At 44.7% G+C, this 72089-nt stretch overlaps 2 protein-coding genes across 2 annotated transcripts; both read left to right on the top strand.

Annotated features, from left to right (window-relative positions):
- Positions 1 to 45190: 45190 nt before the first annotated feature.
- gsx2 (GS homeobox 2) lies at positions 45191 to 46479 on the top strand. Its single transcript, XM_069680508.1, has 2 exons — positions 45191 to 45566; positions 45778 to 46479. Exons 1-2 carry the CDS (start codon positions 45191 to 45193, stop codon positions 46116 to 46118), a joined length of 717 nt encoding a protein of 238 aa, XP_069536609.1. The 3' UTR covers positions 46119 to 46479.
- A 4785-nt stretch (positions 46480 to 51264) lies between these two features.
- On the top strand, positions 51265 to 71725 carry pdgfra (platelet-derived growth factor receptor, alpha polypeptide). Its single transcript, XM_069679806.1, has 29 exons — positions 51265 to 51430; positions 53559 to 53632; positions 53713 to 53988; positions 54373 to 54633; positions 55347 to 55486; positions 56294 to 56456; positions 57202 to 57394; positions 57949 to 58064; positions 58144 to 58440; positions 58528 to 58794; positions 58949 to 59079; positions 59166 to 59334; positions 59425 to 59614; positions 59708 to 59823; positions 59934 to 60060; positions 60917 to 61113; positions 61622 to 61716; positions 62407 to 62539; positions 62840 to 62944; positions 63591 to 63701; positions 64295 to 64448; positions 66133 to 66284; positions 66597 to 66712; positions 67718 to 67840; positions 67924 to 68035; positions 68117 to 68216; positions 68348 to 68453; positions 69316 to 69551; positions 69815 to 71725. The coding sequence occupies exons 2-29, from the start codon at positions 53575 to 53577 to the stop codon at positions 69960 to 69962; spliced, it is 4392 nt and encodes a 1463-aa protein (XP_069535907.1). The 5' UTR covers positions 51265 to 51430; positions 53559 to 53574; the 3' UTR covers positions 69963 to 71725.
- Positions 71726 to 72089: the final 364 nt, after the last annotated feature.

Below are 72089 nucleotides of genomic sequence, written 5' to 3'. Positions count from 1 at the left end.
AGTGATGCCAAAATAGCCCCTGTGATAGGCGCTGCCATCTTGCGATGGTGATGTCATTAGGAGCTGTCAGTAGAGATTGGCGGGCGGAGCCGTCGTAGCCACTTCCGCTAACCAAAACACACACTACCAAAAAAAACCTGCAAAGATCCCGCCGGTCGGCGTGTTCAACAGCAGAACAGCTTCTTGTGTTGGTCTGAGGTTAACGTTCACAGGTATGGAAACTTCACTGACTGTAGTGATTGTTTTTGTTACGCCGTTCCTCCTCTACTCTGCTACTCGGGAACAGAACGCTGCAGGAGCCCCATTTGTCAACAGAGCTGTCAATCATGAGGCCACACCCCCTTTTTACAGCATCAAATAAGTAATTAAAAGTAAACTTGTGAGAAAAATGAACACTTGGACATAAATCAGCATGATAAAAACTAACTATAATGACAGAAACCATGTTGGAGAAAAATGTATTTGACGTGTATTTTGATTTTATAGTTTGACTCATGTCCCATCTGTTAACATGGAGGAGGCGGGCTTTATGAGCTATACTGCAGCCAGTCAGCAGGGGGCGATAGAGAGGGTTTGGCTTCACTTTAGGGAGCTGTCATGTCGTCCATCTTTTTGCACAGTCTGTGGTCCCACCAGTGTTGTGGAGCTGTGTTTAGCTGCAGATGCTTCTTCACATTTGAAGTCGAGCTCTTCACAGCTGACGAGCACTTCTCCTCCAGACACAGCTTACATTTCACCGTCATGTTGTTCTCGTCCCTTTCACCCAAACATTCAGAATAATGTGAATATTTACACGAAGTAAACGCTGTCCTCTCTGACAGCTCAGTTTGATTGTTTTTGTCTGATTGTTGACCGGAGCTGACAGCACCTCGGCTGTCTGCTGCCATCAGCCGTTCTTTAATGCTGATGGAGTTAATGTCTCTCCACATATCGATGATGAAGCAAGTCCAGTCTCGACAGATGTGAGTCCAGTTTCAGTGTCTGTAGCGCAGCGAAACCTCCAGAGCAGCTCGAGCAGATACAATGACTCAGTTATCCTGTCCTTTGTAACGGCTCCATACTGTCTCCAAGCGTCGGGAAAAGTTTGACTGTCCCGGACGAATGTAACCCCTGATTTTACATATAATAATGTCAAACTATTATTTACAAAGGATTGTAATTGTAATTGTTTCCATGGTCATTGGAAAGTTTCAACGTTATAAATATAGCCCTGTAGTTACCACCAGCTCTCTGCAGACGGCTGTTAGCGCTGGTGTTCTTATTGCACTGAGGCTCCACATGTCTGCATAATGAATTATTTAGATACTAAAGAATGATTTAAAGACAAAGATACTTTAAATCCAAACTGCATCAGAGCAGGGAGACGCTGTTTTACCTGCAGCACAGTTTGGGCTGCATTTATTTGCGTGTGCTTTGACAGTCAGTTTCTGTTGTCTCATCTGTTCAGGTTAAGCGTCTGCAAGAGAGACCTCCAGTCAGGTGTTCACAGCTGGGAAAGATGTGATTTCACCAATTTGTCAAAAGAAAGTAAAACAAAGTCAAGAGAGAGAGAGAGAGAGCTGTCAATCAAGCACAGTTTAAACACGCCCCCACAGTCCTGAGAGGAGGTCCAACAAGGAAACATGAATGAAAACACCTGAACCTTACCAAACAGTGACATAACTTCCAGCACACAGTCGTACGATTCAAATGCATTTTTTATTAACTTACTTTGAAACATCAAAGTCACAACATAGTCTTTTTTAAATGTTTATTCTCTGACCAGATTAAGGGGCAATTTAAAGTGTCCAACTGACCGAGAAGCTGCATGTGTTTGAACTGTGGGAGGAAACCGGACCCCCGGTGGAAACCCACGCATGCACGGGGAGGACATGCAAACTCCACAGAAGCCGCCCTCAGAAGCTCTGTGAAGGTTTGTGCAGCAGTTATCGTGCTGCACAAACCTGAAATCACTTAACAGCATAGGTTCCCATGAGGAATCATCAAGATATTAAATGAGTTAAAATGAAGTTAAGAAGTTAAGGAACTCAAGTTCTGTTTGAGCAAACCCACTGATTAATGAAGTATTTAAAGTCGAGCTGAAACGGCATCTCGAGAGTATCTAGCTTCCGTATCGTGACGTACTTCTGAGTGAAACAGGACGTGCAGGCGGGACATATCATTAGAGGGATTTGATTTGATCGCTGAGAAGTGGGCGTAGACAGACGTTCTCCACAGCGCAGTAGCTAGCTAACTGACCGAGCGTTCTTGGTGCTCTGTGGCTAAATGTTGCAGATTGATTGAAATTGTTTGGTGCTAACTTGCGTAAGCACGCGTGAAATTTAGTTTTACCGGAAGAAAAAACGATCAGATTTTGATATAAGAATACGAAGAAATTGATTTTCTGTATTTTTTTTGGCCTATATTGTCAAATAGATGCAGCATATTACCGGGGATGAGATCTAAAAGGATTAAAATGACATTTTTCATTTCACCTCGACTTTAAATGCTGATGATAGGCCGTCACTGCAGCTAAACCTGTCTAAGGCCCCGATCAGACAGAGCGCGTTTTGCAGGCTGTAAAACTCGAGGCGCACCGCAGCGCCTTTTCTGGTGAAGCCTACGTCCCAATCAGACAGAAAACACTGAATCATTAGCTGTCAATCTAATCGTTACTGTTCCCATTTATTTGGGCTAAAATACATAACTTTGTGATCAATAGATGAGTTATATCTCGGTAAATGGACAGGAGGAAAAAGCTTCCCTCTCGTTGAAAACAACGACACCAAGCCGCCCTGCTCAGACGCGTTCTGTCTGACCGGCCCTAACTGCACATTTTAGCACAGAACATAAAGACAGTTTATAAAGAGATCAGTGTTCAACATCGTGGAGGAAACAGATCCTTGATTTCAGACACGAGCCTACAAAAGCAGGCGGATTGTATCAACTGTAGGTTAGCATAATGAACTAGCTAATTACCATTAGCTTTGTGAGTTTGCTCTGATTTAAATAACTTTTATTACATCTTGTTTTAAAGTGATAACCCGAGAAAAACTATTGAAATTATGATACATTTCTGAAGATCGTGATGTTTTATATCTTCATCATCATTTATTCAGACAAAGTATAAAATGTCACAGGGTAAATAATCAGCCGTGAACTCTCCGCTTAGATGAATCATAATGAAATGTGCAGGAGGATCATTTTACAGGTAAAAGGTCTGACTGCATACATTTGTTGATTATCAGGTAAATCAGTAAATCCTCTGAATAACTCAGTGGGAAGTCGGACTCTAAAAGGTTGCCTGTCTTTTAAAAGCTCTCTGCAGGAGGTCGATGCGTCTGTGACCCTCCAGAATAATCAGAAGGAAGGAAATTAATTTCACACCTGAGCTTTTATTTTGTAGCATCTTCCTCCTGCTGTAGCGCTGCTGTGGCTGACGCGGAGATAAGAGAGATGAAGAACAGAAATGTGAACGTGCTGCGACTATCAATGAGCGTGTGAGCCCACGTGTGGCTGTGTGAATGTCTGCACCACTGTGTACGTTTCACATGTCACAAAGTCAAACAGCCTGAAGTTTGCTCCAATTTTCTACGTGTGATGGAAGTCATTACAGCCCGGCTCCCGCTCTGATTGAAGTCTTTTAGGCACAATGGGCCGGTGTGACTCGACTGAGGCGGGTCAGAGGAAGGCGGCGCCGTAATCAGGTGGGATTCAGGAGGAAGATGTGTTCAATCAGGAACATTCCAGCTCCACTCTGCAGGTCACACAGAGGAGGATTTCATGAGCAGCTCCATGTGTGAAAGCTGCTGTCAATCACAGACACATATGCAGTATAGTGTTCTGACGGCATGCATGGATGTGTACAGGAGAGAGTTCTCTGTAAAATATAAATTCATGGAATCATCTTTTATTGAACAAAATGCAAGTTTAGTTTTGTTCATTAAGCTGCAAATTTGTTGTTCAGTCAGAAACTGACGTTTGTGATCGTTTGAAATGTTTCCTGCAGCAGCAGAACACAGCTCGGGTTTGACGTCTCAGCTCCGACCTCATCACTCCTCGCAGATTTATTTTACACGCAGAAATCTGAGGAGTGATGAGATCATATCTTAAACCCCCCCTAGCCAGAGCCTGCAGGTGGATGCTGGGGTGGTGGTGGGGCTGAAAGCATGAGCAGTACTGGTGCAGGGCAGCGGTGGCCATGACAGAGCAGAGGGAGAGAGCGGGAATCTGGCAGCTTACGCCAAGTGAGGAGGAAGTGTTTGTCAGGTGAATGACGCCTGTCAAGTCTGCCTGCCTGAACTACATCACTCCATTTTACTAGACTTAAATTAAGGTTCTAAAGACACATGATCAGAATATAAGGAACTTCCCAGCATGCATTGTAAGAGATTTTTACATCTCTGTCATCTAATGTAACACGCCAATTCGACGCCAGCACACGAACACAACTCTCTCGAGACGAGCGATGCATGTGCAGAACGGATCGGGCAGCCGGGACGGACGGGGCACTGACAAGGCAGAAACATGGATATTTAGTACAGGAAGTGTTCTGTTCCTGTTTGTGGTACGTTTGTAGTCCGAGTCATATTGACCATGCATCAGTGGCGTACGCAGGACAAACAGTCCGTGTGGAGAGGAAAAGCAGGTGGAACACAATCCTCCGTAATGAATCTCGGCTCCGATCAGCGTCATCTGACAACGATGTATTAATCTCTATAAACAGACATCTGCATGCTAACAGCTAACAATCTGTTCAAGATCAAAACTTCAACTTGACGCTGCAAGCAACTCAGCATTCAGATTTCCCTACTTCCTTGAATGCATCAAAAATGATGGCTCCGCCCTTCTTCTCCTCTTGAGGACAGACCTGACAAAGCTTCATGTTGACTTGTTCCTAATCTGCATCATGATGTTGTTCTTTCAGCAAACTGAAGAGCCGTTAATTAAAGTCGATCACAAGAAACTCTGTTTCTGTTTGGGCTTCATCCCGCTGCAGTCAGCCAGAGTGCAGCCTCTGTGTAACATTTTGTAGACAATGCAGCGCACGGAGGAGGAAGTCTGCGCTGGAAGTCCTTTATCGCTAAACTCTGGCTAAACCAGACACGCCCAACATGTTCACCGTTGTCCCCAGAGGATATATCGTCGCCAGAGTGCCGATGGGATCCAAGATCGACTGTTAACGAACTGCAACCGCTTCACAGGTAAAATTGTGTTTGTAATTCTTCCTGTGACAACAAAGGTCCGTCAACGTTCTGCCTGCACTGATTAACAACTATGATCTTCAGGCCTGCGGAGGTGCAGGTTGTGCTATCGTAAGCAATCTAACAGGAGAGAAAAATACTGTTTTAAGGTCTGAGAACATCTGAAGCTTTTGCCTTTTTTATTGTATATGATTAAAGTTTCTTGTGTGTCTTTAATATTTAGCAAAGTCATGTTTATTTACGATGCTAACCTCGAAGAAGGTGAGAGAACTGCCTCATAAATCGTTTGTACCAACAGCCACAGCTGTAACTTCTTTACAGCAGTAAAATAAAGTGTTAATCACTACTTACTTATTAATTAATATAGTTAGTGTCAGGCTGTCAGTGTTACAGAGAAGGATTCAACTTAAAGTGAACTGAACTGTTGGAGTGGCCATGAAATATATGCAGGGTGAGAGAGGCGGACACTGTGCCTGTATGATGCTGCAGGAAATAGCTGCGTGTTTCTGTAGATGGCAGTGTAGCACACATTTCCTGCAGCTGAGTGTGTGTGTGTGTGTGTGTGTGTGTGTGTGTGTGTGTGTGGCCCTGTATATTGAAGCCCCTGATAACCAAGATAAATCCTTTTAATGGAAAAATTCCTCGTATTCCTGAAATAGCAGCGCTCCATCTCTGCATGTTTATCTGACTTTTACATAAACGTTCAAACGCTCACAAAGATAAATTACTCGACCTGATTTGATTTCTGTCCTCACAAACTGGATTGTTCTATTAAGTAAAGAGCTCTGCTACAAATATAGCAGGAATACAGGAACATTTGTGCGTGCGTGTTTTAGAAGACGATTGATGGAAATTGCAGATTCCTCCTCTTCCGCTACACAGGGCTGTCGGGAAAACAAGCCAGCTCTTTGAGAAAGAATAAACCGAGTCCTGCATTCATTTGCATTCATGTCTCCAGTAAATTTATTCCTCTGTGTTCCACGGACAGAGACATCTCTGTGAAGAAGAGCGGCCACAAGCAGAGAGGGCTGCAGGAAAAGGATGAAACCCAGAATAAAGGAGCAGATTAGGCAACGGAAAGAGTAAATTTAGAAGATATGGTATCGATAAGAGGAGGAGGGTGAATGTGAGGAATGCTGCCAGGAAAGGCTTTGACACGTATCGTAGGGGAGGAAAGAGAGGAATGACTTTATGTTGAAAGAAGGAGACGGATGTGACCCAGCGGTTAGTCACGTCCCCTGTGGGGTCCTCGGGGGCCGGCAGAGGCTCTCGCTGACTTTCTCCTCCGCGCTCTGCCTCTCTGCCGCTCTGTCAGGCCTCTTGCACTCTTGTCCTCTGCTCTCCTTCAACATCTGGAGTCTGTTTAGCATCATCAACACCAGAGCCCCCACCATGACACCTCTCCTAAAAATGCCTCGGTTCAGGACTTTTTCTGAGGCTGAAGGAAGAAACAGTTCAAGCAGAGGGTCCAGCCTGAGTGTTTTCTTACACTGCACAGCTCCTCCAGCTCTCCCTTCCTGTGGTTTCATACTGAACTGCATTTATGAGAAATCGGCTCCGACCTCAAACTAAACCATGTTTGACGAAATGCTTTGACATTTTAAATTTGCTCTAATGAAAAACACTTCCAGTTACAGCAGAGCTCAATGATACGGTTCCGCACCCCCTTTTTTCTGATTGAAATCGATCTGATTGAAGATTTCAGAATCACGGTGTACACGTGACGTGATCGAATACAGTCTGATGTGAACGTGCAATGATGCATTTAATGAGAACAGCTGCGAGAAATCCACAAAAGTCATGAGAACATCTCGCAGCGGCTTCTTTCATGCACAACACACTCAGCAATATCCAGGTATCTGATCAGCTCCTTAAGGATGGGTATCTATCGTCTCTTCAGCTCAGTAGACGTATCACTCTAAATCAAGCATACAACAACATATGTTTCTCAAACATACGTCTGCAGCTGGTGGCAGTTATACAAAATGTTGATTTCTCTGAGATTAAATTTGGCAGAAAATAAATGGAACATTTGTGAGAAAATAATTGAGACTTTGAAGTCGGAGCTCGGTGTATGTTCAGCCTTTTTTCTCTGCACACACGAAGCAGACTTCAGAGTGGAGAAAGACTGAGCGACCCCCAGATATTTAAGTTCTTTTCTTGCAAATGTTGGACTCAGTAACTGTAACTTCATGGTGACTCTAGCAGAGTTATTTTCTCTCAAATGATATTTTTCTGCTGGCAAATTTACAACTTCTATCTCGGAATTTTTTATTTCCTTTCTAGGAATAAAACTAACAATGGCCCTGATACACCTTTGGAGTTATGCACATGTAAGTTGAAGAAAAAGAAGAATGCTCGTCCCCATCATGGATGCATTACTGAGTCATGGATATAGCGTCACCACTCAGTGACGACTGTAAGTGCATTAAAATATCTACTCAGAAAGGACAAACGTTAAAGATGGTTAATTACGACTCTTTCTGTTACTCGTGTTTAATATAATTAAGTTTTATATTTATATTGAAAATGTAAAGTCTATGGGCAGAGCAGGACGTTGAGGCCAGGGGGAAGAACACTGCTGCAACATACGGTATGTTCCAGAAGATGAATACTTATTGGACTGAAGATGCCACTTCTGGGACAGGTATCCAGGTGTTAATTCTACATCTGCTCCCTGTGCTTTTGGATGATGGAGGGGATGTGCAGAAAGAATGAAGGCAGGAAGTAATCAGGTCATTTTTCTGTATCTCTCAGTTTGGTGTTCGGGCGGTTTTTTATTCTGTTTTAAATCTCGAATAATCCAAACATGAGGCTCCATGTAAACGTTGCTTCTGTCTGATGCTCTGATGAACATTGCACTGAAGCTCCTCCACTCTATGTTGGTTTTATTGGTTAACATTACAAATGAGTCATGTTTAATTGGGAGGTTTAACATAAGCTGTAAGCCACAGCCGATTTGTAGGTATGCATGTGTGCGTGTGTTTGTGGTTGTGTGTGCTCAGTGTTTACACGGAGCTGTCACAGTTCCCCCGTGGCCAAAGGATTAGAGGTTAGCAAACACCTCTGTGAAAGTGTTTGACATCAGGGCCTCGATGACGGATTTTCACGCTGGTCAGTCAGCAGATGAGCGCACCATCCATTCTGTGTTGTCACAGAGATGACCTCTGCACAAAGGCTCATGGGAAACAAGCAGGTCTGGAGGTCTGAAGTCGTCGTTCTGGTCCACAGCTAAACGATGCTGTAAAAACAAGAGTGTTGGGGGAGGGGAGACTGCAGAGCTTTGTGGTGCTGACAACTGTAAAATGTGTTATTGAGCTCATATGAGGCATACGTGTGCCATGTGTGTGCCGACATGCCTGATGCGTTATGCTTCAGGTGGAGATGTGCAGGTCAGCTTATGCAAGGCTGCTCCACGACCTCTGGGTGGTGCAGCGGCTTTGAAAGCTCTGCAGGTCACCTCTGACTTCAGCCTGGAAGAAGCCGAACAACAGTAACGCTATCAAAAGGGTCGGTTCACTAAAGCTGCTGAGAAAAGGAGTTTAATCCACTTTGTTAAAGGTTCATCAAAGTGTCAGATTTCATGTGATAAGAAACAAAATATAATAAAAGTCACAGCCAGCAAGAAGAGCAGCTCAGTTTATTGTTTCCTGGGAAAGTGGCGTCTGCTGAGTTTAACCAAACCGAAAGCTTCGCGCTGCTTGTGACACTCGGATACAGTGATTCAATGTTAAAGGTGAGTATACTTTCACATAGTGATTGGTATACTGCTGCTGACTTAAAGTCGTGTAAACTACCCAGCAGGAGGAGTCTTTGCTGTGCTGTGTTTTGTCAATGAATTCAACATGACCCGACACTGTCCCCGGGTGTTTTTCAATAAATTGAATTCCACAAAAAGATCCTCAAGTTCTGTTTAACAAACACAAATATTACAGGTGAACCGACTCCAGTTTCCTCAAATCCCACTGAGACCTAAACCTGTAGACGAAACAGTCCAAGCTGTGAGACGGTTAAAATGAAAGTGATAATTTATCTTTGGTGGAAAATGATCTGGACTGTGATATCTGATTACAACTAAAACAGGTTTGGTTTATTTACGATGCTGCTTCGCTTGTAGTTTCAGTAGTTGCGTGGACAAAAGACGCCAATGAAGTAATTTAACCTCTTGAATCTCCGGGATAACACAGCTCCAGAAAAGATTAAGAGACCACTCCAAGTTTTTCTCTGGTTCTTGTATTTACAGGTTTGTGTTTGTGTGAAATGAACTTTTGTTTTATTGTAAACAACATTTCTCCTCCTTCCAAATCAAATATTCTCCTTTAGGTCTTTTATTTGCAGAGAATGACGACTGGTTAAGAAACCAAAAGATGTTTTTCAGAGCTGGAATAAAGCAAAGAAAACAAGTTCATGTTGAAACAACAGAATGTTTGAACGCAGGAAGAGTTCACAGATCAATATCTGGTGAATAACCTGTTTTTAATCACAGCTCTCATGCCTCTCTGCGTGCTCTCCTCCGGTCTGTCACAGAGCTGCTGGTGACGTTAGGCCGCTCTCAGAGCAGCTCGTCTTTCTTCGATGGCTTGTGACCGTCCATCTTCCTCTTGATCACATTCAGGAGGTTTTCAGCGAGGCTCACATCTGGACTGGGCGGCCATGACAAGAAGAGAGAGATGTTGAGTTAAGGAACATTTAGAGTGATCTCTTAATTTTGCTGTACGTGTAAAGTTAAATGTTCATCTACTTGTTGATTTACATGGCGTTCACCACTTCCAAATACGGCCTCTTGGGTGCACATTTTGAGCATGCAACTGGTCCATGTGTGTGTGTGTGTGTGTGTGTTTGTTTGTTTGTTTGTTTGTTTGTTTGTTTGTTTGTTTGTTTGTTTGTTTGTTTGTGTGTGTGTGTGTGTGTGTGTGTGTGTGTGTGTGTGTGTGTGTGTGTGTGTGTGTGTGTGTCTGTACAAACTGGGGCTTGGCTGTGGGGGTCCACATGGGAGAGGGCGGGGGTTCCTGGGCACCGGGCCTTTAACAGTAAAACATTTCAGAGGCTGTCCGTCACTAACTTAATGACTTCAGCAGACTCGGTCTGGATTTTGGCTTTTCCCCACCGCCGACACCAGCAGCCATAAAACGCTGCATGTTTGGAATGCAGAACATGGATCAGCAACACACAGATCACACACACAGGAACAAACACTGCGGGTTACAGACATGAGGCGCTCAAAGCTATTTTAATACATGAAGTTCTGTAATTCTGATGTTTGTTTGCATACGGTCAGAAAACAGACTCTGTGCATGCATTCATTTTATCAGAGTGATGTGCACGCAGCTCCAGTGTCAGGGTACTGAATGATTCATAGCCTGGTGTAAGTGACAGTGTTTACAGGAGGTCATACCAACAGACCAGTCCTCCTGACCTCTGACCCCTAACCCACAGAGGCTAAAGGAAGGGTAAGTTTATCAAATCAGGAGGCAGAGAACAAGCGGACGAGCGAGCATCAGTAACACCTCATCGGACTGAGAAGGAAGTAACGAGAGGGGGTTCAGTTGGCAAGAAAAGGCTGAAAGAAGGAAAGAATGAGGTGAACACACAGAAATATGTCTGATGGCAGTCAAGGATGGATGTGGTTTTAAAAAAAAAGCAAAAACAGGAAGTCATAAAAGACAGAAAATGCAACGTCTGTGAATGTTAACCCTCCAACAAACCATGTCAAATCCCCCCAGCATGTGTCCGCTAAAGTCCCTTATCTCAGCCCACCTCCGTCCTACAGAGAGGAGGTGGAGTTAGGTTACTAATCTGACCTCCCACATGGAACCAGCACACAGCAGAGGAGCAGTCAGAGCTCCAGCACCCTCCAGGGAGAAATTAAGCCAACTTGAAAGTGTCAAAAGCTGCAGTTCCTCTGGTGTCCACTTGAGGCTGCCTCCAGCAGTGAGTCAGTCCCCATAGAGCCCCATGTTAAACTTTACAGCAGAAATAAACATGTTTACAGCCTGGTACAAAAAACAGCTTGGGTCTCTATAGCTCATTTCTCTCTTCATGACAACTGTACGGGGAGAATCTTTATACAGCTCACCTGTTTACATTATATTAAGGCTTAAAGTGATGCATCATTAGGGGCGTGGCCTCTTTGAGTGACAGCTGGGAGCTGCTAGCTGTCTGCTAGGTGTCCCCTCAGCTAACTCAGTCACTGAACGTAACCTCTGGGCCGTGTTTGTGCTGTTGGAGCCTTTTGGAGATTTGTTCATGTAAATATCAGACAGATAATCTGTGTGTGCGCTTTATTGGACCAATACAACACGTCTGACACAGTTTTTACCTGGAGGTAAAATTCTTGTATAATTTTATAGGTTTATGTTAATCTATATATGTAAGCAGGTATCTGTCCTCACAGTACCTGGATTGTTAGCTTTAGAGATGGGAGGCTGGCTGTTTTTACGAGCTCGAGTTTGTATGAGTCACTAAAGAGAGTCTGGTTTTAGAGTAATAGAGACCTCTGATCGGGCTAACTTCCTTTTTAGCACTCCGCTTACGTTAATGGAGCTCTTCTAGGCCTTTTTGGACCTAATTGATCAAATTCTGATCGTAAAGCGAGTCAGTTTGCAGGCTTTTTGTGCCCTGCCATGTTGTCAGAGCAATTACTGAGTGAGTGATTTCTTGTAACTTGAGTCAGACCTTCAGCTCAGGGCAGGGAGCGAGCTCCGGGCACAGGACTGTGGGAGCGAGAACTGAGTTGAAACAAGCGCCAAAGAGGTCGTTTTTCTCACAGGGCGACGCTCTCGCCTCAAACTCGCAGTTTGCAGTAGCAGGTAGGAGGGCTGAGCTAGTTAAAAAGAGTTGTTTGCTTCGAACGATTGACTCGTGACTCACGACTCATTAGTTAGCTTGATAACTACATGATTAGCCATCTAATATATGAGCCATAAACACTGTTTTAAACTCCAGGCTTCAAAACACCCATCCATCCATTATCTACACCGCTTATCCTGTTCAGGGGGGCTGACCCCGTCATTAGGCGAGAGGCAGGGGACATTCTGGACTGCCAGTCAGTCACTAGAGACAGACAGCCATTCATGCTCACATTTATACCTACGGGCAATTAAGAGTCACCAATGAACCAGACTAGGATTCAAACCAGGAACCTTCTAGCTGTGAGGCGACAGCACTAGCCACTGCACGATCAAAATGGCTTCAAAACAATAGTCTATAAATAAATTGGTGCATATCTACAGAACTAACATCTGCAGCCTCAGCAAACAGAGACTGAGCAGTTGAACAGATAACCTTTAACACTTAACATATAATTTGATCGTAGTTATTGCATGTCATCCGAACGCTCCCAAATCAGCTCATAAAAAAGGCGGGAATAAGTCATTAAAGGCTGAAGATGGCTTTCTGTGTGAGAGTGATGTCTTTAATCTCGCAGCAGGCGACACGCCGGGTCAGGCCGCTGCAAGAAATGACAGAGATTATTCTGAGGTCACTGTCATTTGTAGCTGGTCCCCATCCACTGTAATAGGTCACCTCCCCAGGAGACACGGCAGGCACTCAGCCCGACGCTGTCGCTGTGGAAACCAGACGGCAACGGGGGGGATTAGACAGGATGAGCTGTCAGCTCTGAAATGAATACAGTATGAAAGTGGAGAGTCTGTCACCGAGGAGGGAAATGGCTGTCAGGGGGCAGGTGTGCAGACGGCCTCATTAGGAGTGTGTGTGTTTGTTGTCTGCTTACAGTCTCGTGTGTGTCTTTGGGGATGTGTGATGGATTTTACACGGCGAACTTTCTTATTGTTGCATCATGTAACAGTGAACATTAAGAAGACTGTCAGCGTGCTTTCGTCTCCTCTGCCCTCCTCAGAGGTCAATAAACGAAAGGTTAATGGACAGCGTGTCGGATGAGTGTCTAAAGTGAAATATCCTCAGGTACATTGTCTTCTTTAAAGGGACACCTGGGCCCTGCTTTAAAATATTTATTCTAATGACGAATAGGTACAAAAAGTTTTGGAATCAGCTGGCAGCGAGAGAGGAGACCTTTACGGCTGCAAGTAAATCATTCAGGTCAAATAAGACGGATCAAAGGTCGTCCACTAAAAGTTTCCACTGACAGGCTCAGATTGTTCTTCTAAGTGTCTGACAACATCACAGAAAAGATCCCTACAGAGAGAGACCTTTTTCTTACAGAGGAAGAGGATTTATTTTTAACCAGAAACAGATGTTACATAACTTTCGTCAAAGCCACCAGACTCCACTGACAAAAACAGCAATTTCACCTCACAGAGGACACAGAGTTGATGGTCTTCAACTGCCTTAATCAGTTAGCTTGTTTGAGTGAGTGTGTGATTTTGGTGTTTTTGATGCTACTTCAAACAGCCTGTCAGAGGTAAAGGTGAGCACTTTAAGTGGCTGCAGTTTGATTGGACACATTTGCCCCCAATGATCACCCTGAAGCCATTACAGCCGGTTTTAAAACTGCCTGCTGAATCAATCTATTGGAGCAATCCCAAACCTTTTCTACCTATTAGTCAGACCTGAAAACATGTAAATATTGGGAAAGGTTTAAGACTACCGGACTTTCCCTTTAAGCATTCTGTGTCTGCTAAATCAAGTATAGATGTTTTACATTTTGTCGAGAGAAAGTCCCTCTTTCTGTTTCCTGCGCTGTTTTGGAAGAGAGAAGAAGGGTGTAACTTTGGAAGAGAACAACTTCACTGGACTTTTTTGGATCTTGTGGCTTTTTAATAGCTTCACATTTTTGAAAACAAAAGAGAGAGGACTGTATTTTGTCTCGCATCACTTGCATTAATATATTAGGAAGGTGTCTGCGTGTTTATCAGACCGACGTCTTGAGCACAAAGAACAGACTGATACAAAATGCTTAATCTGGAACATCTTCTCATAAACAGAAAGGTAATAATTAATGCGACTGTAATCTCACTTTGATATGCTTAGAAATAATTCATTCATGCTGTAACGCTGCTCCCAGGAAGTTTCCTTCTGCAGCATTAACAGGGAAAAGCTTTGACTCGCTTTCTTTCCTTTTTTAAACCTAAAGCAACATTGTAACATCCTGGGTCTAACACCCTTCCTCCCATCTGCCTCGTGGACACGTCAAATGTTTTGTTTCCAGCAGACAACATGTTTGTTTTGCTCACAAAAACCTCTCTAATAAAACGGAGCAGTGAGAAAGCAGCACGGTGCTGACGTGCAGATCGGCCTGACGGCGTCACAATGGCTGTTTTCTTAGTGAGACTCGCTGAATGAAGGGCCTCAGAGGTACGACCCCCCCAGGTTAAAGAAGACATCACATTATCATTCGACTGGTAAATGAAATTCTATTGTTTCCCTCTGAGAAACAATTTATCGATTCAGCGACCACACTCCTCTCTGAGTCAACAAACGCTCTGCAGCTTTAGTCTCTCAGCCATAAACCAGAGAGGGAAACACGATGCAAAACTTTATTATAATACAAAAACTAAATATCCCCCAAGGCCAGATATATGGCTGCTCGTCACTGCAGGCCTCTTCTGACAGCAGAGGCACATCATGTTTTTTAGATGCCACAATAGAGGTGGATTTCTGCTCCTGTACTTCCACCTGACGGAGATAGAGGGCAGTGTTTGTCTTTTCAAACACAGCTGGTGTCACAGGCGGCTCAGACAGAGATGAGCTGCAGCAGAGATGTAAATAAAGCTTTCGTTACAGCGTCAGATAAAAAGTGACACATAGAAATAATTTAATAAAAAAAGAAGTGTAAGAAAAGAAGCATTAAAGCTTTATTTAATCCTATAACAACATAATAACTTCTTCTCCTCTGCTCTGCACAGTGCGGGGTGGAGTGTCTAACCATGCTCTTATTGTGGTTTGCATCTCTACAGCACTTTGTTGATCCTGAGAATGATTACTTACCGTAATTACTGCTCCTCTACTTTAGTCCCCTTTGAAGAGACGCATTGAGAGCGTCTTAAGAACAGTCTCGAGTGCATCTGTCTCTCTCGAGGAGTTAGGAGTGGTTTGCTTTTTGAAAGCTGCCTCATTTACCCTGAGAGCGTGTGTCTCCAGCGAGCTCCCTGCTTGTGCCGCAGCCCATCGAGAACAATGCTCGACTCCGGACTTTGATCTACAACTAAGATAAAAAAAGCAGAGAAAGGTTTGTTCCACTTCAAGACGTCAGTAACATGTTTTCCTCCGGAGCCGGATCAGATGTGGCTTTGAGTCGGTACAACCTCCGTTTATGTTGGGCCCGTATTCAAACAGCATCACTGACCGATGACATGATGTTGTTTTGTCATGTATTTGTGAGCCCGGATAACACATGACTGCTATTTTTAAGTTTGACATCATAGACTGTACGTCAGGCAGACCTAGCTGCTGTGATTTGTGGATTAGCATTTTGAAGCCTGAGTTTGGCACTTTGGTGTCGCCATCTTGTTTTTTGTAGACAGAGGAAACAGTATCTGGAAGAGGTCAAGTTGGAGAGGACCAAGCGGTTAGCAAAGTTATCAGCTAATGTGACCAGTAGCTTGGTGGTCAAGGTGCAGGCCTCACTATAAGCAGGTAAAGCAGAATGCTCTTACTGAAAACTCCACAGGGTGTCTTTTAGTACAACCTAAGCTTTTCTTGTTTTTCAGGCAAACCGTCGGAGTGGAGAGCAAAAGAGACAGAACACATCGGCAGAAATGTAACCCTTAAAGCCCATCTGCCTTCAATGTTACAACGTCACAATTTCAGGCCCAGGCCACACCTCTGGATCCGCCCCTGGAAGGCAGACAACAATCCATCTGTAGACATCGTCTCCAAACTCAGAGTCTAGCAGAACTGCTCATGAGAAAACAAGTCCAGGCCCAGATATCCAATAAAAGTGATCAGATATCCGCTGGTTCTCTGGAAACCCTGAAATATTGTCTGTTTAAAAGACGTACTTCAAGATCGAGCCCAAGCTAGCATTGCCCAAAAGCTTTCCCCTTCTTAATCGTCTGTGGGACTCTAAATGGGAGCATCACTGACTGAACGAACGTCGTGCTGTGTTGAAGAAGACTTGAAACTAGAGACTGAGACCATAAACTCATTAGGAACATGTTTACTGAGGGAATAAATCAAGAGAGAAGTAGGTCCATTTTAGTTGTATAGTCGCCCCCTGCTGGTCAACATCGCAGCTTCCCCTGGGCTCGACTCCATCCCTCTCTCCTTTGCTGCCAGTCATCCTCACCCTCTCCCTGTCTCTCTTCTCCTGTCCTATCATATAAATGCAGTTCAGTTCATTGTTTTGTCGGGCAACACCTGATCGATTTCACTTACAAACAACCTCAACTGACAGTTTCCTCACTGCAGCCCTGCAAACCGATTAGCATTCAAACCGCCCCCCTGTGTGCCACCTTACCTCTGATACTAAACCAACGTGTGACCGTGACAGTCAGTGACATAACCGGGTTTTGCATGTCTCTAAGCTCCAGTGTGTGTGTGTGTGTGTGCGTGTGCGTGTGTGTGTGTGTGTGTGTGTGTTTTCATACTGTAGGTGGGTGAGATTGCTGCTAAGATCTTGATTGGATAGAGTCTTTAGTCTTTTGATGTGTCAGAGAGACGTTTAGAAGAACTCCAGAGTGATTTATGAAGATGCTGGAACACACACACACACACACACAGTCCCTGTCTCCCTGCAGGCAGACACAGTAGTAGACAGGACCCGGGCCAGGCCTGTGCTGTCGGACGGTGCAGACTAAACAGTAAGCAGACACCTCACAGGGCAGAGTCACAGTTTACAGAGTCGCCCATGTGAACTGTTTAAAGTCCAACAGAAGAAACTAAATATCACATTTTCCACATGCAACACGATCATAACTCTTCATATTCAAAGCTGGAATTCCCCTATTGTTATTTATAAACACCAGAGTTCGGCCTGTGTCTGTAATTACACAGAAATGTGTCATACGAGAGTAACACTGAACGGCACTCTGGCAGAATCTATAAGCTGTGCGTTTATGTCATGTGAAATGTGTGTTCTCTGCGCTGTGTCGTTCCTGTGTGATGTCTGTCAGTGCCGTCTTTGTGGTGTGGGCTGTATAATGGGAGGATCTGGCTTCATAATGGGACCCTCTCTATGGGCGCTGGCCCTCTGCCAGACACCCCAAATGCCTCTTACTGGCTGTTGGTTTAGCCGTTGATCCCTGGAAGTGGCGGTGGAGGATCGTGGCCGTGCTGGAGCTGGTATAAATCACAGGATATGGTTTTACTGTGGTTGATTTTCTACATGTCTACAATGGTTTCAGGCTCTCTAACAAAGCTGAGATACTTTCTACCCAGGCTTAAAATAGTCCCGTGTCTTCAGATCAGCCTGAGAGCCAGCGGGCCACAACACAGACCTTTAATGCGTCTCTCGCTTCTTTAATGTTCGTTCAGTGCACAGTCCCTCCATACAAAATATCCATCCTATTCATCCATGTGCTAACCTCCTACGTACAGCCTCAGACACAAAGACAGGCAGACAGACAGGCGGGCACAGACACAGAGCAGCAGAGATTATAGCTGTCGCGGCTCATGCTCTCTAATCAGAAGCAGAAGTGAAGTCTTTAGATGCAGCTTGTGTGACACTAGCTGGTACACAGAACAAGGCAAATGTTTTGTGTTCATAGATTGGTTCCATTTGTTTGGGAGGATTTGTTCAGTTCGTGTTGTTTTCGGAGTTGTAATTACTTTCTGCCGCAGCTGAACCGACATATCGGAGAGTCGGTGCAGATCTGTGTGTTTATAAAGAGGTGCTGAGGTCATTTGGGAATGGTGTCATCATAACATCGTTTTCCCAGAACACTCACTTATAAAGAAAACTCTCCAAGGCACTGGAAAAGTTCTCTGTAACAGCTAAGAGGGCAACGCGGGGTTGGGTTTGACCTCTGACCTTTCACTCCTATTAAAAGCTAATTTCTCGTTTCTGTTGTAACTGGTGTTTTTAAATACCGATGTATTGGGGCGATATTCTCGGTCACCAAAGCACCAAATTCCAAAAGCACCTAAATCCATGTCTGCAGTTTTCCACAGAGCATCACCTGCTATCAGTGTGTATTAATACAGAAGCAGATCTGTTCCACCAGAGAGGCCGGGGAAGGGAAGCACAGCTGGAATGCTTTCTGTGTTAGCATGCTTCAAACAAAGTACAGCGGAGGATGATTGGGCGATGATTAGTTACTGGAAGAGAACTGGAAAATGCTTCATCTACAGTAATTGTATGGCCTGAGTGAAAAAAGGATTTTGCCATTGTTAGTCTGAGGCCACGTCCACACGTAGCCTTTTCTCTGCTGTCCTTTCTTCCACACAAACGCCGTCTTAGGTCACTGATCTTTAGTAAAACTCCAACCAGGATTAAGACTTTTAGAAACTCCGCGGAGAGGCGTAGACGGGGTAAATGGCGTTTTTGGCTTGTGACGTCAGGCAGTGTGCCGTTATCTCCATGGTGACGCGTCACTAATGAGGCGACATTCCTTGCAAAATGTCAGACGTGACAGAAACAGTGATACTTAGCAGGACTTTTTACATGTTTACACATATCTGTACAGTTACTCGTCTACTACACTGAGGAGCAGAGGCGTCGGGATAGATGTCTTCAGACTTTCGAATGGCTGCGATTCTTCTTCTTTGCATGACCGGGTTATATCGCTGCCTGTTGGTGTGGCGTTCTCATGACAGCGCTTCTGTTGTGTTTTGTGTTTGCGTCTGGACGGGGATTTTTTATAGCCGCACTTGTGTTGACAGAATTTTTTTTTGGAAACGAAGGAGGCAAAAACTCTGTTTTCAATAATACCTGTGTGCGTGTAGACATGGCCTCAATCTCCTGCCGGAGGTGTCGGATCGTGTTGGAAACAGGCAGGAGAGAGAGGGCATTTGAACCCGGGGTCTCCTCATTGAGGACTGTGGCGTCTGTATGTGGGATGCACGATTCAAGCGCTGAGCTAAACTGGCGCCCCGGGCGATTGGACAGTTTTAAATGAAGCTCAAACGTAAGGTCAGTCAGGAGGACTATACTGTGCATGCTGGTTCTATTGTTCATATCTCAGACCATTCTGCTTATTGGAAATTGTGATATCTAATGCTGGGACTACTTTATCCACAACAGTAACTCCGGTCAGAGAGTCGAGGCGGACACAGAGAACAGTTCCAATACTGTTTATATAGTGTTGACTGCAGAACGGATGAACGTGGAGGAAACAGAATGAATGTACGAATGAATGGTTTCTGTAAGACAGTTTAACTCTTATATCTTTGCATATCTTAACTTATACTCCAGCCATATAAGACAGACTCAGCTAATGTTTAAGGTGGCTAATCAATTAGCCTATCTGGTAACTGTGTCAGAAACGTGCTGAAAAGAAATACAAATAATCACTGATACTAAACAGAAATAATGCGCACTACACGCGATATGTATCCCACGTGAACAATCAATAAGTAATCGATTCATAACTTTCATGTACGCATTCACCGGAATGACACGAGTTCTGCGGCACACTTTAGGTTACGGCTATAACTCCTGTCCTCCTCCGCGCTACACGAGGACCCTGAGCAGTCCAACAAACTGCCTGACTGAAATGAACAACTTAAAAGACCCAGTCCGTCACACTCCCTTCACTGCACCCTCATCAGCTGTTCTCATCACTTGCTCACATCTCTCCAATAGCACTGCAGCACACCTTCATTGTTGTCATCATATTGTTGCTGTCTTTTTAAATATGGCTTTTCTCGGCCTCCAATTCAGTCATGTCGTCCTTATGTGTGACCCTCCACCTCCCCATCACCACCATCAGCCTTGGACGACATCATCAGCCAACACCTGCACCACCAGTGTCTGGACTCCATCGGGGGATACACAGTATCTTGCGGCTGCTGAGGGTCGACAGTGTTCGATCACCACATCTCCCCGCAGAGTCCACGATTCATCACCACAGGATGAAATAAATGTTCCTCCTAACTTCATTTTCTCGTCTCTCCTGGTGGAATTGTTTGGAAATTTTTCTGTCACTAATTAAAATGTTGGACAAATACATTTATGACTTGATGGGAATCCCAGAATCTCCAAAATGAGTTCAATTAATCCTGCAGCAAATTTTATGGCAATTAGTTATTTTAGTCTGGAGGAATAACCATCCTTAGAAACACGCAGCTAGCATACAAAGTAGTGAAAACTATCATAAAGTTTGACCATCTGAGTTTCACTTTCTGAAGCAGTGCATCTGTAGAGCCCCGACACGAGGCCTGGGTCGGACTCCTGACTCCAGTTTAACAGTACATGTCTCACTTACAATATAACTTTTTATGAGCAAAGGCTGGCTCTCAGTGTCAGGCTCAAATTAAGTCTATTTATTTATTTCAGTATTTTACAGAAAGTTTTAAATCCATTGATCCGATCTTTCCAAATCCATTAAATCTGTGCACATGAGCCCAAAGAAAGCCTCTCTCTCCATACTCGGGAAACAAACAAAAAAACGCTCTAACTGAAACTTCAATGATGAGAAATGTTTGCAGATAAAACAGGAGATATCTTCCCGTCTCGTCTCATCAGGCCTGCAGGCTTATCCCGCGCGTAGAGCTGCTTCGCTGTGTGAGGGCGGCAGACCCCCCCCTCCTCGCTGTAATGAAAAGTGTTATGAATGTATGTGTCTTAATTCTCTTCTACTAATGTCTGTGGGTGGCAAAATTAGGGTGGGCTGTGCTGGGGCCACTTAAATAGAAAACCGTGTCCAGTTTAACCGAGCTGCTCTAAGCCGATTTTTTAAGGTCACATTGGCACCAATGGGGGATTAGTTTGGTTCAGATCAATGTCTGATTGGGATCTTTCTCTGTGCCATTGCCTCCCTCTGTCCCGGGAGAATGCAGCCTCAGTCTTGCGATTTGTACTTGTGGAGAAGAAAGGCTCTCCCCTCCCATGGAGGACAAAGACACACATTAGCTCAGTTTTGCTGTTTTTTCTCCTCCAGCAGTAAAGCTCCCGGCCTAAAGGATCAAACGTATGAAGACATGACCAGTGATGGCACCCCACCGCAGCTGCTGTCGCTACTGTTGCGCTGGATGTGTGTGTGTGTGTGCGTGTGTGTGTCCAATACATGTGTGTGTGCATGTTCCTCTGTGTGTGTGTAAAGGAAAACAGGTGGTTCAGCAGCCTGCGAATGCATATGATGTCAATGAACTGTTAACATTTCTGAGCATGTGAATTCTGTCTGTAATAAATCGTTGCTTAACAAGTGTCGTCCACATTATCGGCATGTTTGTCGTGTTTCCCACAGGACTTCAAAATGCTTTAAATTCAACCGTCACTACGGCCAGCTCACATCACACACTGAGAGCTTTATTTAATAATGTTAAAATAATCCAGGCACACTTTATAAAAACAGGAGCTCCAGGTGTATCAAAAGGAACGATCGTTTTTGGAGCACTTGAGTTGCAGCTATTTGTACGAGTTAAAACGGCTGTCTTGTTCCAGCTTGTTTTAAATGCAAATCCTCTGGTAAATTAGATTAGTTAATAATATTTACTAGAACCAAATTCTATTATTTAAATGCTTACGGGGAATATTCAGTCAGCATCACGATGTAGCACAGTGAGGGATAAATTCTATTCTATTAATTTGGCAAATCTGAAATAAATGAGCCTCTGTCATAACTGTCAGGTCAGTAAAGTAAAGTTAACCAAATCGAAAGACAAGTCACATTTTTCCTGAACAGAAAGTCTGCTGCTCTGAAAAACTCCAGCAGGAGCAGGTGACTTAAAAGATGTGTTAATAGTAGTTTAAAGCTGCTCTCAGAAAGGTTCTCATGTGATATTAATATTCATATTTTTGTTGGTGAAGACATAAAGAGGATACATTCGACATACATTCGTTGATCCTGCTCTCGAGGGCGTAAACTTGTTTTGCATCCCATCAAATGTTTTGTTTTTAAAGAGAAGTATTAAATATCTCTCTGCTCGTTTCATGGAAGTTTTTTCCTGCAATGTTTTGATCCAGCAAAGTTTGTCCTTGGGAAAAATGCTTGCTTGACACAATAACTGAGCCTGTGCTGAGGAGATTTCATCAGACGGAACATGTTGAAACTCACAACATCACATTTAATGTGTCACCAGAGTATTCTTCTGAAATGTTGGTAAACCCACATTTGTTCAGACAAAGGTTACAGTTCATCAGTGGTTATAAATCATGGATAGTAATTGCTGGTGTACACGGGGAGTGAAATGTTTCTTTGTTCGTCTCTATCTCGTCTTACAGCTCAGTGTGTCATTATCCAATCAAAGAGGAGACCAGCTAAACAAACAGGCCGACCATAATGACACCGAAGCTGCAGAGTAATCTGTAATTCCATCTTTTCCCACCAAAAACAGCACCATTATTGAAATAAGAAACTAAATCAGAGACGTGTCAGGTGATTTGTCCTCCTCTTTTCTCTCCGCACACACAAAGTGATTTATTCTGACAGTCATAAATAAAGAGGTTCCCAGCAGAGACGGAAATAAACACACACAGAAGTGCAAACAACAGGACTGAATATTTCATGAAGTCTTCTTTACATAAGAATTACTCTCAGATAATGACTGAATCCAAACCGTCTTCATCTGAAGACACATTGTCTGTGCACATTTGAACAAGTGTTATCTGCTGACACAACAGTCTCAAGAGACTTCCTACGAGAGCACGACAAGAACCTCGAGTCTACTCTGACGCGGCAGCAGAATGGGCTCTCCTCCCCTTCAGTTAAAGTCTATTGAGAGCCTCAGCAGCTGGGAGTGTTTGTCTCCTTGTAGTACACTGTGAGGGTTACTTAAATGAGGGTCACAGGTCAGAGGTCAGCCTGGCCCTGGTGTAGAATAGGTTTAATTGAGAAAAGAGCCAGCAACCTCAGGCAGTAACAGAGACATCAGTCATGTGCAGCCCGGTCTACAGCTACAGCAAGATGTCTGCAGACAGCTACTTTAAATCTCTGCTGCCACGTCCGAATGTAACAGAGCTGCAGACTGACAGGTCAGATCAACAGCGTGTTGTTTGGCCATGTGAGGGACAAGGACGCTGACTTACCTGCATCACTGTCCTGTTAGCAAAGTGTTAGCAAATAGTTGCTTATCAGAGTCTTAAAGCAGCGTACTTTAGTAGGAAACAGAATCAGATACTGCAGACTGTTCTCACTCACTGTAATTACAGTATACCTACGAAAAGTAATTATTAATTCATAAATAACTGACCTAATCATGAGCTAATTTGGAGGACTTACCTGAGACGGAGAGAGGGGGCATGTTAGAAACATTGACGATGGAGGTGTCGATCTGTAGAGCCCTTTACGCACATGCACTCCCGACAATTTCCAGAAAATTCAAGACAGTCTGCCGCTGAAATGTTCCCTCACAGCGAGAGATTTTCACCTGTCGGACGGTCCCCACAACTGGAGAACATTTCCGTCGTCGGCCCTCACAGCCAGAAGCTCCTGAATCTCTTCATCTCTGCAGACATCTTTGCTGTCGTCTTGTAAACGATCCTTCTTCTTCAACCTTCTTCTGTTATGTTCGCACATCGGCTCACCACAACTTCTGTGGAGATTTTACTCAGATTCTGCTTAAAGGGCCAGTTCGCTGATTTTAAACCTCAGTCCTATCACACTATTAAGTGGAGCTAATGCAGTTTGGCTCTGCACCTTTGGAGGACGCTATCCACTTCTCCAATGAGGAAAACCTCCACCAGACTACGTAAAACGCGTCACTGGACGGACTCCAGGGAGCTCGCTCAACTACACTTCCTCAGTCTAGGACGCCGCCTCCGATGTCGTGTCTCGTTCAAAGTCGTCAGGTTTGAAATGTCAACTGCAGACCTGAAGGTTTTTTAGACGATCCACTGGAATATTCTCGTCATGTTTCAGATTCTGTCCCGCTCTAAGCCGTTGCCTGCAGAGAAACGGTAGTATTTCACTCCAGCATCTCTCACTGGGCCGTTCCTTTCAGAGGGAGGGGCGCAATGCATGCTGGGTGTTGTAGGAATGTGTCATGCGCAAAACCGCAAGCTGTTTGTACAACTTTCCAGCAACTCCACAACTATGGCGCCAATTTAAAATATCATTGCTTCTATCGATTACAGAGAACACCAGCTTTGACTGGCAGCAGCTTTTTCCAGGGGCGGGCTGCTCCTTTAAAGTCGGGAGAAAAATGTAGCTGTTTGCATTCACACATGCAGCACATGAGAACTGAGAGCTTTCAAGTCTTTTTATACACGCAATGACAGATCACATAAGTAATGGTCTGGTGAAATATGGGAGGAGAGAGCGAGGATGACATGCAGCAAGGGGCAGAGGGTCAGAGTCCAATCTGGGGCTGCTGCAGCGAGGACTGAGCCTCTGTTGGAACATTTGATTCAACCGCTGAGCGTCACTCGCAGCCTGAAAATAAATAAATGAATAGTTTGTGTGTAAGGAGCAGGATATTTATCTAAACATATACCATCCCACATTTGAAACTTGTGCAGGAGGCAAACAGCTACACAACAATAGACACAACACTCTCCAGCAGCCGTCTACGTCACTGAGAAAGCCTGTGAGGATAACGTGATCAGGGTTAAGTGTGTCCTCTGGTAGCTCACTGTTTGCATCTGTAATGTTGCACCGAACCTCACTACCAGATAAACAGCTGCTGGAAGTCAGAGCTCTCCCTGGAACAGCAGCCACTGCTGGAGGCAGATCTGTGATTGGCTAATTACGGCGAGCTCTGGTGTAGATGAAATGGTCTGAGAGGTCATTATGCAGAGAGACTCTCACAGCTGCGGGGCAGAGACAGATGTGTTTGTGCTTCTGAGGGTGAAAGTGAGAGGAAGTTATGAAGAGGCAGAGACGATGCTGAGTAAACAAATTATACAGTTTAATAGAGACACAGACAGGAGGGAAGTCTACAGATATGATGCTGTAAACAGGAGGTATCACTCCTGGTCATGTGGTAGAAATGGACTCAAGGTGAAATCTTGTCTGTCCTTACTCAGGCTGCCGATGTTGTAATAATACTGTAACAATGTGAACATAACTGTAACACAGACTGGATAAATAACGGACGTAGTCTCAGTGACGTCACCCATAGGTTTCTGAAGGAGCCTTTTGATGCCTTAATTGTGCGAGCACCGGGGGTCGCCATATTGGAAATGCCAGAACCGGGTAATCGAGAGTTGGAGCGCGAACGAGCCGAAGCCTATGGCCGAGGACTACGGGCGGCTGCATGAATCACGGCTGGATCCCACAGGATCCGTGTCCGGCGCGTTTCGTCTGCGCCACGGTTCTGGTCCGTCAGACGGTGCGAGCCCTCGCCCACAGGAAGCGTGTCTGATCCGCAGTGCAGCGGAGCGCTGGCCCAAGAAGCTGGATTCACGAGATCACAAGATCGCGGGAGAACTACGTTATCTGTGATTTTGTGTCAGTGTGTTGTTGTTATAAAAACGGAAATAAACGGGAGTCTGTACCGGTTTGTACATGGTGTTTTACTTTGAAATGACTGGATGCTTTATGCTGTTTTTGTGTCTGACTTCCTGTTTGGAACGATCTGCTCTGTTCAGCTTGACCCGTGCTTGAAACGGCCTCCGACAAAAATAGACCCGGCACGTATCTTTAGCGGAGTAGAGCGGAGACACGCTTCTGGGACGTGCCGGAGACGGACCGCGGCGCGTGCTGTGGAATCACGAGCATTAACTTGAATGGGCGCGATCGACTCCGGAGGCCCCAGCTAGCGGTTATTAGCCATAGACTGTATAAATAATGAAGGAGTTGGTTTAACTTGGTGTTTCCCACAGAGGAGATTCTGTTTGTGACGGTGACTGACTGCAGGTGTTTATCAGAGTAAACAAGTAGCGGACTCGTGCGGCGGGTGAACGACACATAACGGGAAACCTAAAATAAACGGTCTGCTGTAATCTCTCCGGGGAAAAGCCAACAATTTCTGACTCCTAATGATAAACACTGAACAGGCTAACAAGCAGCTGAAGCGAGCACAGTATACCTGCTACTTAGTGCTAAAAATATATCAGTACAATAATAGTTGCATTTAACTCACCGAAAAGCTGGAGCTCAGACTTCTTGCACGCCAGAATGTTCCATAAATCCCACAGAGAGCGTGAGAGAGAGAGAGAGAGAGAGAGAGTGAGAGAGAGAGAGAGAGAGAGAGAGAGAGAGAGAGAGAGAGAGAGAGAGAGATTTGTCCAAACTTTGAATGAAAAAATCCCCAAAAGGCTCCAACAACACAAACAGGTGAAGGTAAGTTCAGATCTGTGTGTCTGTGTTGTCCGAGTATTTATACTGCAGGGGCTTGATGAGTTTATGGGTCCCAGGTGTGCAGGTGGATTGGCAGCAGGAGGGTAATTGAGTGCCACGCCCAGACACACACACACACACACACACACACACAGAAACAAACAACACACACAAAGAAGGGGAAAACAACTGAAACACTAGGACTGAGGAAGAGGCAGAGCTAAAAGCGTGACAGGTGACCGGTGTGAGAACTTAACATATAGTTGCCGATGTCATGTAGGCCGACTGAAAAGTTCTGTTTGCTCATGTAAGTAGCCAAACTGGGATCTTCTTTCAAACCCAAACCAAGTCGTTTTGGTGCCCGTCCAAATGGAAAAAGGTTTGGAAAGGCTTTTTCTTCCTCGTGCACTTTGTGTTGCCAGTTTCCATTTTATTGGCACAAAATTGTAATTGTAGAAGTTTTAGTCATTTAGGAAAAATACTTTCTCCTGTCTGTAACAGGTCATGACCACATGACTCCAATATCTCCTTGTTTTTTTGTATTCCGTCATAAATTCAGTCCAAAGGGCAACAACTTTGAAGATTTAAACATGATTTTAGATGTGATGTGATTAAAAAAGTATTTCATCATCAAAATGTGTCCAAAATGACCCACATGACCTATTTGGCACCTCTGTCATCAATAAAACCTTTAAACATTTGTTTAATTTGTGCATTTTCTGTTCAGCCAAAGGTTAGAAACAAAAATGACTTTGATACAGGGAAAGATTGTGGTTATGGTTAGAAGACTTTCGGCTCTTATTTCAAAGGAAGAAAGCCACTTCAGCAAACCAGATTCTGGGCAGCAACATGGCGAGTAAATGTAAGTTAACTGTGTTTTTATTCAGTGAAATGTAATCTTTACATTTTGCAATGTTCCAAAAATCTACTGAAACCCAGATTTCTATCAGACCTGGAGCTCGCTCTGCACCTCATTAGCTATGCAGACTGCTGAGCTCATTTCTTCCCGTTCTCTCGCTGAGGGAAAAATATGTTTGTTTTACTCATGGGTTCGTTTTTGGGTTTGAAAAGGAGAGATTGACAGTGCACCTGTGGGCGACCAATGAAGGAGTGACCCTGAAAGAGAGAGGGGGAAGAAGAGGGGGAGTGGCAGCCCGAGAGGTTCCTCAGCTCTGCAAACCACTTCAGTTCTCACTTGAGTGCCTCTCTTTGGGCCTTAACCCACACAGACCCCCACCACACCGCCTCAGATTGAAATTCCTCCACTCTGCAAGACCCTGTGCCCCCCTCCTCCCCCAGCGCTCGGCACACACCGAGGGGCATTCAAAACGCATTAACACCAAATCAATGGGAAACAGTGAAAAAAGCAAAAAAAAGAGAGAAAAATCTCCTTAGCAACATAATCTAGACGGCCTGACGAGCGGAGGAGTGAAAGGAAAGAAAGAGAGAGGGGTGGTGGTGCCGTTTAGGGAGGGAAGAAGAATCGGACACAAAGGCCGGGCACACAGACAGCAACAAAATTGAAAATTAACACAGAAGAAACTGTTCCCTTTTTACACGGGAGCACAATCAGCTACATTAAACCCCAGCCAGGCCCCTCCTGCGCCTCCTCCTCCTCGTTGTGGATGGAGGCTCCTGCAAGACCCCGGCCTGTTTCAGAGAACTGTGAAAGGTAGAAGCCAAAGACTGATGCATGTAAAAAACATGTTAACCCTTTACCATGTTCAAGGTTGGTCATAAGTTCTCCTAGAAAACATGTTTGTTGGGTTTTTAATGACATTTTGTTTACATTTTTACTCATCAGGTAGATTAAAGATTTTTTTAACCTGAGTCCTATTTATACATAATTAGGAGACAACACTACAAATATTAAAATTAGATGTAGATTGCGTCAGCCAGCATCCGTGACGGTAAGGATGGCAACCAAATCCACGGGAGCAAATGCCCAAAAAGTTCATCCACTAAAAGTTCTTGTTGTTCCCACTGACGGGCTCAGGTTGTTATTCTCAGAGTCTGACAACGTTACAGAAAGGATCCCTGCAGAGACCTTTTTGATAAAGCTGTTACATAACTCACTTTAAAGTCACCAGACTGCACACATATAGACATATTTAGTCTTTTACCTTAACTTTACTGCCTCAGGGGGTTTATTTAATGTTTCTTTGGGGTTATAGAAATAGTGTAGAGTCACTACCCAGTGTTTCAATATTATAACTGCAGTCACTTGCAGAGGTGTGTAGGAAGGTCTAAACGTGTACTCAATATCAAATGTCCAGAATTAATATATATATATGGTCTTATGAGCTTACGTTTAAGCATACATTTACATTACGGTAAAGTCTTACAGGTGTACGTTGACCGTTACGTTACAATTAAGTCTAACAAGTTTATGTTGACCGTTAGGTTACAGTTAAGTCTTACAAGCTTAAGTTTATGTTGATGGTAACATTGCAGTAAAATCTTGCAGTTAAAATCGAGCTTACGGTAAGAACCGTGTGTTTCTTCACCTATGCTCAACTAACTTCCTATTCACCTGTGACCTATGAACACCTGACCTATCATGTGATCATTTACGCCAACACAATACACAACCTTGTTTTCAAAGTGGATCATTATACCAATATTTACACTAAACTATTTCCAACGTAAGACAACAATAACACACATGCTGACATGGCTCCGACATGGTGCATTAGATCCAAACAAACCATGTGAAACTCAAGAGTCACACTTAACACACTAAAGGTACTGAGTTAGGCAGTGATAGAGCAGCGAGAGTTTAACAAGGTAAAAAGTCTGGTGGTGAAAAAGCACACTGAGGGTATGGACGTTGATCGGATGCATTCACCTGCAAGAATAATGTTGTGACCACTACGAGCCGTTACACAGCTGTTGCAGTCCCTAAAATATATTGAAAGGAAAGGGCTACCTGTTCAGTGTGTGTGTGTGTGTGTGTGTGTGTGTGTGTGTGTGTGTGTGTGTGTGTGTGTGTGTAAGAACCTTCCTACAACTGGTGTGTGTTTGTAGACCTTATCTGAGTGTCCACACACACTTGTTGGGGATTTAAGTTGTCTCGTCTAGCCTTTAGACAAACACTCAGTCTGCCTTAATGAACTCGACGTCTGCGGCAGGACAAAAGTCCCCGAGAGAGGCTGAGAGAGGCTGAGAGACGACGGACGGTGAATTCTTTCTGACTGAACTGAAATAACAAAAAATCAAGATAAAAAATGTGTTCATAATGTGACAAAGCCCCACGAGGTGTAAACATTCACCTGCCACATTCATTATGCCGTCTTTATTTGTACACTGGAGGGCAATTAGCATGGAGCAGGAACTCTGGCCACCAGCAGCCCTGTAAATGACCTTTGACCTCCTCTACATGATCAGCCCATTGAGAGGAGGGCCTGCTTTAATTAGGAGGTCATTAAGAGCCAACCTCAACCCACCATGGGACCACATAAAGCCAGCACGCACTCCACCTGCAATCACAGAATCTGCAGACTCTCATTGGAACCAGCTGACGCTCCGACGGCTCGTCTGGTTTTCATTTCAATTTTCCTCTTTTTATAAAATTGTTCAGCTTTTGATCTAATAAAAAAAACATGCTCTGCGTCTGAGAATACTAATGAAAAGTTTTTCCACATTTCTTCTCACTGAATCACCGAACAACGTTGTGTGACTTTCTCAAGGTAAAAGGAGGTTAAACTGTGGCCATGCTTCATCGGATTAAATATGGAGGAAATGGAAATTTGAAAAGTATGAAAGGCGGGAGAGCAGAGTGTAAAGAGGTGACACAACAGAGTCAGACGGAGGATAAAGGTGAGAGAAAATGGATGACAAGGGAGAGAGTGATTCCACAGCGCTTTTATTCAACCCTCTGATTTCACACTCGCACAAAGAGCTTTGGGGACGTTTCATCCTTTTCACATTTCTTCTGCATTTAGTCAGTGTTATTCTGCAGTGCAGTGTCTCCTCTCAGAGAGAGGGAGCGCTGCCCGGAGAGGAGTCAGCTCCATTCACAGCTTTATAAATCACCTCAGCATGTGCAGACCGTGGCCAATCGGCCAATTACGCCCCCCTGACACACCGGGGCCGATAAAGAAGGCCCGGGACAATGGGATCACAGGCCAGATAAACGACCCTTTAATGAAGTCGCCCACAAAACAGGCCAAAACCGCGCGCCCCACTTACGTATTCCATCACGCCGTTGCCCTCACATTTCCTCTTGCTCAGCCGCGGCGGCAGGCACAGCTGGGGAGAGGGAGACACAGAGAAAGAGAGGCAGAGGGAGAGAAAAATGACTCCGTGCTCTGACACTGCTAAGCCCCCCACCCAAGGCCCCTTTCAGACTTTTGGCCGAACAAAAGCATCTGTTGCCATACTGTGCCGCTCAGACCCCCCCTTACACACATGCATACTCGAGCCGGGTCCGGAGCCTCGCGGGAGCTAAAGGAGGCAGCACTGGGCCGTATGCAGCTGAGGCTGCTCACCTTGTGGCACAAGCTATTGTGAGCCCCGTTCCAGGAGCTTCTCCATCCATCTTTGTGTCTGTGGGACAAATAGAGAGAGAGAGAAACTTTGTGTGACAGAGAGAGAGAGAGGGGCACAGGACTGCAGCTGCAGGATGAATAGGAGAGGGAATGAAGGGATGAGGTGGGAGTGAGAGAGAGAGAAGGGGGCAGCTGCAGGGTGGTCCCACCCCTCCGGCCCTCCACCTCCACAGAGTTGTTTGGCTTCTCTTTGGATTCAGAACACAAACAACTTCATCCTGCAGGAGCGGAGCGAGCAGACAGGGTGAGCGGGCGCACAGAGAGGAGCAGAGGTGTGTGTTCACCTCCATGTTTCACATGTGAACCATCAGGGTGGGACAGGGAGAGGTGTTCAGTTATTAACACCCCCGTTATCTGCAATGAAGAGAACACAGTGTCTCACAGCTCCTTCTCTGTGTGCTCTGCATCATCGTTCTGTGAAGGCAGAAGATGTTTAGACTGCGTGAAGCTGAACATGATTCCATAAGGTGAAAATATTTCACACGACTTACCTCACATTCAGCGTGTCATCGTGTGTCTTTGGTCTCTCATAGGACTTAAATCAAAGTGTTCTGCTGGCTGACAGGAGTCTGACGTGACTGACTGACAGGCCGCTGCTTGTTTGCAGCTTTCAACTCATTTTTTAATGTTGTGGTTTTGAAAATATTAAAATGTTTGTGTATTGTCCAAATTATTTCTGATGTGATGCTTTTGTTAATTTGCTCATGAAGCTCTCACACCAGGACGACCTTTGAACCTTTGACTCACAGAAGCCAGAGAGCTCATGGAGAGAAACATGGGATGAAATATCTTTACAGGTTTCATTAACAGCTCGTCTCTAAAATAAGAAACAGCGTGTTTAGTCTTTAAAAAAACAATGAATATTAAGTTGTATTTACTTTGCTGATGAAACACAGCTCTGTCTCACTGTGCGGTGCTCTGCAGCTGAGGTGAATGTTTTGCAGTTATATTCATTTATTTGTCAAATCTTAATATTAATGATTTCAGCAGAAACATGTCAGAGAGCACTCACAGAAGTCTTTTAAAGCGTTCTTAATATGTGTACATGCTGCAGGCCGCCATGAGGCAGGAGCTACATAAACCATCTGGAACAGAAAACATGGCCGGCTGGATTTTTATTAAAAACGCAGGTGAAACAAAAAGCATGTGTCTGATCCGGTTCATCACCTGTTCAAAGGATTCTACAGAGAAACAACAAAAACATCGACAAACATCTAAAATAACATCTGAAGCTCAGACTGACTGTCCTGCACACAGAGGCCATTTATTATCACTGTGTGTGTTATATGAAGTTTAACCAACCAGTGAAGCCATTTTTGGACAATCATTATTATTATTATTTTTACTATTATTATTATTATTATTATTATTGTTGTTATTATTATTATTAGTAGTAGTAGTATTATTATTATTATAAGAAGGCATTTGGTTCTTTGCAATGCATTTTGTATCCTGTTACAGAAAGTCGGTAAAATGAAAACTGCTCAAGTTTATGTTGACAAAATATTTCAGATCTTTTTTTTAGGCTTTTACCTGATTAAAGAAATATTTATATTTCCACCTGATGATCAATAACCATATCTTCATGAAGGCTCTACTGTTTAGTTCTTCTTGAATCCGTTAAATTAAATGTTAATATTCAATAAAAAACAAAGAATGAATTTAATAAGTAAATATTTCTTTAATGAAGATTTGTTTGTAGTTCTGAAGCAGAGCAACCCATTTCAAACCCGGCTGGATTACCAGATAAGTTCACTTTAACAAAGCTGGAGGAAAGGCCGTCGTTCCTGGATCATAAAAAGTCGACATTTTGTTCGCATGGTGAAAAAAAAAGAATCAGCACATTTGCAGTTTGGGTAACTTAAGCATCAGACATATTTGAGTTAAGAGAGTTTGTTGTTGGACATAAGTTCATGATCACCGCAGCTGCAGGTGCAGAGAGAGAGACAGAGAGTCACCAAGTTCAAACCCCTCCGCCCGGCCCTCCCCTCACACCCAGCGGTCGCCTCCCTGGAGGAGAGTCGCAGCGTCCGGCGGTCGTCCTCTCTGTCAACGGACACCAAACCTCCAGCCCTCTTCTTTCTACTCTGTGTGTGTAACCCTTCTCCTGAAGAAAACGTATTACGAGTTAAAGAAGACGTTCTCTTTCATCAAAAGATACGTCTTTGTGATGAAGCACCTCGTGAACTTCCTTTTGGAGCAGATCCTCCTCTCAGCGTGTTTCTGATTTATATGCAGATCAGGTGTCGTCCAGAGATGCTCCTACAGTATCCTCCTCACTGCAGATATCTCTCTCCTCCACAGACGTCCCTCACTCGCACTTAAAACAAATTTACTCTCTGGGGCATTGTCACGCTTCAGAAAGAGACTTTTAAGAGTGTGTTTAGCATTCAGGTTTGGTCATTCATTCCCCGTCTCTGCCCAGAGATCTTTGTTTGGCCGCTCCTCTTCAAACCGTGGAGTGTCAGGAGGGGCGGGGGGATCGATTTGATTCTAATCGGACCATGAAAAGAACATGATCTAACTACTTTCAGACCGGAGTATATTTAGGCCCACTCCTCTTTACACTCTCCTCTCTCCATTCCCCCCCACTTTAGAGCAGCACAATGAAGCTGGCCAATCTAAAAAGCTTTGAATGTCTCGTCAATGACTTTGTGAATGCAGGGGAGAGAGATTTGGAGAGGAGAGAGGGAGCGAGGAAAGCAGGAGAAAAAGGAGGAACAAGAGGCCAGGGAGCACACATAAAAATTCCAAGAGTTGTTTAAGCGTGGGTGGGTTCATTTGCATGACAGCGCCGTGTGAATGCAGCTGACCTCTTGGACCGCCCCAGTGCTCGGCCGAGCTGCAGCCTGACGTGCAGGCTTTGACCCAGCTCATTGACTCTGAATGGATACTCTGTCAAAGGGAGGGACCTTCAGCTCTCAGCCGGACGGGCATCTGCAGACCTCCTGTTTGACACCCAGCTACCTCTGTTTCCATCCTTGCACATGCACGCACGCACACGCACACGCACACACAGACACAGAGACACACACATTTACCTAAACATTCAGCAGGTCTGTAAAACTCTCTTATCAGCGACCCGCAGGCCTGCAAGAGGCAAGACGATGAAGTAAACATCCAAAGAAAGAGCTCAAACATAAGCCTGTCTTCTTCAGAACACACACACACACACACACAAGACAGGTGCAGCAAAGCTCTTGCACGTGCAGGCCCATCAACACGCTTCACTTGATGGCTCTATGATTTACTGCAACAGGCAGGTGAGAGGACACAGAGTGGACCAGGGGGGCGGCTGGGCGATGTAGTCTGCATACAAATCTTAGTAGCTGCCCTGAACGCCCCCTCCCCTCCCCTCTCTCTCTCTCTCTGTCAGCCCCCCAAACAAAGTTGTGACTCTGCAAACAAAAAGCTCAGACAGCTCACAAACACTCTTGCTGCTGGCACAGAGCAGGGACGGTGCAGACAGGAGCTGCTGGCCCTGACCTCCCCCGTCTCGAGCCCGCTGCTCTTGGAAATGCAAACAGAGAGGAGAAAAACACTTGTTCACTTTCCATGAATGAACTCGGAGAGAAAAGACCAACAACATGCGCAGAATGGCTGATAACGAGCAGGGTGGTGTGCATGTTTGATGCAGAATCATTTCACTTCAGTATATACGAGTGCTTACAGACGAGGTACCAATCACGCTGTGAGGTGCAGAAGACAGAAGCAGCTTTGTGTTTATTTTCAGTCATCCCAGATGTGTGACTGCGGACTCATTTCTACGACACGAATGATCGTTAGTCCTCTACATGACGCCTGCACGGCTGTGTGACATTTAACGAGCGTCACTTTAATGACAGACTTTTCATGATTTATACCACGATGCATTTTATTTTATTATGAATAACTGCTACTGTTGTACTCTGAACCTTTATTTTTACTTCATCGTTTTAGTGTTTTATTTGTTTATTTTTCTGAGTGGTTCAGAAACTTTTGTAAAATAAGATGTAAAAATTTGTAATCAAAAAGTTTTGCTTTCTTTTCCAAAATTTTCTGCAAAACCGGTAAATGATCAAAGGTGCTAAAAAGTGCTTCTAAGTGAAAATTGCCAGTTTTTGTGTTATTTCTATAACATGTATAAGTGAAATAATGCTGCTGATGCATTTATGTCTTTTGTGCTCACGGTAAAAATGTGTAACTTTGAGTTTTGTTCTAAATATTTATAAAACGTTGAATCTAAAAAGTAACTGGAGCTGACAGACAGCTGCTCTGGAATCAAAACATCGTCTGAGAGCTACAGGAGTCAATATTGTTTCGTAGTTTCACTTCAACCTCTGCTTCTTTAAGTCAAACACTTTTTTATTGTTGTTGTAATGTTATTCAGAGATTTTCTGATATTTGTAACACGATGTGAACTTTTAGGATCCATTTTCTCTTAACATTAACTTTATATTTTCCTGAAACAGAAATAAACACCAAACAGAAACATGAAGCAAAATATCTGAAAAGTCTGTTTTCAGCGTCACACACTGTTTTTCACTGCTCTGCACAGTCGGCCTTTTTCACAGCAGATTTGCTTTAAATGTCCTTGTTATGTTTAAAGAAATAAAACCACAAATATGTTTTATCTGTGTGACCAAATCAGTCTTGTTATACCAAAACATAAATCAATCAATCAATTACAAAATGCCACTGAAGAGAAATCATGTGTTTGTTAACATTGAACGTGCACTTTTGTCTCCATGTTTCGGGCCGACGCTGCAGACCGCCTGGTCACCTGATCTCTTCCTCTAAACTTCAGAGTTTCATTCATTCAATTAAATTCAGATCTTTTTTGATAATGGATTTGATTTGTTTCCCTTTAAGAACGAAGGCAGAGATCAGTGTAAACTTTGTGTTTCAGGGTTCAAAGCTGCTGCTGCGTCCGACTCCAACAAAGCATCTGAACGTTTGTTTTATGACATTTAACACAACTGATATCCTAAATCCTAATGCGACTGAACTGCTGTAGCTTTAACCGTGAATAGAAAAGAAAATTCAAGCAGCTCAGTGGGATTAAATCTTTGTCAAATGGGACTTTTGCACAATTAAACTGAATCACATGGAAAACAAAAACCTGCGCGCGCACACACGCACACAGACACACACACACCAGTGGTTCCTGTGGAGGGCGACTCCGTGCTGCTGCTGCTGCTGCGTCTGATGACTCTCTGACTCACCCAGCAGCCGCTTCATGTGATGCCACAAACTGCCCGGCGCACAATCAGCTGCCTGTTGTATAAGAAGCTCTGCCGGGATTAAGACACTCTATGAGTTTCTCCTTTTATCAGCCTTGTGATGCCCTCCATGGACGCCTGCTGCTGCTGACTGGAGGCAAAAAAATACAATAGTACACCGGAGAGATGAGCTCCACTGTTCTTATGCGATTATGTAACGCTGACATTGGTGCAACAGTTTCACAGATTGCTCTGAAATCTTCAAAACAAACTCTTTTAATCGGAACATTAATTCACTTTGAAATGTTTTTTTATCCCAAATAATCTTGACTTAAGCAGCAACATGTGAAGCAGAGCTGACACAGTAGTTAACATGTTGATCTGGGACTTACACGTTAGCTTCTCTCGGCACAAACAGACAGTAAAAGCCTCTCTGTGTTTGTGCCAATTAGCATATATGCATCTGATGATCCTCCACTCGCAGCAGCGGGAAAGAGCTCGTTCAGGAGAAACAAAAGGAGGATTTCGATGACTTCAGCGTGTGTTTTTACAGATCATTAGAATGAATATAAATGAGCTGCGACGATGCTGACGAGCGAGTGAAATCTGAGCGACGCTTCTTCATTGTCAAAATGAGCCGAGCACAGCAGAGTCTCCCGTCCCGACAGCTCGCTCTCTACTTTCCTTTAAACTTCTGGAGATGTTCTGTTAGGAGCACTACATCCGTAATAATGGATGGGAAAATGTGGGCATCATCTCCTGTAATGAACACGTAAGATGTCCGAGCTGTTTGAAAGCCTCTTCTCACAGCCGGAGCGACAGGCCGCCGGAGAGACGCTAACAGGCAACGATGAGAATCAACATAATGACAAACTCGAGCCAACGTGACACTTTCCCAAATCAATATGAAATCTGAAGAACACACAAACATAAATGTGAAATATTATTTATTTAAAATAAAGTCACTGGGCCCACGGATAATTTTAGCACAGAGCACGGAGAACAGCAAAGCAAAGAGGATGCTGCTAAAGCTAACGAGCTGCAGGGTTCATGGGTTTGATGCTACGGGAGAGGATTTGGATTTTAAATTTTAAATTTAAGTTTCAAGTCAGAATCCTGACTTTTTTTTCCTTTTTTTAAATAAGATATTAATTTTGTGATTTTGTAAATAAAGTCAGAATTGTCACTGTCATTTTTTTTTTCTCTACCTTACTGCAAATAAATTGTCACTGATTTTTCAATGTTATATTTTTTCCCCACATTGATTTTGTTTTAATTTTACGTAATTTATCTTTAGACGTTTTTCCTCAGATTTTTTTTTCTTTACGGAGGCATATTATGGCCATTGTAAAATTAAAATTAAAAAAATAATACAGAAAAAATAAAACAGAGCCGGAGGGGAAAAGAATTGGTCCAACAGAAAACTGGAAGATTCAGATATTAAAGTTGTTAATTAGCCAGAAAAAAAATTGTGAGAAAATAATAATAATCAAATTTCTGATTATAAGTCGTCCATTTGCAAAAAACAAAAACTAGTTTAATAGTGTTTACAGGAACCTTTTTGAGCCGCGACCCCCCCACGGCCCCTCCCTCTCCCTCTCTTTTTGCAAATAAAGTCAGAATTTTCACCGTCACTTTTTTACTTACCGCAAATAAATGCTCACTGAGTTCTGACTGTTGTATTTTTCCCCACTTTGATTTTATTTCATTTTACTTACATCCTTGTTCCTCTACGTTGCTGTATTAGGGCCATATTCCAAAAGAAACATTTCCAGAAAAACTCAAAAATTCTGAGATTAAAGTCGTAAATTTACCAGAAAAAACTGATCAATTTATGAGTCATAAATTGATGAGAAACAATCACTAATAAAATGTTTATAGGAACCTTTTTGAGCTGCAACCCCCCGAAAAAGTAGGTTGGGAGCATTTTTCTCTGAAGCAGACTTCATGGAGGAGAAAGATTAGATGTTTTTGTGCTCCCCGTTTGCCCCGGGGTTACCATCACACATGACATGTTTTTATTTACGATTTTACGATTTTTGAGTTTTTTCTCTGAATATTACTCTTCTCTTCTCCGGCTCTGTTTTTCCTCTGACTAATTTATTAATTCTGAATATTATTTCTTCACATACATTTTTAAAAATTCCCACTTTTTCTTATAAGCTTAGAGTTTTGTTCTTCTGCCCGTAAATTCTGATTCTGACTTTAATCTCAGAATTGTGACTTTTTTTGTTTGTTCTGCTTCAATATTTTTCTTCTGTTAATAAATAAAAATCCTGATATTAAACTCAGATTAGTGTCTTTTTTATTTTTCACTATTTGAGTTTTTTTCTGCCTAAAGTCAGAAATTTGAAAACAGTCATTTTCCACTTTTGGCCCACATCGTCCTCCGTAGTTTCCTGCGTGCTGATTGGATTAAAGATGTTAAATCAGTGGAAGTTATTCTTGGATCCAATCAGAGTGTATAAAAGGTGATTGACAGGTGTGAGGTGTGGATAACATGCGGATGAAACATTCAGGTTTGTTTGCTCCTTCACAGTCTGATAAACAGAGGACACAGGGATTGTGGCCCTCGTCTATTCACGGCCACAAAGACGCGGCCCGGACACACATTCCAGTCTGCTTCCGCTCCAGCTCACAAGCTCAATCCCGGGATTTCCCCTTTCAAAGGGAGAGAAAAAGCGCTACAATATCACCTCCTTTAGACGGAGGGAGAGACGGCTCGGGGTAAACGGGCGGAGGGACTCCTGTCATTCACTCTTTGAAACATTTCCTGATTTAGGTTTCAGGGGAAGTCGGGGCTGTCTGAGCAGGGGAGGGGGGGGGGCTTCAATCAATAACACACACCTGTTTTTAAAAGAGATGATAATTCATTCAGCCGAAATTATCTACAGAAGCCCTTAGCGGACACGCATCTTCACATTTTATTAACTCTCTTTTTTCCTGTGATAACGAGTCACTTCTGGTTGTTTTCTAAAGATCTCAACGTATTTATCTCCAGATAACAAAGCTGGTTTTCTCGTGAAAACAGGATCATTTTCTGTCGATGTAGAAATCAGAACAACAGGCTGCTCACTGTGACGTTACAGAGCAGGACATGCTGCCATCGCTCACACTGATGACGTTTGTTTTGTGCTTTTGCAGCTCTGGAGGTACGAGTTATGATCACCTGACGTTACGGTGCAGCCGCGTCGTTATCTCGTGACAACGGAAACATTTGTTGAGATCTCGAGAAAATGACCAGAAACGAGTAAATACAATGTGTGGATGCATGTCCTCTTAGGGCTTCCGTAATTATCAACTCAGTCACAGATATATCGGTCTCTCCTTTATGCGTACATAAGAACATATGATGCAGAAAGCAAAGCTTGGAGCGATAAAGAAACGGTTATTGGTTCCTCCACCAAAGCGTGCCCTCACTCTGTAGTTCACTGTACTCACAGCACTGTCTGCAGCACCAACACGCTCTCATCCACTGGTCCCTCACTCGTTCAAACCATCCATCGCCCCCGACCACCGCTCCAAGCGGACTTCGTACGATGTCACTCTGAGCCGTTTATCTAAGGGTCTAATCACGCAGTGGCAGGGTTCACGTTACATTTTCATGAACGTTTTAGTCTCATGCAGACACTGAAAGTAGCCTGTGCATAAAAGAAGCCTTTGCAGGAGTACTTGTGCAAAATCTACATCGAAAACTTCTCCCAGTTCTCACTACATCTGCCTTCGTACGGGTAATAGGGGAATTTTTCCTCTCAACAAATTGATATCGGCCACGGCTAAGGGCTCAAAAATCCCACATCAATCAGGCTCTAGTTGTGAAGATATTTTGTCCTCGGTTGCGATGCTCTGTTTCCTGTGTCGTCGAGTCAAAGGCCCCACTCTGGACCCTGATAATGTTGGTAAAAAGTGAGTCATTACAGCAGATAAAACAGCATCTTGATGTTGTGGGAAACCAGTGTGCAGCTCAGTAATGAGTCCTCACAGCTGATAACTTCTGCGGCGAGAACATGCTCTACAAAGTGCCCAACAATGGAGGAGCTTCCTATTACAACAAGGATAGAATTTCAGGACTATTTGACAACTGAAGCAAGAACAGATTGAAATAAGGGCGGCTGTGTGCTGCCTCTGTAATGGCATGTGTGCTCAGTCTTTTGGAAACAACAGAGGAGGCCGAGGGACGAATCAGCGCTCCGACAAAGAGCTTTAATAAAGACGGTTCTCCCGGAGCTTCGGCGTCACTATCAGTCGGTGTTTATCTCATTTTCCAGGCTCGTTAATTGTGTGCAGACACACACACATGCAGCGTTTAGTGTGGACATGCAGACGCTCTCGTTGGCGCGGGGGCACACTTCAGTCTGGAGTGTCTGGTCTGAGCAGCTCTGTGAGACTGAGAAGCGTCTCCCTAATTAGAGGGAGCCCGGTGCAGGACGTCTCTATAGGCCATCAGCAGGGCCCTCGCCCGCTTTGTTCTGCAGCCTCTTCTTACACTCAGCCTGTCACTTTACTTTTCTATAGGAGTGAGGGCTGCGCTCCCGAACAGTGCTGTCTGTTCACAAGCACACACACACTTTGGATGAGGATGGAGCTGCAACACAACAGGCTGCTAGTGTGAGTCTGTTTTACTCCTGAATAATGGAGTAGAATGATCGGAAGAGTGGGAGAGTGATGTTTCCTCAGCGACAACTGCAGTCCAATTTATTTATACAAACACAACTTACACATCAACACGTGCACGAAGGTAGCATACACAGCGTTTACCTGAAACATGAATGTCTGTCTCTCATATTAGAGTTAGGTCAAAAGTGCATGACACCTTCTTTACAGATAACGGTGCACAATATGTTCTAAGGTGTAAATGTGGATTCACACCAGAAACACAGCTACAGGGTTTCCTGTGTGACCGAGCAGGGGCTCCGCTCGCACAAACACACATGCTTTATTGCTCTCTTAATGTACTGTGAAGAGTTTTTATCTGGCTATGAAACGAATGCCCGAAATGAACCAGGAAAAAGATGGATTATTTCCATACAGTTATTTTGAAGGTAACAGCTGCCTTCAGGCCGGGGACAGACGAGGAGATTTACAGCACGCGGACCTGATGAGCCTTTGTTTCACAGCGAGTGCTACGTTAGAAAGTAAAAGGAGGAACAATGAGAGGATAACACACAGACACACACACACACACACACACACACACACACACACGTACAGGACAGGAGCAGCAAAGAGATTACAGCTTTATCCACAGGGGGCGCCAACATCGGTGCAAAGTTAAAGTTCGTCCCCGTAGTTTAAAGTGATAATCTGGAAGATTTTTGTGTGAATAAATGTCTGTCAAGTCTCTATCTGTCACCAAATGAGGTAACACAATGGTGACTGAGCCTGTGGCCCACTGATGAAAGCCTTTGCATTTGCAGTATATAGTATTATTATGGGCTGGGTGTCTGTGGCGGCGTCCAGTTAGTGACGCGTTTTCCATCAGCCAGCAGTGGTTGGTCTGCCAGAGAGGGTAGGCGGAGCTAAGCGGCTGCTTTTCCGCTCTCTGCAAGTGTTGCGAGTAAACAGTAATCTACTATGGCTGAACAAACAAAGAAAAGATGGATGACTACAGATACAACTTCAACAAGAAGTGAAAATCCAAAGAAGAAGAAACAAACTCGACGCTCAGATGAAGCAAACAGTCTGAAAAGGAAAGCGACCGTCAGCCAGGAAAATCAAGAGTTACAACCGGAGCCGACCGTGGACGTCACACATGCAGCACTGTCTGGATATCTGGGAAGAGTGCTCCTGCAATTACTGTTTATCGCCATAGGTGGCGCCAAAGAGAACAAAACTTTAAGCTTAACTTTAACTCTCTTGACGTGTTAGAAAGTCATTACAGTTTCTCGGCTTAAAATCAACATACCTGATAAATGGGGAGAAATCGGCAGTTATTTGTTGATGTTTGTTGTGCGACAGCTTGTCTAATAAGGAAACCATGGCGATTCCCTTCGTTATGTGGGGGAAGACAGAAGCAATCGATCTCAGAGATAAAGACCTTTGCAGATCAAAAATTAACTCCACTGCAGTTTAAATAATACAGTAAGAATGATGTTAACAATATGAAATAAACACCTTTTTTCAGAGTGAATCATTCCTCATGAGTCTGATCTTTTTACCCTGATCACAGGTTTAAACATCATTACACACGATGAATGTGTGTATCATCTCTTCACTTGTCACACTCCCTGATCCACTGCTGCACTAACACATCCACGTCAGCTTATTAATCTTGTCCGCTGAAGTGAAAAAGCTCATAAACTCCTGGTGCGAGACATTAAAAGGGACTGCTTCCCTTTGTTTATCCGGCTAAGTTGTCACGCTGTTTTAAACTGTAATTATTTCCAACTCATTTTTGCATAGAAAACTAATTATTCACTGAGATATAAATTAGATTCCACATTCATGGAGACCATGAAGCGCCTGAAACTCCTGCAGGATGCCATTCAGCTCCTCGCTCCCCTTTTCTCTGCAGAGCCTGAGATGGAGCGTCGCCACTGCAGCTGCTATTCACATCAAGCAGATAATTGTTAATGAAAAGTCATTGCGCTGCATTATGTTGTCCACAGGATCATTGTTCATTTTCCCCCCATCGCCATTCAGATCTATATGGAGGAGCAGAGTGTTTCCTTTGAGTTTTGGTATTCAGGATCTGTTGCCTGGAAACTAATAAAGGGCCAAATCATCCACTGTAGTGGCCAAGATGGGCCGCAGCCTGGCCCGGCACAACAATGCCCGGTTTGTAAAAAGGCGTTGATACAAGTTAATGACGCTTGTTCAACAAAACATTAATGGACTTCTTCACGCTATAATATGGCATGGGATGCGCTGTGAATGAGAGGGGGGGACTTTAGCAGTGCACTTTTACAAGTTTGTGTGTTTTTACTACTGGGCGGAGCTGAATGCACACACACAGACACACACACACACTGACACAAACACACACCTTTTTACCCCTCTTTAACGCACATGCACACACTCATACTCGTCGTAGAGAAGTTGTTTTCTTCTCAGGAGAATCAACTGTGTATTTCCATCCTCTGAGGGGTAAACTCTCCTTTAATCCCCCATTTAACTTGAATTTTCCTGTTATTGAATAGGCCGGTGATTAATTGCCCATCATGGTTTGAAAAGGGGGTGAATAGTGGAGGGTAACCGCTGCACTAGAAAGTAAAAGGCACTGGAGAGAAAGAAGAGGCAAGTGAGAGGTGGGGCCCTGAGAGCTTTACACATTTCTGAGATTCTAGCGTTTAAACGCAGAGTGATGTTAGCCCCATTTGTTGCACCCGCTTCTTAACCGAAGCGGACAAAAAAACTGCAGCCCTGTCACCCCGAGCAGAATAAAGGGAATCAAAGGATTTTTCCCTTAAATGGACTAATTTTCTCCTTGAATTATGAAAGTAATGGCGAGGTAACAGCCTGTGCTCAGTACCCGACGGCTTAATGCTTCCTAAATCCTTCCACGTGGCTCCACTAGTCCTGGCAATTAGGCCTCATTATAGCCTCATAAAGGATCTCATTTGTGGGATTACTTAATAGACAATGAAATTTTATCGTGCAGAATTATGGAAAAATAATATTAGAGCTCGCATGGTGTGATGAGGGCGCGCGCCACGCATCATTCCGCTTGGTTAGCTCTCTCTCTCTCTCCCTCTCTCTCTCTTGTTTCAGACTGTTATCTGTACCATAACAACTCCGTGCGTCCTGCCTGTCAAGCGCTGGATTCACTTTATTAGAGCAATTACTGTCTGTGTGACAGACATGTTTGTTTTATTGTGGTTGCATTTTAAAGACTTTCTAATTCTTTCAAAGGCTGCTCTTTAACTCGCAGCTCAGGACGTGTTCGCTGGAAGCAGATATTTGCTCCATAATGAGTTTGTTTTGAACAAACAGCGGCCTGTTGTGTTTCCGTCTGAGGTCAGTGTAGACACTAACGCATGGTGTGTTGGACCTGGACCTGGTCCGCCGGCTCGCTCTGTCTGAGGGTCCGAGGCGTTACTTGGCAGATGAAAGCAGAAGCTAAACCCACCGGTGACCCGCCTGCGGATCAAACTCGCTAATTATCGTCACAAGATGAGGGATTAGCGCATTTCTGAAATAGCTGCCTGTTTACCCCCGCACAGACTCACCATTATAAACACTTTCTAATTGAATCCTAATCGCCATCGAATAACCTGCAGCCCAGACTCGCCATCGCTTCATAATTCTTTAATTGCTTCTAGTGAAACGTGGACCAACCGGATTCAGAGTATCATGATTAGGCTGCGAGGCAATTAGTGCTTATGGTCGCGTGCACGATTCTTTAAATCGCATTTGGTGAAAATCAATCGACCGAGGAGTAAATGTATGTCTGGATGAGCTCCATCGTGTTTAACGCCAGAGTGATGACGCACGGAAGAAAAGTGTTTCATCTTATTACAAAGTGACTCTGCTGGCTGTGTTACTGCACGTGCTCCAACTATCTGAATGTTTGTAATGTGTTTAATGTTACTAACTGATCAGGTCAATTACAGTCTACAGTTTCAGCTGAGATCAGAGCTCCAAACAATCTCATTCAGCTTTTTATGTAAACATTCATTTTTGAAGCTCAATTTTATTTTGTCAAATAGTTTGAAAAAGATGTTTATGTTTCTGATAGTTTAAAGAAAATCCAGTTTATATAAAATACCGGCTTTAGATTAAAACATGTTTATTGGTTTGATTATTCAGGAGTCCTGGACTTTTCTAAATTCGGGGATAAAAAAAGTAAATCTGCAAGTTGTGATTGGAGGCCCACGGAGATATCACGTGGTTTGGGTCGCTGACAGTATAAACCCTTGGAGCCGGGTGCGCACGTGGGTGACGCTGCAGGGCCAACCCTCTTCGGGGTCCCTTTTGTTGAACCATCAAACATAAGCACCTTTGGGAGTCCCGAGGGGCTCAGATGAGAATCAGCTATCATCTTGTACACGGAGCGATCACTGATCAGCGGAGCAGCCATGTCGAGGTCTTTCTACGTCGATTCTTTAATAATCAAGGACACGGTGCGACCTGGACCGCCTGAGCATCCGGGACAAGACTTCCTTATTCCCATCAGCATGCACTCTCCCAGCGTAATGACGGTCACCGCTCCGGTGTGCCCGTCCAGGAAGAACGGGACTTTCTGTGTCTGCCCGCTGTGCGTCACGTCCCACATCCACTCGTCCCGCAGCGGCATCCCCATGCTGAAGACTCATTTCCCAGGAGCAGAGGCGCAGTACTGCCAGAGGATAGCACATCAACAGTCTCCTGCGCTCGCGCACCCGGGACATACACCTGTCTGCACGCCCACCTTCAGCGTCACGGATCCCAGGAGATACCACTGTCTGTCCATCGGTAAGACACCTGTTTGCTACAGTCTCAACTCTTAGCTCTGTTCGGCACCTGTTTGAGCCTTACTACACTTCATGACGCACTTTCAGGCAGTAAGATGAATGTAACGCTCGGCTTTTACGCACAAAGATTACGCACGGTGTTTTGTGCCATTTATATCTTTGATTTAAACTTCTGAATGTCTCTCAAAAGTCTGATTGTTTGTCTCCAACAGGCGCCTCCGAGAGCAGCCACATACAGAATGGAAAGAGGATGCGCACCGCTTTCACAAGCACGCAGCTCCTGGAACTTGAAAGGGAGTTTTCCACGAACATGTATCTGTCCAGACTCAGAAGAATCGAAATCGCCACGTATTTAAACCTGTCAGAGAAACAGGTGAAAATCTGGTTTCAAAACCGCAGAGTGAAGCACAAGAAGGAGGGCAAAGCCACCCAGAGGAGCGCGCACAGCGGGTGCAAGTGCACCACCGGGCACACGGACTATTCGCGGTCAGAGGATGAGGAGTCTCTATCTCCGGCCTCTGCCTCGGAGGAGAAGGAGGTGTCACCCATCTGAAGGCAACGAGATTTCCCTGCTGGCACTTAAAGTACCCTGGAAAAAGTTCTGGGTCCTGGCATCACGCGACCTCTGGGCCAAAACATCCCCTGCATGAAATCTGAAATGAAGTGTTGGAAATGTCAAACGTTCTTCACTTCGTGTTTCTCCTGCTTTTATATGAAAGTAAAATGTGAATAAATGTTAAACACAGTCCTGACATGTCGGGAGACCTGAGCTTCTTTCTCCCTGCTGTTACACTGATGTGTTTGGATCCCTGCAGGGTCTCACCCTCTCATCCGGGTCTTGTTATTAAACCCAGTAAATGTTTTCAATTATTCCCTGATGTCCCATCACTGTCAGTGTGAGCCAAACCTGTGTGGAACCTGAACGCACCACTTTGTAAACTTTGTATATCTGTATTTATTGTAATAAAAATAAAGAGTTGACCTAAGAGGTTGTCTGTGTTTTTACTCATATGATCAATTATAGTTATTAAAAAATAAAAAACGTATAGTACAAATATTTTTGTTATTGTTTAGAATTTGAGAAGAGATTAAAAAGATGGATTTTTACAATGAAAGCGGAGAAACTTCGAATGAAAGAATATGTCATCATTGCATGTCAAATAAAAATCCTGCACTCATTCTAACAACACTTTTGCATTATTACTATGATTCATATCACTTTGATTCCCAGGAAGCACTGATGGTTTATTTAGCTGTAGTAATGTAGAAAGAATCCGCTGTATAAAGTAGTGCCGGACCTTTTACATATATAAGTTATAAACATTCAGATGAGTTTATCATAAAACAATCCAGTTAAAAATTAAACAAAAAACTAGCAGATTTTATTTCCTCTGGATTTTATGTGTTTTCTATTTATTTTATTGTTTTGGCCAATTTGCGTAAAAGTTACATTTCCTTTTAAGGCGCACCGACTACAGGTGCAGTTATCTTCCGCTGTATCTCTTTAAACTCAGCCTTTCTAACTCTTCTCTATCAGATGACAGCTGTTATTATTAAGCCGTCATTACCGAGCTATTGGCGTTATGTTTAATAGAGCCAATGTTCCAAAGCGTTTATATTGAAACGTTACGTAGCAGCGCTGCATTTACATGATATAAGCCTTTAAAGTGGATGGAGGGAGCTATATGAAAGTGTAGCTGTAATTTCTCCTTAGATCTGACCACAAAAGGGTACCCGATAACGCCCCCGGGGAGCAGCCAATAGTCCATTAATGTTCGCTTTTCAAAAGATTCTGCTCGTCCAAAGCGAGTTTAATTGCGTTTTCGGTCCCACGTTGGTTGATTATGCTGCTGTGGCTCGAAACCACAGAACAAGGATATATAGAAGTGGGCAAAGGCTTTGACAGGTTAGATTGTCCTGCCTTGGGACTCGCTTTTAGCCGGAGACCCCCCGACGGCTGTGTGCTCAGAGAGCTTTGAGAGACAGCGACAGGGTTCCTCCGAGCGACACAGAACGATTTAGTCACTGTTTCATTAGGCACTATTTGAACCTTTCAACTTGTGCTGAATTAAAGGGGGCACGCTCAAATGGAGAGACTCTGAGGGGGGATTACGTGGGAGGGGCCACTGGAAATTAGCTGACGCCTAATTTAACTCGTTTCTGTCAGAGTTTGGGATACATTCCTAATTGAGAGGGGAAGCAGGTGAAGTTTCGGTCCCACGCAGACCCATTCAGAGCGGGAATAAATGGCCCCCTTTCACGTCCCGCTGATGATCATATATTATTGGGGGAAAGCCACCTAATGAATATATATTGAAGTTCCTATTAATCGAATTAGAGTTCCCCTTGCAGGTGTGAGCGACCAGTGCTGCATTTAAAGCGATCAACAATAGCGTAAAGCGCAGTTTTCAGAAGGCCTCCCCCCTGTCCTCCCCCCCACAGGACGCGACCTCAGACTGTATGCGCGCTCCGGCTCATTCTGAGAGTTCATCAGTTCGTCCAGGTCAGATTATTACCTCCCGGACTTGTTACGACGTTGCTTTTTACACAGAATGTTTAGAATGATGCCAGACAAAGTCTTCAGATAAAAGGACTATATACCTTCTAACGCACAAACGAGTCCACTCCAAAGACGTCAGGCCACCATTGAAAAAGCAGCAATTACGCATGACAAAAGACAATTAATAAGAGCGCTTTTCAGCCGGCTGCAGCTGCTGTCTCATGTGGAGAGACAGAGGCTGAAGAAGCTGAAGAGCCAGTGTGGAAGAGAGGGGAACAGAGTTGTTCATCACCTATAAATCTGGCCGATATTTCCATCTCCACCCGGGCTGACGGGCGCATCAGAATGCGCACAGAACTGGAAAAAGTGGATGTTTCTTCTAACATTTTTGGGAGCCACGTTTGGGCCTTTGGCACCTTCCGGCCCCCACATTTGTCAGTTCTTAAACAACGATGATGACATTCTTTATCAAGGCAGGCTCATAGCTGCATGCGCGGGGTAGTAGTGCTGCCCTTCTAAGTAAAAGTCAAGTGGCTAAATCCATCTTTGCATAAACAAGGTCAGGTACATTCACACGCGCAGGCAGAGGCCGGACCTGCGGAGCACCAGAGAATTAACCTGTTATGTCAGACTAATCATGTTCTGTTGTTTGTTCTCTGTCAGCAGTTAAAGCTGCTTGTAGCCAGTAAAATGACTTCCGCTTCTCTTGGTCTCTCAGAGTGCTTCAGGTCGTTTTAAAGGCTCGACATCTTTACAATTAAGGCTCCAAATAATGTACTTAAATAATGTATGACTCATTAGATTTGATGCATTCATTAACGGGGGTTGAGATATCATACATTTCGTTTGTTGACCAAGAAATGACAAAGTTATGACGTATTTACTCCCGCTGGATTACAGTAAAGTGTTTTAATTTATTAATAAACGTTTGACTGAAACCAGATCTCACATTTATCTGAGGCAGGTTCTGTTCTGTCAGGAGGCTGAACAAACCTCCGATCATTGGACCGCAGAATAATTAATGAGTTAAATGTGAATTTGCATCTCTGTGGTGTTGATCTATTAACGGTGAACTTATCGCTTATAGTCCTGTTTGTTATATTTATATATTTATAAGTGTTTAATAATGATACACGCAACATAACCACATGCATTAACTAATCATGTGTTCATTATTACTTAAGTTTATTACTTGTATCTCGATTTTTAAGTGGTATCCTTGTTATGGTTAATATGTCGTTTACTTGTGGATGGATAGATGATAGAGAGATAGACAGACAGACAGACTTCAGCACGCTGGACAGCTCCCTGAGGGACCTCCGCCCGGAGGCCACCGACAGCCTGAGGAGGAGCCGTCTTTAAACTCTGATCACATCTTTACTCTGTGACTGCAGCGCGAGCTGTGATCTATGTCACGTGTGTTTGTTGTTTGAGACAGAATTTAAAGAATGACATCAGAACATCGATGATGATGTTTCAGTTCACTGACGACTTTTAAAAGAACTGAATCAGGAAGGCGAAAAAGTGAACCTACACAATGTTTGTTTTATGAAGAAGTTTAAAAAGCAGTCAGTTTATAGTTTATATTCTCGGCATGTCAGGGTGCTGTTACTGTCGGACTGCAGGCCCGGTTCTGACAGCAGGGAAAAACCATGTGTCGAGTTAATATGCAGGACATGCGCAGTGTGTTCGTTTTCGATGAGAATCAGTCACGTCCTGTTGGATACGTCTCATCTGACCGTTGGACTTAATTAACTTCTTACTTTAACAGGCTGTTGTTATTTTCCCAAACGCCCCCTGGTGGACAGTTGAAGGGATGACGTAATGAAGAAGCTCTCTGCTGAGGTGATGATGTGCAGAAACTGAGAAGGTGTGACGTGTTCCGCTACATCTAATGAAGACAAGAACAAAACTTTTATGACTTTTCATTAAACTTCAGTTAAAATAAAGAGGAGAGAAGACGCTGACTGATTCTGACCTCACGTGTCTGAAGGCTGTTAAAAGTCAAAGGTGGTGTCAGTTTAAGTCACGAATATGATTTATTTATGTAGGCTATTTGTTAATTTATTTGTCATTGCGCCTCCAGACTCTAATTGCCCTCTAATGTCCCGTTACCTGTCACCTGTAGGAGTTTCTTGAAGCGAAAAGATACAATTCTTTAGAAGTGAGAACCTCAAACCGGTTTAAGGCCTTCCGAAGCTGAGATCCTTTGTTTGGAGAACAAGGACACTGTTCTTTCTGCAACATGTGGAAGTAATTGCGCCAAGCGGCTGCACGGAGCTGAGAGGGGAGGAGAGGGGAGGAGAGGGGAGGGGAGGGGGTCCATCGGCCCCGGGGCTCTGCTGCTCCACGCAGAGACACCGGTCTGATGCCCCTCTCCTGTGCCCACAGAAAGGTGATTCATTGGGGCTCATTACTCTTCTGCTGCCCGTCAGGAGAGCCCCGGGGTAAAAGGGGGCAGGGGTAAAAAAATAACGGCTGTTTTTCAGGACTCGGTAAACAGCTGACGCATCTGTGCCAGTAAACAGGAGTCCTGATGGTTTTCTGTGGTGCAGAAAAGAACAAAACTGCCCCGATTGTGCAATTAATCTGACTACATGTTAAAAGAAATGTTCGTGTGTGTGTGTGTGTGTGTGTGTGTCAGAGAGAAATAGAGGGGGGGGGGGGGGAGATGAGGGCTGTGCTATGGTGGTGTTGGAGCGCCCTCTAGGAGTTACGCGCTCCACTGCTCCAGTTTGTGACAGTTGCTGATTCCATTCACTGAGTGCATCCTGCAGAAAAGGCAGAATTAGGAGCATAACATGTGTTGAGCTGAACTGCGAACTTTTACACTCTGAGGAGAAGAGCGTTAGTGCGAATTTTAGACAGCTAAAAATTATCAACTGCAACACAAGTTACTTAAAAACAAGTCCGACACTCTCTGTCCTCCAAAAGTTCTCACATACCAAAAAAACCCGGAAAAATCCCCGTTCCTCTGCTCATGTCGGCGGGACATTCGTCCACTATAAAAGACTCTTACTTTGAAAAAGGGGTCCAGAGCTGGAAGGGAGGAGAGGGGGGTGTCATTTCCTGAGAGTTATTTACTTTGAGCCAGATGATTTTTCGGAGGGAGGGGGGGTGTAGAGGAGGGGAGGGAAGGGCGAGGAGGGAGGACTGTAACATTGAATCAGTTACAGGTCGCTTAGCTGGAGCGCAGTTGTGAGGACGGTCGCGGACGCGGACAGAGGGTCGCACATATGCTCTCACAGCGCCGGAGCTCTGAGGATTACAGCCGCTGCAAAGGACCCTCACTGCGCCTTTTGGAGCCAACAATTCACTGTGGATATACTTACACCAAAGGAATATAAAGAGGGGATTAGCAAAAGGTAATTGAAGGGTTGTTGGAACCCAAAAGAAACCCACTTTTGTGGGTCTTTTCAAAAGTTTGGGGTGTTTTTTAATCGATTAACTTTAGAAAACTAAAGAGAAAACAAATTATTTGGGTCTAACAATTAAAGGTTAAAGGTTTCATTAGTTTATAAAGTTATGGAAAAGTGTCTTTTAATAGTTTTATTCACTTTTACGGGATTGATCTGTCGCCCTGCAAGTTGTTTGCAACTTCTGCATCGGGCAATGCATCATATTTTTTAAGATGAGATTTCTGCTCCGCGTGCACCATATGGCGTCACCGCTGGACGCCGCGCGGGGAGATGCCGCTGACTCTGCTGGATAAGAGCGCTCGGGTTCGGCCTCACAGCTGGAGGTGTCACCCCGAAGACTGAAGGCTCCATTGTGGGACGCAGCCTGGCAGCTAATGGGAAACACATTGGAAATTGTACATCTCATTGTTTTCTCTGGTCGCGGAATGTGAGGATTAACATGGAAAATCTGCACCGGAGGCGCAGCAACGAAAGTCCGTGTGATGGATTCAAGAGGAGCTGAGTGTGTTTGGAGCCACGACGCATTCTTCATTAACCACCAACCCGCTGTGTCACCAGGACTGTACAGGAATACTTACCCTGGAGAAAGCGCTCAAATGTTTACACAAAGGATTTCTAAACGTTTAAAAAGTGCAGAATGTTGCACGAGATAAAGTTTCTCTTTTCAAATCAGTTTTTGTGGCATTCAGCTTTTGGATGCGGAGCTGAGCGGAGCCACATCACCATCCGTGCAGGGCAGAAAGTTGAGACAAGCCTTATCAGCTGTTGCTCAAATGTTTGCAGCCCTGCAGAGAGATGCATTTGTTATCTGCCACCTTTGTTGAGTCTGTCGGTGTGAGAGGAGCCGGACATGCAGGCAGGCTGAGCGCGCCCCAGGCTCGGTTAGATTTACGCGCAGCGGCTGCAGGATTCGGGCCAAGCTGAGACAAAAATCTCTTATTGAAATGTTGGAGACGAGGCGTGTGCACAAACACGTCAAAACAGATTATGCATTTTGTCAGCTGATTCCCACGCAGATATGTAGTTTTGCGCGGAGTGGGTGCGCTAATTATAGAGTTAAACAAACCCAGGTTGCCCAGGGATCATTTAGGCCGTCTCGGATGAGCCACAGGAAGCGATGCAGGGGCCAAAAGTTTTATTGTTTGAGGAAACTGAGCAAGGAAAAAAAGAAACAGAGAACACAGAGCAGGCTAGGAACAGAAAACAGGTCTAGGTTAAAAGTAAAAAAAAAAAAAAAATATGAATAGTTTAATATATTGATGATTTTAGCGATGCTTTTAAAAAAAAGAAAAACTCTGTTTAGAAAACGTTTTTTTTGTTAGCGCCTGTCAGACTGTGTGGCCCCTGATGAAAAACCTCTGATCCAGGGAGACCAGGACACTGAAGAGATCCGTGACTAAAGTAAACCTGACAGGATCTGTGAGATGAGTTGTGAGGAGTCTGGACTAAACTTGAGAATGTCTTAATCATGGGTCCTTTAGACATACGGTTTAAAAAAGCACATTGATTAAACAAGAAAAAAGGCCGTTTTATCGGTTATGTCTCGTTTGTGTGCGTGAACACCCGAGATTTTTGTCTGAGCAATGGAAAGAGGGAAGTTTTCTTCAACCAGACAAAAAGAAAAACTTCGGGTTGAACAAACAGGAGCTGATTCGATCCGCGGAGGTTCGGTGCGCTCAAACGGTGGACTGTGTCGCCCTCTACCGGCAGCCTTCACGGCCACATCCTGTGGATTCTTCTAACACGTTGGAATTTACAGTCTTGTTATCTTAACCCTCATTTTACGACGAATAATTCATGTAATCCTGTGATAAATGTACTTTTAATGCACTGCAGTGATGTGGGAGACCACATGAGCTGCTGTCATCTGTGTGGGGTTATTTCAGCAGGAGTCAGGCTGACTGCTCAAACTGCAGCAGGAGATTAAGAAGTCAATGAGGAATGGATTCATTGATGAAGTAGTTGTGTTGTCGAACCGGACAGAGACAGTGGAGCCTGTTTTATCAGAAAAGACAAAAAAAATCAAAGTGTTTGTTTCGCTTGTTGACTGAGAACTCACTTTTCTGTCTCACAGCGGAACATCCATCACCATGGATGGGGTAAAGACGTGGACCGTCTTTGGGGGAGTCGTGGTGGTGCTGGTGTCAGGTAAGTGTATTTCACAGTATTAGAGGGTTTTTTTTCTTATTTTGTTAAAGTTGATCTAATTTTGATCTCATTTCTTTCAGTGACCTCTGCACTGCTGCCACCCACCATCGAGTCCCATCAGGAGGAGTTCATCCTGCGTCCAAACTCTGTGTTCAACATCAGCTGCACGGGGAAGAGAAACGTGGTTTGGGCTGAACCTCTGCCTAAAAACACCTTCGTTTACCCGGGATACTACACGGCCACGCTCTTCATTTACAACGCTACCGCAGAAAACACCGGATACTACATGTGTGCCTACGAGAGCCAGGAGGGCGAGCCGGAAGACAACGAGGCGGGAATATACGTCTTTGTCCCAGGTGAATATGTTTCACACAAACAGGCGTGGACGTACTCTGTGTAAAGCAGCTCATGTCCTCTCATATCAGACAGAGAAGTATGTCATGATGAGGTGAGCCACCACTCAATCAGAACAGCAGAAGAGATGCAGCTCTAAGAAGCGTTCGTGGGCTAAGGATGAATCTAAACTTGTATTTTGGGATTTAGGCATCAACTTGCTCACCCCTTATTTAAATACAGACTCTATAACTTTCACACAGCAGCCACAGGTGTCCCTAAGGGATGTCTCAAAGTGATTCTTAGTAAGTAAGTAAGGCTGCAGCAGAAAACCCGGAGAAGATCTTGTTGCATTAAAGAAATATAACATAGGATGGATCATTATGATGCTTTTCCTCCACATCCAGATCTCCAGGCTCCGTTCGTCCCCGAGTTGCCGGAGAACTTGGTCGTCCCCATGGACGATCCCGGAGTCCTGATCTCCTGCCGAGTGTCTAACCCCAACACTCACGTCGTCCTGAGGAGCGTCCACAGCGGGGAGGAGATGCAGGCCTACTACGACAGCAAGATGGGCTTCTTTGGGAGCCTCCTGCCCGGGGAGTACCAGTGCGAGACCACCGTGAACGGACAGATAATCACAAGCGCCGTTTATACCGTGGAGACCGAGGGTGAGTCAGGATGCACACAGAGACCAGGCTGTGTTTACACATTAAGATGTCTGAATCTTTCTGGGTCTTTATCTCATACTTTCTGTTTGAGATGAAAAACTCAGAATGAGTTAAAGTTAATTTTGTGGATGTCTTTTCAAAAACCACAAATTTAACCTTTAAAAGCACCTTTCTTCAAAATAAATCTTCATCGTCTTACCCAAGTAAAAAGAACATATAAGAGAAGAACTGTGAGGCCAGAATGCTGAGCAGCCCGCTTCAGTTGGTCCTCTTTGAGCAGCTTTAAGTCTGATATTCTCCATGTTACAACTATGAAACTCACAACATACCTTTGAAAATGCGTCAGCACTATCTGTGTCAAATGTGAGACCTGTGGGCCAAACTGTACTGGAGCAGAGGAGTTAGAGGTGTCACAGGTTTCACCAAAGCTAAACCTTGTTTCAGCAAACTGCAGATCCACTTTACTAAAAGTATTTTAATATGCACAGCTGGAAACTCTCCCCCAGTGTGTTTAGCATGAGAGGGCCGCAGGGTGATCTCACTGCATGACAGCCATGACATGATGTCATTATCACAGGGGGAGATGACTTATATGTGTGTGTGAGTAACGTAGTGAACCACCGCTCGCTGATAAATGAGCTCATGGTAATGAAGCTATCACTATCTCTGGACCTGTGAGATGACGGTGCTGATATCTGCTCTCTACCCTGCAGCCCCCGCAGACATGGAGGAGTTTGACGTGGAAGTAAAAGCCAGCGAGGAGACGCTGAGAGCCGGGCAGCCTCTCAACGTCACGTGCGTCACTCCGGCTGGCCCGGGCTTCCAGCAGCAGTGGCTCCATCCGAAAAAACAGGCAAGAAGAAATCCTTTTTATTTAAATATAGTGTCCTCTATGGTTTCATCCATAATCCACTTTTTGCCCTATTTCATTCAACCCCCTTGTCATATTTCCATGTCATTTCCGAGCCAGCAGCTCTGAGCCTTAAATTAGCCAGTAATGGTTTTGGACCTAGCAGCAGCAAGTGGAATATAGCTCTAAAGACGGCCCTTAGTGGTCACAAAGTATGTGTTAGGAAAGCAGCGACGGGATGTTGTGTCTTCATTATGAGGACATGAGCCAAACGGTTCCTCCTGCAGGAGTTAAAGTTCAGGACAAATGGCTGGAGGGGAGCAGGCGCTTCAAAGGAGCAGAAAGCGGGATGGTAAATCCTTTGACCTCTGTGACCTCAGACATGTAGGACAGATGCTGTCTGCACAGGACAGACAAATAAACATTTCATGCGTTTGAAGCGCGAGCTGCAAGGATCAGAACAGTTTACATTTGTTGATATTCAGTTTCTTGATCTTTGCAGCATGTTGTCTGTTTTCTGCTCGGGATTCCTCTAAACCGTTTTCCAGGGACGCTGAAGGCAGGAACACAGAAGTCTGACTCCTGCTTTTGGTCTCAGCTGCAATTACAGGCCTTTAAAAGGCTCTGTGGTCCTGATTTATCTCCTGTGGGCCAGCGAGTGTTTAAACCATTAACCTTCAGCAGCGCTGCACACACACTCGCATACGTTTTACCTGTAAAAGGGAAAAATACAAATATCGTATTACCAAGATTTCCTCCTTATTCCGACGTGTAGGATCTTAAATCCATACTGTTCTCCTCTTCCTGCAGGCTGTGGATGCAGTCCAGATGAAACACACTCTTCCTGACCGGGTCATCTACACCCTCAGTATCCCACAAGCCACCTCTCAGGACAGCGGCACCTACGAGTGCTCCGTCACCAACGAGATGAGCGGAGAGGTCAGAATCGGCAGCGTGGCTGTCACCGTCTTCAGTAAGTCTCTGTCTGCTCGGTAATGTTGCCTGGATATCTCTGAATGATTGTTAATGATGCGGAAAACAATATTATTGCGAAACCTTAGTCAAGATACGATATCATCCCGATTTAAAACATTTATAATATGCTGAGTTTTAGGATACGTTATATTTAGATGTATTACCTAATATTATCTGGTAGTTATATCTCCAAAGGAATACTCTGTTAAAATCTGCCTTTCCTTTGAAGATTAAGTTTCTGTTTCTGTCTATTCAACTTACTACGATAACTTTATTGCATCAAAGGGAGATACTTGCATAAAACCTGATATAAATGTTGCATGCACTTTGTAACATAGTCGTACTCAGCTCTTATTTAAAGGTATTTTGCACCGTGCATCTTGTGCCAAACTGTTCTGCAGCCCCTTCACTGCCTGCAGGATTTGAAAGTGAATTACTGTTATTTCGCAAAAAGCTTAATTTGTATTTACAACAGTAAAGTGATAATTGATCGTTGGCTTGGTTTCTCACTCATCTGAGCACGAGGAGCACAGACCGGTGGTGTGTGGAAGTCATTTTCTTCCATCCGACCGTAAAGCTTCACCTCTGCTTTCAACATCAGCTGCTGTGTTTTATGGGATGTCTTCAGCAGATGTGTGTCAGGCCTTCATTTCACCTCAGCGCTCTCCGTCACTCTGCCTTCATCTCAGCCCTCGTCCACAGTCACCAGCTTACTCTGTTCCTCTTCTCTGCTTCTCTTTCAGAAGACAATTCCTTCGTGGCTCTGGATCACAGCGGGATTCTTGCTACAGAGTTTGTCAGCCTGTTGGAGGAGACGGAGTTTACTATCCTCATTAATGGCTACCCAGCCCCCAAAGTGATGTGGTTAAAAGATGGGAAAGCCATCCGAGAGAACTACTACGTCCTCACCAAAACCAGCCACATCGAAGGGAATCGGTGAGAATAAAAACTGTGATTTGTTATTCGATTATTAGATGAGGTTGAGACATTTCTTCTCGCCAAGAGTTAGATAAGAAGGGAATGTCTGTGTGCAGCCAGGAGTAGTTAGCTTAGCTTAGCTTGGAAGCAGGGGCAAATAACCGGCCTTTCTCCGTCCAAAGTTAACAAAATCTGACTTCCAGCACCTCCAAAGCTCACAAATTAACATTCTACATCTCATTTGTTGAATTTGTACAAAAACCAAAGTGTTAAAGCAACAATCATGAGCCGGACTGTTTCCTGGCTGGAAGCACAAACTTCCTGGAGGAATAATCTGGCACATATCCCCCTATGAAACTTTCCAACCAAATAAAGGTATCAGTGAGCTCAAGATGGAATGGATAGGTGTATTTTCTTACCTCCAGAAGGAGCCAGGCTGCTGTTATCCCCTGTTTACAGTCTTTATGCTAATGTAAGATAACCACCTGCAGACTCCAGCTGCAGATTTACAGCACAGGCGGGAAAGTGGCGTCGATACTCTCGCCTGACTCTCGCTTTTCTTCTTCTCACAGGTATCAAAGCATTCTGACGTTACGGCAGCCACTCGTGAAAGACAACGGGAATTACACCATCACAGCTGTCAGCAGCTCTCGCACCGCTCAGTTCTCCTTCAACCTCAAAGTGAAAGGTAAGACTCACAGACTCACAGACAGACAGACAGACGATTTCTGACCCATGACTGAGCGCTCTTCGTCTCTTCCTTTCAGCCCCCACCTCAGCGATGTTCCCGCCCTCCTCTGCTCCTGTGCTGCTGCCACAGGTGGAGGAGATGGTGGTGCCCCTTCACACTCCCTTCACCCTCACCTGCCGGGGGGAGGCTAAGCTGGCCTGGGAGACCCCACTGGATGTTCCTGAGAAAACGCAGGAGGACAACAGCGGCCTCTTTGTCACCACCATCACTGTGGACCACGCCACCGCCGTGCACACCGGCTACTACATCTGCTTCTACAGCAGGAACGACACGGACGATGGAGAGGACAGCAGCATCTACATCTACGTGCCAGGTACAGGAGGAATCTGAAGATAGAAACTTGTGTTTTCTGTGTTCGACTTTAGAGTCTGTCTGAGAAAGTTATTTCACTCCACCACAGATCCTGATGTCCCCTTCGTGCCGTCGCCGGTGCCTTTCGGAAACCACGTCCTGTCCGACCATGAGGAGATGGAGATCCAGTGTCGGGTTTCTGATCCCAGCGCTAACGTGACCCTGCTTAACGTAGACACCCAGGAGCCTGTGCCCAGTGTTTATGACAGCAAGAGGGGCGCTCTGGGAGTGTTCACTGCGGGGACCTACGTCTGTCAGGCCCTCATAAAGGGAAAGGTGCACTACAGCGGGGAATACATCGTGCACGGCTGGACAGGTATGTGTTCACCTCTACATCTGTGTCAGGAGATGTGTGTAGCTTTCAAATCTGATATGTATGAACAGAATGCATCATGAAAATAGTATTTATGTAGCAACATTGTCAGTACCTTCAGAGCAGCATATAAACCTTAATAATTGCCATCTCTCAGGCGGCGCAGCGCTGCAAGTTGAGCTAACAGCCAAACGCACCGCTTTGCTCGTGGGAGACACTCTCACTGTCACCTGTGTGGCTCGCGGGTCGGAGATTCTGGAGGACCACTGGAAATACCCCGGCAAACTGGTGAGGGCACAAGTCATCCTGTGCAGCACAGAACGTATGCAATGTGGTAAAAAAAAGGCCAAGTACCTGATGTCCTTGTTCGACAGGCTAATCGAGCTGTAAAAACCTTGCGCGAGAACAAGAGGGACCAGGAGATCCTCTACACCCTGACGATCCCGCAGGCCTCAACCAAAGACAGCGGCATCTACTCCTGCTCCATCACCGATATCATCAGCAATGAGAGCCAGACGAAGCAGCTAGCTATTCAGGTGTATGGTACGAGAGCAGTTTCTTCTCTTACAGTTTAATATTTACATCATTTAAAGCGATGGCGGATGATTAATGACCGTCTTTCTCTTCTGACAGCGAGTGAGATTCTGTCCATCAGGCCGGAGTTCAGAGAATATGAATCTGCAGAGCTGGACGAGGTTCGGGAGTTCAGGGCTGAGATCAGCTCCTTCCCCAGCGCTCACGTCACCTGGCTCAAAGACGGCGTCCCGCTCAGCGACGTGACGGCGGAGATCACCACCAGCCTGCGGCAGCTCAGCGAGACCAGGTGAGTCTGCAGAGCTAATGACAGCTCAGAGCTAATGTTCCCACACATTACACCTGTCATTACGGCTGTTAACTTCTGCGTCTGTGTCTTCAGCTACATGAGTGTTCTCACCCTGATCCGAGCCAAGGAGGAGGACAGCGGGAACTACACCATGCGAGTGGAGAATGGAGGCCAAAGACAAGACGTTGGATTGATCCTGGAGGTCAAAGGTCAGTGAGAGGAATGCCCCAGGCCCTTCATTACCTTTATTTCCTCTGAGTCCCTCTTACAGTCCGTCTGTTTCTCACATGTTTACACACTTTCCTTCTCTGCGTCTCAGTGCCTGCAGTCATTATGGACCTGATGGACATCCACCACGGCTCAGCCTCAGGCCAGTCTGTGGTGTGTATAACCAGAGGGCAGCCCACTCCTGTGGTGGAGTGGTTCATCTGCAAGAACATCAAACAGTAAGTCCCCTCTGCTCGACCAAAGGGATGGTGTTGTCTGGTTTTTGAAGAGGGGTTGCATGAGGTACTCATCAATAGGCATTGTATAACCTACAGCAGATTCAGCCCAGACCTTTATTTTCCATCTGACATCCCTCTCCTTTTGCTCTGTGTTCTTTGCAACAGTACAAGTTCAAAGATCTTAATATTATGTTCTTGTTCACTAACAAGACCACGCCATTGTACGGTACGAAAGTAGTGCGTTTGGAACATGCTTTGGAATATGAGTGGGGGTCGAGTTAGCTGGAACCCTCAGGAATCCAGGGGTCGAGACTCAGGGTCGGGGCACGTCTCGATGTGCTTTCTGGTTCAGCGTCCCCCAGTGGTTCCTGCTGTGAGATAGGAGAGGGGAGCGGAATGGGGTTTGAGGACTGATGCTGCGTTCCAGACAACCGGGAACTCGAGAACTTCCCAGTAGAAATTTCGTCCAATGGTAAAGTCAGGGTAGATGAATCTGCTTCAAGTTCACAAGTAGACCCTCCGACTTTGAATAGTGTCCCAGTCTAATTCTTCTAGTCGGAAAAACGCTGCGTTCCAGACTTCACAGTTTGGAATTCGAAATTTCTACTGGGAAGTTCTCGAGTTCCCAGTAATCTAAAAAAAGTAAAAGTTTAAAGTGACTATAAGTTAGTTTTATTTCAAACAGCAGTACACAGCAGCAGAACATACGTCCATGTAAATGCTGCCGTGCTGCCCACCATCTCCTGTGAACAAAACACTCACAAAGCTTCAAGCAACCACACTTCAATAAATTCAAACTGTCTCTGCACTCAGTCTTTAACTGATTATCAAACCCGCTTCCTTTGTTCCCCTGTAGTTGTGCCAATGACACGTCCTCCTGGGTGCCCCTCCCGCCCAACTCCACAGAGATCACCATGGACTCGCACATGGACGAGGACGACAACCTGGAGAGCCAGGTGATGTTCGGTCACCTGGAGAAGACGCTGGCGGTGCGCTGCCTCGCCAGGAACGAAATGGCGGCCGTGAGCAGAGAGATCAAACTGGTGTCCAACGGTGAGAACGCGTTTGCTTCCTCTTTTCAATGACGTCAATGTTGTTGTTTAACAGCTGGTTCCTTCCACCTCTGACACTCAGAGTGTGAGCGGCTGTGTTAGTGGCTGCGTGTTGAGCTGTCAGTGTTACAGCAGCTGTCAGAGGACGGTGAAACAGCTGATGGGGGGGCTGTGATTGAAGCAGGAGGAAGGGGCTCTTACTCTGACAGCTATTCAGGGAAGCCAGAGATCTTTAGGACATTTGGTCATCCCAGATGAGCTTTACAGCCCCATCCTCACCCACTCCCCCTAAACCTTCCCCTCCCCCAGCCCCCACTCCCCTGTTATCTCCCAGCATACCTTTTGGTCCCAGTAATCAGGACACCCTATGGATTTGTCTCTTTCTTATGCAACATGCAGCGTGTATGTCACTGCAAGCATTTCATCTGTTATTAAACACACATGTTGACTCGTGTGATCGCTGCTCTCTCATTCTAACATGTGTGACCGCTGGCTCTCCTCCCGCACAGGCCCCCACCCAGAGCTGACTGTAGCTGCTGCTGTGCTGGTGCTGCTCGTCATTGTCATCATCTCACTCATTGTGTTGGTTGTGATTTGGAAACAGGTACTGCTGCCATCATTCATTCGCACATTACTCACTCTCTCAGCTTCTTTTTCACATTCGGAGAACTTGTTTTTGGAACAGATAAAACATTTTAAAATCGAGCCTCATGTTGGCTGAAAAACCAAAGAAATACAAATCATTTAACTGATTTCATAGTGAAAATGCTAAAAAGCTGGACAGCCCACGCAGAGCGAACAGCCTTCCACAGGGTTCTTCACCAGATGGGTCGTTTCTCAGCTTGTTTTTGGGTCCATGTTTTTAGCATTTTACGATGAAGAAGAAAAGTATTGTTTTTTTCCCCGTTTTGAATTTCTTTGTTTAAACCAAAGAACAACTTCATCACACTGTTTGAACTTTCAAGACACTTTATTTCATGTGTTCAGATCGAGACTAAAGTCATCACATGAACACCAAAAGTGTATTCTGAACTGTGCTTAGTTTGCTGCTCTGACTGGTCAAAGGCTGGTTGCTTCACATGCTGTTTTATCAAACCAAAGTAAAGTCCATCTAGCTAATTAATTAAACCAAACTTATTGACAGACTTTGCAGGCCAGGAGAAAATTGGTGTTAAAACGAATGAGTATGGTAAAACTTTCCCGAAAGACAAACGGACACAAAGCAAGACCAACACTCATAACCCAGACTAAAGAGGTTCATTAATTAGCTCTCATGTGTGTTTTTGTCTTCCAGAAACCCAGGTACGAGATCCGCTGGAGGGTCATAGAGTCTGTGAGCCCAGACGGACACGAGTACATCTACGTGGATCCCATGCAGCTTCCCTACGACTCCAGATGGGAGTTCCCTCGTGACAGACTCGTCCTCGGTGAGCCCATTGTCACTTTCAGTGTGCTGCTGGCTCTGCAGCCTCCCTGCTGAGATGTTCTGGTCTGGATGTCTCACTCTGTGTTTGAAGTGAGGCTGTTATAAGATAATCTGGTGTTGGCAGTCGGGGGTTTGCTGGCTGGGGTTTGATTTGACTCAGTGATCAAGGGGATATTCAGCCACTGAGGGAGACACAGATGAGGAAGCAGAGGCATCCAGAGTGCACGGAAATGTTTGTCTGTGCTGCTTCTTTTGTTTCTCTTTGATGATAATTGACGTTCTGGCTTTGTGTCTGTCTCAGGTCGTATCCTGGGCTCCGGAGCCTTCGGGAAGGTGGTGGAGGGTACGGCATACGGACTGAGCCGCTCCCAGCCTGTCATGAAGGTGGCAGTGAAGATGCTGAAACGTGAGTTTAACTGACAGACATTTAGGTCATTCAGCAGTCATCTGATGTCTTTCTTTATACCTGTTATAACTGTTGTATTTTTAACAGTCAAAACTGAAACTTCAGACAGGATTCATATACTATCTTTTTATCTATGGAGAACTACAGTTCCCAAGGATGTTTTCGTCCAAGATATCCGTTGTGAATAAATGTCCATAAATCTGTTTGGAAATTAAAGAAACAAATATGCTCATTCTAACTACGGAACTTGCCTGAGAAACGTCACGTTCTTAAGTTTAATTCAGTATCAAAGTGATCCAGGAATAGTTTGTCTGTGCATCTATGGGAACATTGCAAACAGGACTTGCTAATAGCTAATTTGGCATCCTGTTAATTGCCAACAAATTGGGGAGAGAATGGTAGCTAACTAACTGACAAATGTTAGAGTAGCAACACCTAACAGCTGGTTTTTATACAACCCGTGCAGAACTTTGTTCTTGTGGGGGCGACGGTTAAGAAGAGGAAACACAATATAAACAAAGATACTGAAGATTCTTCAGACTAATAAAGACGCAGTTTTACAATAAACAAAATCAAAAATGGTTGAATGCTAAATCTGTTAGTTGGCTGTCAGTTTGATACTCGTGGTTGTTGTTCCTTCTTTCAGCCACAGCTCGCTCCAGTGAGAAGCAGGCCCTGATGTCAGAGCTGAAGATCATGACTCATCTTGGACCTCATCTCAACATCGTGAACCTCCTGGGAGCATGCACCAAGTCAGGTGAATATCACACACTTTCATAGCATAGGAAAACACACATCATTTAATAGCAGATATATTTAAAATAACTGAGCACAGACAACTTTTTTGGAACGAAAGGAAATAAAGGTTTTTACTAAATGCTTTTTATGTAAATGAAACACCAAATTAACACAAATAATATCCCTTTAAAGTCTCAAATATCACAAATAGTATCTTGCCTTTATTAAAAATGCCTTTATCAAAACTAGTACACCACTTAATTGGCTTCAGAATATGCAAAAATGAAATGGCTTAATACCAAATATTTCCCCATACAACTTAAATCACCTCACTTCAAACACTCAGTAACTCCCGAGGTTATGCTGCTTAATGTGCACACACAAACACACACTCATTCAGTTTTGTTACTTGCACACATTTTCATCTGTAACGGTCAGAAAGAGGCTGTCAGCTCCGTCTCTGTCGGGGTGTGTGTGGTGTTTTAACAGGCTTTTTATGGTAAAGTGGAGGCTTGTCCTCCTGGCTGAGCTTTTAGCCTTTACGAGCTCTCTGATAAGATTAGCCTGCAGACTGACGCCGATGCTCAACTCTGTCTGCTGTGTTGTTCCCAGGCCCGATCTACATAATCACAGAGTACTGCTTCTACGGGGACCTGGTCAACTACCTGCACAAGAACCGGGAGAACTTCCTCAGCCTGAACCCGGAGAAGAGCAAGAAAGAGCTGGATATCTTTGGCATCAACCCGGCGGACGAGAGCAGCAGGAGGTACAGCATGCTGCTAAGTTTGCATCCATTTTACATCCGTTTTTTTCAGTCACTTATCATGTTGAGGAAGCACACGCATTTCCCCTTCGCCTCTCCCAAATGCTCCGGCCGTGGTCCCAACAATAACAAAACAATTTGTGCAGTCTCACATTGCCCTCTTCCCCTAATCGGTAACTCTATCGCCGTTGTCTCCCTGGCCGAGGAGGTTGTCTGGCGTCTTTACCAAATCAAATCGGGTCTGAAGTGGTCTCAGCTTTCAGCCTAATTTCATTGTATGTGAGGTACCTGTTAATTCTGTCTGCCCAGACGTTCATGGTGAAGCAGCGGCCCTGTCTCTCCCTCTGAGGCTGCTCTGTGGCAGAGGATGACTCACAGCGACCACACCTCGGACTGACCATAACATGATTTAATCCTGGCAACCATGTCAGGCTCGACCACATCTTCCTCTGAGCCCAGCCAGAGGGAGGGCGAGGACACAACACTGGAGTTACCAAGGCAGCCCAGTGCACATGCATTATAGACTGTGTACTTTTTGGGGTTTAACTCTTTTCCCCGCTCTTGAAGATACGGGTCGTCAGCATCTAGAACAATATTTTCTCGTTGTTTTTTATGTTATGCAAAGCTAAAACTGAGCGTTAGCTTTGAGCTAAAACCAAGACGGACGCTGACCCCCACAAAGACCCCATGCCACGTCCAGAGGAGCCCACTTAGTGCAGAATACATTCATTCCCGATCCCGATTTATTTAATATTGAGTCCCGATCCGATTTTTAATTTTCCTAGATAAAAGAGCTCGACACCGTTTTATTGTTTACAAAAATAACTAAAGTAAACAAACTAACTAAAAGATGTCTGCAGTTCATTCCGTTTAACGTAGTCCAGCTAGCATTGGTGCACAACAACCTGCGTTTTCTAAGCCGAACCACCTTCCCTGTTTTGTTTGTCCTTCCTTTTAAAGTCCAGAGTTTGCTGCTTCGGCGCAGCAGCCTTCTCCTCTGTTGCTTTAGTGAACGAGCCATATTCCATTGCATGTTTAGTTTGTAGATGTCGTATCAAATTGGTAGTACTGAACGCAGCTCTACTGCTACGGCCTCACTGAACGATCACATTGAATATATTTCAAGTGGCTGTTGGACCGTTTTTGCATTCTAGTTTACTGTCCACACTGCTGACATTTTAGCCACCGGATTGCTAATGCTAAGTTACTCACACGTTAGTGTTCTGCCACAAATTGTGCTCAGTTTACGACAGCTGGCATAAATGATCGGGACGAGGTGATCGGCTCGAATTGCTGATCCCAGATCAGTTACAAAATTCCAGATCGGCTCCAATCTGATAGCTGAGACTGGGATCAGAACATCACTACTCATTAGTTGTTTTTTTAAGAAGATTTGAGATCTAATTTCTGCAGGTTCTTTGGCAGACAAGTCACTGATTCATTAGCAGGGACCACGCCATCAACAGGATGCGATTTAACAATTTATTGATTAATGAGATTGATGATGATGCTTTGACATGGAGAGGTCAAAGTTCTTGCGTTAGTGGGAGGGAGGGGTGCAGAATGTGAGAGTGAAAGAGGAGGAGAGGGGTAGCTAGGGGTGCGGCCAATCACTGTTTCGAAATATATTCCTCACCTCATCACTCACAGCGTTCCTCCTTCATGTCTCTCCTGTCTTTGCACACAGCTATGTGATCCTGTCCTTCGAGAGCAAAGGGGACTACATGGACATGAAGCAGGCTGACAACACTCAGTACGTCCCCATGCTGGAGATGAGCAACGGCTCCAAGTACTCAGACATCCAGAGGTCCGAGTATGACCACCCGCCCTCTCAGAAAGGTTCGACTGTTACACACACACACACACACACACACACACACACACAGTTCTCTCTCTCTCTCTGTGAGTTAGCGGTGTGTATCTGCTTGGCTGCAGTGCTGTGTTTGAGTCAGTGTTGGTGGAGGGGTCCACCCTCGTCAGTATTTAGGACTGGTACAACCCTGTGATTATATGGAGAGGATAATTGTAGCACACGCGTAATAATGCCCAGTTTCTCCCTGCCATTAGTAAAAGCCAGCTTTGAGCAGGACTATATTTACAAAATATCATCAACGTGTCCTCATGTGTGTGTTTTCTCTGTGTGCTTTCCAGAGGGCGAGATGGATGACCTGCTGACAGACGACATGAACGAGGGCCTGTCCACCACCGACCTGCTCAGCTTTACCTACCAGGTGGCCAAAGGCATGGAGTTCCTGGCCTCCAAGAATGTAAGTTGTGATGAGTCAGTCTGCTGCTGCTTTGCTCTCTGACTGCAGGGCTGACGTTCTATCGGTGGATCAGATATGAGCATTGTGAAACGCTGGGTCAGTGTGCCTCATGCATAAAAGCCGGTGGATAAAGGAAGTGGACGTCAGCCCTTCTGAAGCCTTGAGTTGGGCTTTTTTGCTGTCACCATCTTTTTAGAGCTAGTAGTGATCAAGCTTTGAAGAAAGGTTGCATCGTTACATCTCCAACTTGTCAATCACAGGTAGCCCCGCCCTAAAGCCTCCCCTGCTTTCTGGTCTCTGTGACTCTAAATATGAGCATCAGTGACTGAATGAACATCATGCTGTGTTGAAGAAGACTTGAAACTAGAGATTGAGACTCAGTAGGAAACTGTTTACTGAAGGAATAAATCCAGAGAGAAGTAGGACTATTTTCTCCCATGACTGACATTGCAGATTCTTCCCAGCTACTTGTGTGTATTATTTTTGATTAAACCTCCCAGTGTCTGACAGTTAGAGTCCACAGGAGGACGATGAATGAAACTCTTGTATCTTGTATGAAGTACCCCTGCCGGGGTTTGCAGACCTCGTAGGTTCTGCCTCCCACTGGTTCTGGATTCTCCACGGTCTCCTATATGAAGGCAGCCGCTCAGGCCAGAGGGGAAACTGAAGAAATCAGCAGTTTTGTGATAAGCGGTCCCGTGAAGGCTGCTGAGCCCACTCAGGAGACAGGCCAGCGGCTGAATATAGTCGCAGCACAGCCAAAGCTAGAATTAGCAGGCAGGGACACACTGCAGCCAGAGGCTTCATAGTTATTATCCCTAAATATCCAGTGGTCACAGCCATCCCTCCAACTGGCATGTTTACACAAAGACCAACGCTTTATAAAGCGAAATGAAACGGCATTAAAATGAACTCAGCTGAGATGAAATACAAGCAGAAATAGAAGCAGTCAGGAGCTGTGGGAATAAATGCTTCACACGATGTGCTGCTTCTGTGTTTCTGCAGTGTGTGCATCGAGACCTCGCAGCCAGGAACGTCCTCCTCTCTCAGGGCAAGATAGTGAAGATCTGCGACTTCGGACTTGCCAGGGACATCATGCACGACAACAATTACGTCTCCAAAGGAAGCGTAAGTCTCACTTTCTGCCTTTTGATTCTTTCCCATCATGTTTTTGAACGTGTGATCGAACATTTCCTCTCTTTCTCTCACAGACTTTCCTGCCAGTGAAGTGGATGGCGCCTGAGAGCATTTTTGACAACATGTACACCTCCCTGAGTGATGTCTGGTCCTACGGCATCCTGCTCTGGGAGATATTCTCCTTAGGTGAGCTCCTGCAAACACCTGTCTGGGAAAAGAAATACTTGATTTAGCAGTTGGTTTAAACTAATCTGTGTGTGTCTGCAGGAGGGACCCCGTACCCCGGGATGGTCGTGGACTCAAGCTTCTACAACAAGATCAAGAGCGGATACAGGATGTCCAAACCGGAGCACGCACCTCATGACGTGTACGTGATCACGATGCTGCTTGTGTCACATGAGGAATGTGTTTGGCTGTGAACGTGAGCTGTGGAACGTTTACGAGGAACAGGACGTACAGTTCTCGATGGTGACCACTTCTGTTTTTCTGCCTTCTCAGGTATGAGATGATGATGAAGTGCTGGAACAGCGAGCCGGAGAAGAGGCCTTCCTTCCTGGGTCTGAGTGACACTGTCGCTTCTCTGCTGCCCTCCAGCTACAAGAGGGTGAGTGTCCCGGTGACCTCTCACATCTACAGACCTCTTTGGAGTCTTAACAGCTGCTTTCTATTGTACCGCCTCCCTTCTTTGACCCCATTTTGGTCGTGCACATTCTGGGACCAGTTTTACGCAGACTGTGGCTCAGATATAACAAAGAATCTAATCTATCTAACTTATATCTACTGGAGTTTAGTTTGTCATTATTGTAAAAAGGAATAAAGTACAATGAACTCGCCTCAGTACGAAATATCTTTTCTTCTTTCTTTCTGCGTTTTCTTGGCTGATCCGAACCTTTTTTAGCTTTCATGAAAACGTTCCTCTCTCATCCTCCAACCTGTACTTTTTGCCAGCAAACTACAGGTTGAAAATAATTTTAATGCACTCTTAAAGTCGCAGGCTGTTCATTTAAACCCTTTCCACTTCCTGTCAGAGTGCATTAGGAGCGTGTCTGCGGGCTTTCTGTAAAAGTCAAACCCAGAAGTGATTAGAGTGCTGAAGCAGCAGCCGGCTGTCAGAGCGGCCGGCCTCAGTCTGGGTAATGACGCAGCCCCAGTTCTCGCCTCCACCACCCCGACCTTAATTACCCCATTAAACCCTGCAGCACACATGGCACATCAAAACAGCCTCACCTCTGCCTCCTCTGCTGAGTTTAGGGGGCAGAGGAGGAACTGGCTTGTTTTAGCACCTCGGGCGTGTGTGATTCTGGCAGCGTCCAGCTGGCAGCACAACCAGTGATCACACTCACACCACAGTTTGCCTGCAGCTCTGTGCTCATTCTCCGCTCACACTCGGTCTCTGTCTTCCATCATCTGTGCAGCAAATGCTTCTTTTGTTTTTCCACTATCTAACAATCCTAATCTTCCTGCAGCATTATGAGAGGGTGAACCACGAGTTCCTGAAGAGCGACCACCCCGCTGTGACCCGGGTCTGCATGGAGAGCGACGACGCGTACATCGGCATCACCTACAAGAACCAGGGCAAGCTGAAGGACCGGGAGAGCGGCTTCGACGAGCAGCGGCTGAGCTCTGACAGCGGATACATCATCCCCCTCCCCGACCTTGACCCCATATCTGATGATGAATACGGAAAGAGGAACAGACACGGGTACATGGAGCCACTTAACTCTTCTCCCTCTCGAGAGTTGTTCTGATACAGATAACAAACAAAACTGGTGATTAAAACAAGTAAAAACACTGAATAAAGCAGTTTCACATAAAAAAGTCTTGGCTAAGTGTCTGCCAACGCATCAGTTCATCAATCAGAATTGTTCTGGGGAAGGCAAAACGTAATCAGAACATCTCTGCTCCCCTGAATTGTCTGTGTTTCACCTCAGACGGCTCTAACCGTGTTGTTCGTGTCTCCTGCAGCTCTCAGACGTCCGAGGAGAGCGCCATCGAGACCGGCTCCAGCAGCTCCACTTTTGCTAAGCGTGAGGGCGAGACTCTGGAGGACATCACGCTGCTGGACGAGATGTGTCTGGACTGTAGTGACCTGGTGGAGGACAGCTTCCTGTGACCACTGCCCCCCCCTGCAGAGCACACGCAGCAGAGACATGGGGGTGTGAGGACAGAAAGACTTGTAAATCTACCAAAGACTCTGCCGTGTAACCCCTCAACTCCTCCTCAGAACAAAACCACTTCACCGTGTGGACGAGTCTGTGGTGACGGTGCGGTACGCCCTTTACCTCTCCCTGGACACTGCCCCCTGCTGGGCTGGAGGATGAAACGTGACATGAAGGACTCAAAGAACCAGCGAGCCTGTGTCGGACCTATCGAGACAAAACAAAGCTTGTCTTTAAGTTTGCAGAGCTTTACTCTATCGGGCATTCTTTAACAGCAATATAAGCAAGAAGGGACAAACTCTACATGTTGGTCAGCAACTCCAAATGAACTCCACAGGATATCCTTCATGACATTCTATATTTAACCACTACAGAAACGTAATGAGTCCAATACTAGCAACAGCAAACTCACCTGCTGCGAGAGAAGCACCTGATGCTGGCACAATCAGTAGCAATAAGCACAACATCCGGACTATGTGCATTCCTTATGTATATGACCTTATAATGTTTGCAATGGTTAAATACGTGCAGTAACCAAATTTATTTTTTTACTTCGTCCTCATGTAAACATGTATTATTTGTGAATAGCGTGTAGCTGCTGACCATAGCTGTTTGAATGGATGTGAGAGCGTGCATGCGTCTTCGCGGTGTCTCAGCTTCTGCTCATCAAACGTCGTCCCAGATGAAATCATCGTACTTGCCAAACGAAGCGTGATTGTATTGTAAATAGCTCCAGAGTCGTTCTATTACAGAGAGTTTTTGGGATAACAGTATTTTACGTCAGCACATATTCAGCTTCTGCACCCTCGTTCTCGTCAGTGACGCTTTTAGATCAATCAGCAAATCCTCCTTCACATGACATGAATCAGGCTTCGACAATATTTGTGGATAAAGCTGCAAGAAAAACAATCAGATTTTGATGAATGACGAGGATGGATTTAAAGAATTGGGAAACGAAAGGGACAAAAGACAAACTAATGATATTGTATCTGTTAGCGGGTTCTAGTTAAACTAAGACACTAGAGGGACTAGAGATGTTTTAATCCGATGTTATACATCAGTCACAGTGTGTGTAGACTCTTTATTATCTTCTGTATATTCCAGCTGCTGTACCAGCTGTGCCACTGCCTCCGCCTCTCTCTGTCCACTGTGATATTTCTGCAGTCAGCTGTTGCACTTTGCTTTGTTTCCACTTTGTTCTGGATGCTGCAGAAGAAGAGGTGCAAGAAGAAGCTAGCTTAATGTTTGGATGTGACTGTTTGTGTTGTTGACGGTACAGTATCTGTAATCACACCCAATATGATGATTTAGTACTACGTTCCATTATTTTACATCATGTACATTCAGATGATTTATATTTCAATAAATGATTTATAATGTATGAAGCGATGTCGTGTCCTCTCACTCGCTGTGAAATATTACACGACCACGCAGAGATAACACGAGACATAGAAAAAGATTTATGACGTGCAGGTCTGTGAGGAATGGTCCATTAAAGCAATAAAAGATAATATAATAAATATACATAACACAGATGAATGGTGCTCATTTAGATGTCTGGCAGCACAACATATTAGTAAGTAACATCTATATAAATAATGCAAGACGGGAAAAAGAAAAACATTCTATATTTACAGCTCTGGAAAAAATTAAGACACCGCTCCAGATGTTCCTTAAATCAGCATCTCTCTCTTCATGTCATGGCCGCCCAGTCCACATCTGAACCCCATTAAAACCTCCTGAATGTGATCAAGAGGAAGATGGACGGTCACGAGCCATCGAACAAAGACGAGTTGCTGAGAGCGGCCGAACGTCACCCAGCAGCTCTGTGACAGACTTGAGAGCATGCAGAGAGGCATGAACGCTGTGGTTAAAAACCAGGTTATTCCACCAAACACTGACCTGTGAACTCTTCCTGAGTGAAAACATTCTGTCGTTTCAACATGAACTTATTTTCTTTGCATTTGAAATTTGAGGTCTGAAAAACATCTTTTGGTTTTCTTAACCAGTCGTCATTTTCTGCTAACTAAAGAACTGAATGAGAATATTTGATTTGGAAGGAGAAATGTTGTTTACAATAA

The sequence above is a fragment of the Semicossyphus pulcher genome, unplaced genomic scaffold (genome assembly GCF_022749685.1).
Source record: "Semicossyphus pulcher isolate SPU_LCO1_2020_fin unplaced genomic scaffold, fSemPul1.0.p SCAF_4, whole genome shotgun sequence".
NCBI lineage: Eukaryota > Metazoa > Chordata > Actinopteri > Labriformes > Labridae > Semicossyphus > Semicossyphus pulcher.
This window is presented reverse-complemented; position numbering and strand designations above follow the sequence as displayed.

Bases quoted from the DNA above. Each gene is read 5' to 3' on its own strand.
- pdgfra (XM_069679806.1), top strand. From the start codon at position 53,575: ATGGATGGGGTAAAGACGTGGACCGTCTTTGGGGGAGTCGTGGTGGTG. The intron at 68,217-68,347 runs GTACGTGATCAC...CTGCCTTCTCAG, and splicing joins GAGCACGCACCTCATGACGT to GTATGAGATGATGATGAAGT. The intron at 68,454-69,315 runs GTGAGTGTCCCG...ATCTTCCTGCAG, and splicing joins TGCCCTCCAGCTACAAGAGG to CATTATGAGAGGGTGAACCA.
- gsx2 (XM_069680508.1), top strand. From the start codon at position 45,191: ATGTCGAGGTCTTTCTACGTCGATTCTTTAATAATCAAGGACACGGTG. The intron at 45,567-45,777 runs GTAAGACACCTG...TGTCTCCAACAG, and splicing joins ATACCACTGTCTGTCCATCG to GCGCCTCCGAGAGCAGCCAC.